General features: G+C 36.5%; 2 protein-coding genes across 4 annotated transcripts; one reads left to right on the forward strand and one right to left on the reverse strand.

The window, feature by feature from the left end:
* The first annotated feature begins 3,956 nt into the window (after positions 1 to 3,956).
* Positions 3,957 to 46,220, forward strand: LOC121425935 (formimidoyltransferase-cyclodeaminase-like). Of its 3 annotated transcripts, none has more exons than XM_041622048.1 (15): positions 3,957 to 4,054; positions 10,275 to 10,358; positions 10,737 to 10,920; positions 13,517 to 13,645; positions 14,439 to 14,527; positions 18,940 to 19,119; positions 21,144 to 21,281; positions 21,682 to 21,813; positions 22,108 to 22,169; positions 22,837 to 22,963; positions 25,158 to 25,319; positions 27,128 to 27,171; positions 28,583 to 28,721; positions 42,909 to 43,004; positions 44,427 to 46,220. In XM_041622048.1, the coding sequence occupies exons 2-15, from the start codon at positions 10,293 to 10,295 to the stop codon at positions 44,511 to 44,513; spliced, it is 1,635 nt and encodes a 544-aa protein (XP_041477982.1). In that variant the 5' UTR covers positions 3,957 to 4,054; positions 10,275 to 10,292; the 3' UTR covers positions 44,514 to 46,220. The 3 variants fall into 3 exon arrangements, with proteins under 3 accessions (XP_041477982.1, XP_041477980.1, XP_041477983.1); XM_041622046.1 differs by lacking the exon at positions 3,957 to 4,054 and adding an exon at positions 4,582 to 5,697; XM_041622049.1 differs by lacking the exons at positions 3,957 to 4,054; positions 10,275 to 10,358; positions 10,737 to 10,920 and adding an exon at positions 12,864 to 13,036.
* A 3,291-nt stretch (positions 46,221 to 49,511) lies between these two features.
* On the reverse strand, positions 49,512 to 53,316 carry LOC121425927 (sushi, von Willebrand factor type A, EGF and pentraxin domain-containing protein 1-like). The gene is made up of 3 exons (XM_041622035.1): positions 53,156 to 53,316; positions 52,621 to 52,803; positions 49,512 to 50,000 (listed from the first exon to the last, which is right to left on the reverse strand). Exons 1-3 carry the CDS (start codon positions 53,256 to 53,258, stop codon positions 49,810 to 49,812), a joined length of 477 nt encoding a protein of 158 aa, XP_041477969.1. The 5' UTR covers positions 53,259 to 53,316; the 3' UTR covers positions 49,512 to 49,809.
* Positions 53,317 to 72,089: the final 18,773 nt, after the last annotated feature.

Raw genomic sequence — 72,089 nt, forward strand, 5'->3', positions numbered from 1 at the left:
CGAAATAAGAGGTGCCATTCTTCCCTGTGCCCTCCCACCTACAACTTCGCTCCGCCGCCCCTGTACTCGTGAGGGTGATTACCGACTCCAGAGTCCCAACAAAAAATATGTTTTAAACATTATTACTAATGAAAAAGCCAAAGGTTGGCCGGTGAGGAAAAGATTTCGCTGATAGGACTAAAGTACTACTTTACTACTGAAGTATTAGTATTTGTTATGAAATTTATCAATGCAGTATTTTATTTACATTTCAGCGGCTTGACATATGGAATTGGTGCAATCGATGAGACAACATCCAGCTTTCATAGTAAACAATAATCATTATGATCACGGTTATCATCCAATAGAAGGGGGGGGGGGCTTGCCTTCAGAAATTTTATCACATCTTAGGTATATCTGTAATGGATTCCTATAGTATGTTGAATTGAGTTGATATTTAATCTTGTTTTCATCCATACAGGGCCTGTCAGTCAAATCTAGTATGTGTATAGAATTCATATCACTATTAAATCTATTCTGCCTATGTCTTCACATCTTTTAACATGTTTTGTCCTGAAAAAAAATCCTCCATGTTCTCGATCATTTTCGGATGCAACATAATTCGGCGGGAGATGATAACAGACAAAACTTTTTTTTCATAATAGTAGTAGTAGTAGTAGTAGTAGTACTAGTAGTAGTAGTAGTAGTAGTAGTAGTAGTAGTAGTAATAGTACTAATAGTAGTATTAGTATTAGTAGTAGTAGTAGTAGTAGTAGTAGTAGTAGTAGTAGTATAGTAGCAACTTCTGTTTATTTTAATTATCCAAAATATATCGTTCTTCAAACCTCCTTTCCTTTATCATGTACTCTAATGACAAAAATATTTTACATTCTAAAAATAGTCAGGTTATTCCTAGAGTTAAAACTACAAGGTTTCTTGGTGTTGTGGTTGAGAGTAACTTAACATCGATACACCAAACGAAATTGAAAACAAATTGTCCCAAAAAATGGTGTAACATGCCGTCTAAGCTTTTATCTTCCTAACAGTGTTTTCATTTGCGTACATTATTTTGTACTTTAAAAATCATGTTATTATAGTCATGTATGCGACTCATTTGTTTTTACCGCATACACATAGTCTTGAAGTTTGGGTTCATATATATATATATATATATATATATAAAAGAATAAAAAAGAATAAAAAAGAATAAAAAAGAAGAAAAAAAAAATAAAAAAGAAGGTCCTGCGTCGGTTGTGGTAGTATAAAGCAAAATACAATGTGAATAAAAACAACCGTAGATAGAAAAGTTGACTAATAAATTCATCATTTCCTGATGAAGCCCTATGGGCGAAAATTTGATCAACTTTTCTATCTACGGTTGTTTTTATTCACATTGTATTTTGCTATATATATATATATATATATACATGAAATATATATATACATGAGATATATAATTATATATATATAGTGCGTATAAAAAAAGTTTACACTTAGACAAATTCCTGTAAAATTATACATTTGTAATATCCTGAAGATTTTCCACATTTTAACATTGGTACAGATCCATTTAAGCAAATGATGATGTAACTGTCGAAAAATATTTCTGCTTGATTGAGCACCACTTACTTTTGAAAAGTTAGTGAAAAATGATTGCGCAGAACTTTGAAATAGTTTTGCAAATAAAAGTAGACCTTAATGATCATGAAGAACACTTTGAACTTAGCTAGTAAAATTGATTTGAAGATATCTTTTACCTTTTTAGCTTGTTTCTGTGCCTAAAACACTCCGAAGAGTGCATTGCATCCCACCCCTCACACCGAGGCCATCATGACGATATTTGCTTCACGCTGAGCTGCAGTGATTTACATGAAATGGCTTAGGCTTGATTTTCATTTTGTTTATCATTGTCAAGCTTGGAAAAAGTGTGGAGAAACAAGTATTAAATAAAAAATGAAATGTAAACCCACTTTAAATGATAAGAACTTAGTGAAAAAATGCTGGAGATGTCTGATATTAACTTTTGTTCAGATTTAGTTATGTCCTCAGATCCAGCTGGCACAAAAAGGGTAAAGGTCGTGCTTACTAAGTGTTAAAATTTCAATTTTGATATCAAAATTGTTACGAAATGCTTGAATGTATCCATTTATTACAATTGACAAAAAGTGCATTGGGAAATGTATGACAAATGATTCGCAGGGTAAGTTTGATTTCACCCTTTACCCTTGACACAGCGTGAAAACGATAATTTCTGCGCCAACAGATTTCTGCGAGCTTTACAAAAAATAGACAGTGCTCACTGAAGTGTAACATTCTGTCAAAACTTTTACTTTCATTTGATAGATGAGACCCAAACCCAAGATTATATATGAAAAAATTACCCACATGTTGTATATTTTTTAATTCCCAGTGCTTTTTCAAAGTGTAAACTTTTTTTTGATGCGCACTGTGTATATATATATATATATATAAAATATATAAAGAAAATACAAATTCAAAATAATATATTTGGGCATACAAAGCAATGCTGAACCTTATGAGTAATGACGTTAGGCCGTTATCACTCTGCTCCTATATTCTACATATTTTCGAACAATGTTGATAGGCGTGTATGCACGCTTTATTCAATAAACAGTTGGCGCATAGTTTTGTTGATTTTTTTTATTTATCGACCATGCCTAACAACACAAGAAACGGAGAAAAACGGAATGTCAAATCTTGAAAAAGATAACACAAATTTGGAAAAACAAGCAATTTAATTTTCTGGCCCTACTGTCATGACTGTATGGAATAATGTGCAAAGTGATTTGAGAAACTGCTTAATATAAACTATTTAGCAAAATGTTACAAATAATGCTGCTAAAAGAATATAGATAACAAGAAAATTTGTGTATTCTTCCTAAACAAATATTATTTCATGAAGATTTTGTGAATGATGAAATATATTCAAGATGACGTAGGTGATTCAGAATGGATTTTATCATAATATTACGATAAAAATTGTTGATTAAACTATAAATGAAAATCATTTACAGCTAACCTCGATTAGTATTTTGTTATTACGTTAGCTCTAGTAATTTTGCATATGTGATGTGTTGTTTCATAAATGCTCTTGACAGTGATATATCTTAACTCAATTCAATTCATTTCAATTCAATAGGAATTATTAAAAAAAAATTGATAGAAAAAGAATAAACATTAACAAAATGGATTATGAATGAATTTAGACCCCTCACCGATAGTGGAGTCCGGTCTCTTGGTACCTGGTTGACACATTTTACTTTGGAAGAAGTCCTTCAATCTCCAGATGCATCAATTAAATGTGATATGCTAAAGGTTTGGATTTGATTTTAATCTTGAGTTTGATCTTGCGTTAATGATTTTGATAAGCCATAGATGTCTGGAAAAATAAAAAATATTCGTCTCAGGTAATCTGCGTTTGCTAGGAATAATATGTCTCTGTGGCATTATTACAGGAATAAGACCATGAAGGAAATATCTAAAGTAAAGAAATTGTTTTACCCTACAAGAGTTAGTAATCTCGAGTCGAGTGACACTGCTGAATGGTATAAATGGGTATAGCCAGCAAAGTCATACTCCCATAATGATTCCAGATTCTCTCTCAACGAAAGAGGTCGCTAATCGTAAACGAAAATTATTCAATTGAATTGAAAAGAAACAAAAGTTGAATAACAATATGATGTCGACAAGTAAATGGATATTTGAAAATATTTTATACAAACAAGTCAATCAATCAAACTATCAATCAACCATATTGTGATCACCCCTTGTTTTTCCCGGGACACACCCCCAACTTGCCCCTCGACACACCCTCAATACCGTACTCGTACCACGTTTACATACAAGACACGTACCGGTACGGTACACTTTGGTACACTCAGCCTAGCCAGCAGCGCTGCGAGTAGTACAGTGCGCGCTCTCTAGCTAGCGATCCGATCCGATCGATCCGATCGATCGGGCACCTGGCAAATTCCTGAGAGTGAGACAGGCACGAAGAGCAAAGCCAGACGAAAACATCTTGGATTACTGGAAAAATCATCCGAACTGAATTAACGTAAGCATTTTCATCTTCTTTTCGAGATAGAGAATTAATTACTTTATAGTTCATTTGTTAATTTTCATTATAATTGAGTCAAACAAAGAGTGGAAGTAAAATTTATTCTGGAACTCGTTGCCCGTTCCGTTGTCTAGATAGATGAGCGAATCTTATCGTCAAGCGACCCTGACCCTACGGTGTACAGCGTGCGAGCATTTATGCGAATTATTAGTTTGTTCACAAGGTCTGCCATGGCATGGCATGGCAATTCCAATGTTTGGAGTGCAGTGTGTGCTCAATACAGCATTGGCATACCATAGTCTTACCTGTAGATTCTCCACAGGCAGGACGGTGAACCAGTGCTGCTGTATGTAGGTACGGTATGTTGCAAAAAAAATAAATCTCAGAAATAAGATGTTTTCTTCATGGCATCATTTAGAGCTCATCAAGACCTTTAATTTAACACCTCATTTATCTCAATAGCCCCAGAAATAAGAAAGTTATTGCAGTTTTAAGGTCATATAAAATATAAATTGCCTATTCAATTCTTATGTATTCCTTTGTTTTTTAAGCCAAAAGTTGTGATCTTAACTGGGACCAAGGTGCACAAATAGAAAACAGCAATGCGCGTGCATTTGCATATGGAAGTGCCCCAAAACACTCCCAAAAATAACAGACGCCGCCGAAACAGGGACATAAAAAAACACACTTGGCGTCAGTAGATTTCATTAAAATTTCACCACAATATAGTTAAAATGTTGCTCTATCGGTATGAATACCTTTTTAAGTGGTATGAAACCTGTAAATGTGAATAGCAAGAGGTTGAAAGCAAGGCCAAAGTTCCAGTAGCACACAGAGTCCCAAGATCGCCGAATGATTTTTTTTTTCAAGTCTAAAGAGCTGCTATAAACATTCAACTACGCAAAAACAATTATGCCATGGGCAATAACCTTTCCTTGCACATGCAAAAACAATGCAAAGCACTGCCCCCACAATCGCCCTGCAAATCAAGCCAGCACACTCATTGACTCATTTAGAAAGCACCTAGAGGGCGCTTTTGCAACATACCTACTGTATGAACATGATGAAGTGATCACCGTAGGACAAGCAGTGTTGCAGCCATGTTGAACCAGCTCAAATGTCCATCTTATGTATTGACTTATGCCATATAGGGAACAGGCCAAGGACAAGGTGATGATCTACTGTATTACCAACTCACTCATTGACATCCCACCTACTACTTTCCTCACTCCATCCACATCTATGCATAGAGATCATTCTCAGAAGATCCTTGTTCCCTTTGCCAGAACACTTGTCTACCAGAGGAGCTTCTTCCCAGATTCGATAAGACTTTGAAACTCCCTCCCCCACAGCACAGTTAATTGTACCTCTTACTTGCACGCTGTAACCAATTTTTTATTGGATAATGTACATACACTTGCACGCTGCACTTCACCAGTACGACAATACACCAGACGGTGGACTACTCCAGAAGAAGAATATTGGTTCCCAATATCACGATAATGCCGAACTAGATGTGTTACGGTTACGTCTTACCTCAGGCGAATTTCGTGCAGACTCCACTTCACTACCGCTACACTACGCTCCACCTACCTGAACTTCGGGATGGTGAACTCGATCGGATATTCCGAGTGACAAAGGTGTGATCAAAAAAAGTTTTATTGTAAAAATAAAAGAAAAAAAATATAACGAGAAAGTTCTTACTCTTCACCCTATTTCACTCCGTGTCCATCCTCCGGTTATCCTCTAAATTGGTGATTTTTGGCCAGTATCTAATTTCTAACATGATTTAAAAACGTCGCATGCGATCAGTCGCAGTCCAAACAGCATAAATATATTATATTGGCTGGCTCAGAAAATACCACAAATATTCTAAGAGAGTGGGAAAATATTTCATTTGATCAGCGATGTTACAAAATGCTGTTTTGAAGAACAATTTTTAGATCTTTATTATCTAACAAATACCGTAAGTAACGGTGTATTAACCGCACCCGTGTATAAACCGCACCCCCAACTTTGGACTAAAAAAAAAATTCTCATATTTACATGCTTATTTGAGGTACGAAGAAACAAAACTAAGTTTAAGATTTCAAAGTATCCAAAGAGATTACCGGTATGCGGAAATCTGCTGTTCTTGATCAATTCATTTACAAATGTTAGAAAGAAAGAACATTCCCGACAATATTGGCCACTTACACACTCACTCACCTCACAGTCACAGTGTACACACACACAGCACTGCCATTACATTGCAAACCACGATACAGTACCAGTCATGCCAGTACATTTTATCAAATCATGATCTGTGTCTTTCCCAGCGTAGGAGGAAGAAACATTCACATTTCTTGCATCAAAATCTCACAATCACTTTCAGAAATTTGATGTCTTAGCATGAATTTTGGATACGGGATTACAGGAAGGTTCAAGAAACAAAGAAATTCTGCCGTCTCTCTCGTGCGTGGCTTACATGGTATCTTATGAAAAGCAAACAGGAAGGAAAAAAACAAGCTGGCGCGAAACGGGACTTTGAATAGCGCCAGCGTAAGTCGCACTATAACCATATCACAACGCAATCTCCAAGCTCACTCTCGCTCAGCGGTGACAAAATATTACCGAGTATGCTTGGCGTCTCTTTTAACTTAGCCAGGGAACTTCACTACTTTGAATCAAGAATAAAGTCAAAATTAGTGTCATGAAGGTTGGTGCGTTTGTTATGGACAATATTTAATTAATCGATTCCCATTACCCGCGGCTCATACCCCTCAAAACGACATTGCCTGGGCGGCTACGCCCGGCCACTCGATGTGTTGTGACCTGGCAGACATCGTACATGTACGGGAGGGGTTACGGCGGGCTGGCTCAGACCCGTCACCGTGTATTAACCGCACCCCCGACTTTTGCTACTATCCCGCCGAGAAAAAGGTGTGGTTAATACACCGTTACTTACGGTACTAGACTTTAAAACGTGATCAGAAATAATTATTATAGTAATAATAATTAAGACAGGCTTAGTTTTTGTCTCACCTGCGAAGCAGAGTGAGACTATAGGCGCCGCTTTTCCGACGGCGGCGGCGGCGGCGTCAACATCAAATCTTAACCTGAGGTTAAGTTTTTGAAATGACATCATAACTTAGAAAGTATATGGACCTAGTTCATGAAACTTGGCCATAAGGTTAATCAAGTATTACTGAACATCCTATTAAAGTTTCATGTCACATGACCAAGGTCAAAGGTCATTTAGGGTCAATGAACTTAGACCATGTTGGAGGAATCAACATCGAAATCTTAACCTGAGGTTAAGTTTTTGAAATGTCATCATAACTTGGAAAATATATGGACCTAGTTCATGAAACTTGGACATAAGGTTAATCAAGTATCACTGAATATCCTGCATGAGTTTCACGTCACATGACCAAGGTCAAAGGTCATTTAGGGTCAATGAACTTTGGCCGAATTGGGGATATCTGTTGAATTCCCATCATAACTTTGAAAGTTTATGGATATGATTCATGAAACTTGGACATAATAGTAATCAAACATCACTGAATATTTTGTGCAAGTTTCAGGTCTCATGATTAAGGTCAAAGGTCATTTAGGGTCAATGAACTTTGGCCGAATCGGGGGTATCTGTTGAATTACCATCATAACTTTGAAAGTTTATTAGTCTAGTTCATTAAACTTGGACATATGAGTAATCAAATATCACTGAACATCCTGTGCGCGTTTCAGGTCACATGACCAAGGTCAAAGGTCAATGAACTTTGGCCGAATTGGGGATATCTGTTGAATTCCCATCATAACTTTGAAAGTTTATGGATATGATTCATGAAACTTGTACATAAGAGTAATCAAGTATCACTGAACATCCTGTGCGAGTTTCAGGTCACATGATCAAGGTCAAAGGTCATGTATGGTCAATGAACTTTGGCCATGTTGGGTTTTTTTTTTGAATAACCATCATATCTCTGTAAGTTTATTGGTCTCGTTCATAAAAAGTGGACATAAAAGTAACCATGTATCACTGAACATCTTGTGCGAGTTAGAGTAGTATTCAAAGTCAGCACTGCTGCTATATTGAACCGCGTGATGCAGGTGAGACGGCCAGAGGCATTCCACTTGTAATTTAAGATAGATCCCCATTTTGTAATACATTTGTTGTTCATTCCTGTTTTGTTGCATGTTGGTCTAAATTTAAACTTTTTGCCCCACCTCAATTTGGCCCCTAATTTGTCATTATGTAGGGGAAGCTTTGAGAATTCAGCAACGTTGGAGAAATGACATTAGTGTACATTGAGTACATTGAGATTCAAGATTAGAAGAATCCATATTGCATTGAGTTGTATGACAACGAGACGATGAACAACTTCCTTTTTTACGAATATGCCAAAAAAAAATTACAGAAGTTTAGACTTAAACCCCTCCCAGCTTTCATAAAACAACCACATATATGATCAAATCAATGAGATTTTGGGATGCAATAGGACACAAGGTACCGGTACATTTTTGTTCATGTGGGGGAAGTAAAGAATGGTTAGTGCAGCTGCTCTTTGTTATTGCCAAAAGAAAAAGTTTGCTGTAAAGAAAAAGAGTATCATGTACAGGGCTGTAGCCAGAAGCATTTTTTTTTTTTGGGGGGGGAGGGGTGTACAAGCTAAATTTGACAACTAAATTTGGCATGACAGCGCCAAGGTGTGCGTTGCGCACACAGGAATGAGGGGGGGGGGGAGCCTGATAGGGGATGTGCCTCCAGTGGCGTATCGTGTGTCACTGCATGGGGGGGGGGGAGCCTGATAGGGGATGTATCTCCAGTGGCGTATCGTGTGTCACTGCATGGGGGAGGGGGCAACAGCAATTTTTTTTTTTCAGCAGTCATCTAACAGCGCATACTGAGTTTTTTTTTAGAATTACACCTAAACACATGAAGTCATGGTAATCATGAACATACGTATCTCCCTAATCAAATATTGCAAACACGAAGCGCAAGCTGAAAATTTTCTATATTCAGACCTGAAGAGGGGCATTCTAGGGCTTACATAGGAATTCATTAAGATCATACATAATTCACTAACTAAATGATGCGAGCGTGACGTGCTAGCTGAATCTTTTTGATATTCAGACCGAAAGAAAGGGGAATTCTAAGGACTGTTTTTAGGAATTCATGAGCAGATATATCCACCAATTAATGCAAACGTAAGCACGGACTAGAAATGCTATAAATATTCAGACCTTAAAAAAGGGCAATTACTTTAAGTAGTCATGGAAAAAGAAGCATATTTTACTTCATAAAATGATAAAAGCTTGAAGTGCGAGGAAATATATTTGGTGTATATTGACTTGGGGGGAGTATCACAACCCCATTACCATACCCCCCTTTTGCTACGGCCCTCATCATGTATGAATTGCACATTCTGTATTTACAGTAGAATAGCATGTGAATGTAATGGGCCTGTTTTAGGGTGCTGATTAGTGGTGCTCCAGGCTGAAAATCAGGGGCTGGGGCTTTTTGCCCTTCAAATGCTTAAATGAAGCACTGGAAAGTCCCTTTTAGCTGCTATGTTAAGGCTATACAATGTACATGTAGCAGATGTACATGTAGGCAGTAGTTTGTGAAATAATTGCCCCCGAAAAAAAGCAGGCTCTAAATAGATAGAATAATATTTTCCAAGCAAAACATTGAAAATTTCATCAATATTGAATACATAACAAAGTTATAAATTGTGAAGTAAAAAAAAAAAGATGTAAAAACAGTCACTAGTACTTGCTGCATGGGATTGCATGCCCTGATGAATACAAGAGGAATGGTTGGAGTATTCAAAACTGATTATTGTATCAAGATAAATAGATATCAGTTGTGGTGACAATCTCAAAATGAGTTCAAACAGAATCCAATAAAATTTAAAAAATATTGTGCCAAATGACTCTTGAAAGAAATGTGTAATTCTGAGAAATGAGCAGTATGTAATCACGGTAATTTTCCAAGTACCACTAATATGCCTCTTTTTGTTATCATAATCATAGGCTTTCAAATAAGATTTCATGATATCACAAAGATCAGTTGATTTCAATGTATCAGATCTAGATCTATGATAATACACTGGTAAAGAATCTTGATTTAAAGGCTTCCTCATGAAACAATTGTTTGCTACAATAATTTTAACAATTATTTTACCATGCTTAATGTTCATGTAAAATGATACTTGTTTATTTTTTTGAATAGAACATTACATCCATCAAGATGTCTCCTGTTGTAGCTCGTCTTGTGGAATGTGTGCCAAACTTTTCAGAAGGCCAGTCTAAAGAGGTATGAAATCTAATAGGTCTACCATCATTAGGTCTATTCTCAGATGATCTTACACCATCATTGTTAAACCCACATTAGAATTGAATATTACATGTAGAGTTTCTGTGTATTGAGATGGTTCACATCTTTAGTCTGTAGCAATCTTAAGACTAATGTATCTGTAATCAGATTTAATGCTAAATCAGAGCTTAGAATTCTGATTATTATTTTTTTTTACCTGGAGGAAAAACAATAGACTAGGGCCAAGATAAAACTTGCATAAATGTTCATTCAAATGCCAGAAATAAGTTGATTCTGGAGTTTGTTTTATTCTTTGTGTACAGGTGTATTAACCATATCCTAATGATTTACATTATCAGTTGATGTGGATAATTTCAGATCATAGATGCCATCAGTAGTACTGTAGCACAAACACCAGGATGTCAACTCCTTGATGTAGATCCTGGTCCATCAACCAACCGCACAGTCTATACCTTCGTAGGCTCACCTGCAGCTGTCGTAGAGGGTGCTCTAAACATGGCACGGGTTGCTAGGAGTCTGATTGATATGAGAATCCATCAGGGTGAGTGTGGTCAGGAGGGTGGAGTCGATTGGTATGAGAATCCATCAGGGTGAGTGTGGTCAGGTGTGTGGAGTTTTGATTGATATCAAAGAGTGTGGTCAGGAGTGTGGAGTCTGATTGATATGAGAATCCATCAGGGTGAGTGTGGTCAGGAGTGTGGAGTCTGATTGATATGAGAATCCATCTAGGTGAGTGTGGTCAGGAGTGTGGAGTCTGATTGATATGAGAATCCATCAGGGTGAGAGTGGTCAGGAGTGTGGAGTCTGATTGATATGATAATGTATCAGGGTGAGTGTGGTCAGGAGTGTGGAGTCTGATTGATATGAGAATCCATCAGGGTGAGAGTGGTCAGGAGTGTGGAGTCTGATTGATATGAGAATTGATCAGGGTGAGTGTGGTCAGGAGTGTGGAGTCTGATTGATATGAGAATCCATCAGGGTGAGTGTGGTCAGGAGTGTGGAGTCTGATTGATATGAGAATCCATCAGGGTGAGTGTGGTCAGGAGTGTGGAGTCTGATTGATATGATAATGTATCAGGGTGAGTGTGTTCAGGAGTGTGGAGTCTGATTGATATGAGAATCCATCTAGGTGAGTGTGGTCAGGAGTGTGGAGTCTTGATTGATATGAGAATCCATCAGGGTGAGTGTGGTCAGGAGTGTGGAGTCTGATTGATATGAGAATCCATCAGGGTGAGAGTGGTCAGGAGTGTGGAGTCTGATTGATATGATAATGTATCAGGGTGAGTGTGGTCAGGAGTGTGGAGTCTGATTGATATGAGAATCCATCTAGGTGAGTGTGGTCAGGAGTGTGGAGTCTTGATTGATATGAGAATCCATCAGGGTGAGTGTGGTCAGGAGTGTGGAGTCTGATTGATATGATAATGTATCAGGGTGAGTGTGGTCAGGAGTGTGGAGTCTGATTGATATGAGAATCCATCAGGGTTAGTCTGGTCAGGAGTGTGGAGTCTGATTGATATGAGAATCCATCAGGATGAGAGTGGTCAGGAGTGTGGAGTCTGATTGATATGAGAATCCATCAGGGTGAGAGTGGTCAGGAGTGTGGAGTCTGATTGATATGAGAATCCATCTAGGTGAGTGTGGTCAGGAGTGTGGAGTCTTGATTGATATGAGAATCCATCAGGGTGAGAGTGGTCAGGAGTGTGGAGTCTGTTGATATGAGAATCCATCTAGGGAGTGTGGTCAGGAGTGTGGAGTCTTGATTGATATGAGAATCCATCAGGGTGAGTGTGGAGTCTGATTGATATGAGAATTGATCAGGGTGAGTGTGGAGTCTGATTGATATGAGAATCCATCAGGGTGAGTGTGGTCAGGAGTGTGGAGTCTGATTGATATGAGAATTGATCAGGGTGAGTGTGGTCAGGAGTGTGGAGTCTGATTGATATGAGAATCCATCAGGGTGAGTGTGGTCAGGAGTGTGGAGTCTGATTGATATGAGAATCCATCAGGGTGAGTGTGGTCAGGAGTGTGGAGTCTGATTGATATGAGAATCCATCAGGGTGAGTGTGGTCAGGAGTGTGGAGTCTGATTGATATGAGAATCCATCAGGGTGAGTGTGGTCAGGAGTGTGGAGTCTGATTGATATGAGAATCCATCAGGGTGAGTCTGGTCAGGAGTGTGGAGTCTGATTGATATGAGAATCCATCAGGGTGAGTGTGGTCAGGAGTGTGGAGTCTGATTGATTTTAAATCCATCAGGGTGAGTGTGGTCAGGAGTGTGGAGTCTGATTGATTTTAAATCCATCAGGGTGAGTGTGGTCAGGAGTGTGGAGTCTTGATTGATATGAGAATCCATCAGGGTGAGTGTGGTCAGGAGTGTGGAGTCTTGATTGATATGAGAATCCATCAGGGTGAGTGTGGTCAGGAGTGTGGAGTCTGATTGATATGATAATGTATCAGGGTGAGAGTGGTCAGGAGTGTCGAGTCTGATTGATATGAGAATCCATCAGGGTGAGTGTGGTCAGGAGTGTGGAGTCTGATTGATATGAGAATCCATCAGGGTGAGTGTGGTCAGGAGTGTGGAGTCTGATTGATATGAGAATCCATCAGGGTGAGTGTGGTCAGGTGTGTGGAGTCTGATTGATATGAGAATCCATCAGGGTGAGTGTGGTCAGGAGTGTGGAGTCTGATTGATAGAATCTTTCAGGTTGAGCGTGGTCTGGGCTGTGGAGTCTTTCATTTATAGAGCTTTGCTACATATCTGACTGTCCAAGAACAATTAAAGTTGCTCTTAATTTGCGAACAGCTTTATGAAACACCCACCTGGTGCATAACATAAATCTAATTTTGTGTAGTAATCAAATCCAAGCTGATAAACAATTACACTGAAGATTGCCAACACAGATATGCAAATGTGGAATAGAATATCATTATTTCTTGGAAAAAGACTGAACATTCGATAGAAATGCCATGCTTGTTTGCTAATTTCTTGGCGATTAACATTTCTGACCTAAATGTTTTGAAACATTTTGTTATTTATACAACATTTGAGTGGTCATTTAATATTGGATTCTGTACAAGTTAATTTTGAGACTATCAAAACCAGCCTTTATGTGTATTTAACCCTCTCTCTTTCTGTAGGTGAGCATCCTCGTATGGGTGCATTAGATGTGTGTCCATTCATACCAATCAGTGGTGTTACTATGGAAGACTGTAATCAGTGTGCTGTAGAGTTTGGAAGAAGATTGGGAGAGGAGCTTCAAGTTCCAGGTAAGCTTGAAGAAAAACTTACTGTATTTGGATGATTAAAACATGAGTTATTTGTATTTTGTTAAGGTTCTCTAGGAATGGTATGAAATCCCAGTAGTTTCCAGGATGGTTTTGGATATTTTTTGACAAATATATTGTGATGATGAATCTACCAGAAAAAGATTGAATCTTGGCCTGATATTTTTCATTATTTCACTGAAAGCTTCATTTGAATGTTGAAATTGTGTCTTTTATGGATTGACTTTTTTTTTCAATACAGGGGGGTGTTTCACAAAGATTTAAGTATGACTTAGGGTTGCACTTTTATACCGAGTTGCATATTGTATGAAAGGCTTGACCGCATTGGTCAGTTCATATCATGAGGACGCACATCACTGTGTGTCTATCAATAAGATTGCGCGTTGCATATATGTATGCGTCAGCATTATAAAGTGCGACTTAAAGTCATACTTGATACTTTGTGAAACACCCCCTGGACACATAGGTCTGTATTCTAAAGTCAGGTTTAATTTTAACACTGGTCTAGAGCTGTGGTTTGATTATGGATAGCCAGCTGTGAAATCTTCAGCAATAGAGGTCCAGTGTATCAGCTCATTTAACTATTGAATTATTCTTAACTTTTCGGGAAGAATAAATATGTATGTCTCTATAGCTTAGGTGTAACCTGTCTGGCCAAAAGTTTTTTAATTTTATGATAAAAATGAAGGTTGAAAGTGAGTTTGATTTGAATCTAAGAGAAAAAAATTAATGTTAGATGTAAATTGCCTTTAAAATTTTTGCTTGTGTATATCAGTGTACCTGTATGCATTCTCAGCGAAGCAGGAGAAGAGACGAAAGTTGCCTTCAATCAGAGCAGGAGAGTATGAAGGATTGGAGGCCAAGGTATGCACCAATAATTTAACTTTATGTGTTTATATTCCATCAGCATATCCCTGTATGATTGCATGAAAGTATATCATGTGATGAATTTTAGATTTGCCCATCAAACATATTGAGAAATCATTCCTTTGGCTTATCTCTCATTAAAACAGCTTTGATCAGTAGAGTGACAAAAAAAATTATTAATGATAATAATCCACTTTTATATAGTGCTTAATACATCGGAACGACGTATCTAAGCGCTTTACAGATATATTATTACCCCAGTCATTGGATTCATTCAATCACATTCACGCATACAATGTATGAACATCCTCCGCTCCCTGGGGAGTATTCCAGTCAGTCGCCAGTGAGGCACATACAGCACTGGACAAGCTACAATGACTTTCACATCTTAAAGCTTGTATATAGTTTTGGTAAATCCACCAAAAGTCACCTATCACTATTCCAATTCATTGCTAGCTAATATGAATGGATATGCCCTATAACAGTTATGATGTGGAGGATATGAAATGAAAATGTGTTTTACAGGATAAATTTCGCGATTTTGCATGGCAATTTAACTTGATCGGGTCAACCGATCAAATTAAGATATCTGTGTGTTTTTGTCTTTCAATTAAATCCTATTCCAAATCATGGAATGGGCTGAAACTTTCAAGATATGTTCTTTGTCTCTAACTTTTGGATATCTAATCACTAAATTTATAAGATAAGTGCTTGAATGCCCATTTTTTTATTAAAAACAAGCATCGCCGAGAGAGGGCGCTATATATACAAGATTTGAATATTTGAAATTTTCTCAGAGAAGTGCAGTTGGAAAAATATCTAACGGTCTCTACGCTTCAGTAAGACTGTCATATTAGATGATATTTGATTATCAATCACATTATTGACCCTTTACCAAAGCTATACACAGGCTTTAAGGGGTACCCATTTAGCAGCTGGGTCAAGAGTAGCAAAGTGTGGATTAGCGCCTTGTCAAGGACGCCAGACCGCGGTGAGATTCGAAAACACGACCCTCTGTTCACGAGGTGAAAGTCAAAACCTCTACACCATGGCTCCTCCATATTTTTTAAATGATCACAAAAAGTTCAACAACTATTTTTGCGGGAGATTTTCAGTGTCTTGGTATGATATCGCAGGTATTGTGTACAATTTATGAGGATAGGCTAAGAAAGAAATATAGGGAATGAGCAAGAGTCCCAAAGAAGGGGCCTCGTTCCTAAAGCGTGAGACCTGTTACATGTATGTCGGACATCAGTGGATGGATAAGTCTCTGGACTTTGAAACAGGGTTGCTTGTTTGAATCACAGCTATGGTGTAACTTCATTCAGCATGATATTGATCTGCAATATCTGTTGCACTCTACCCAGGTGAGATAAATGGGTACTGGTAATTAGTCATTTCTCAAACATTTGTGAGGACCAGGATTGGTAGACAACACCTTGTGCATCTAACAAGGTGGATATTTGCTATATTACCCAGATAATAATAAATTTTAAAGAGTTCAGAAACGCTTTCAAAAAGATTTATACACGCCTGATAGCCCCTCCCCTTTGGTTTGTTTCGGTTCGCCGTTCATTGTGATGCAACAATAAGCTTGTCTAATGTTGGTTTACCGTTCATTGTGACGCAACAAGAAGCCTGATTAGTTTTGGTTTGCGGTTTATTGTGACGTAACAAATTTGCTTGGCAACAACATGCGCACTATTGGATGTGCGCCCATGTTGCACACGGACATCACATGCACATCATGTGATCCCGGTGGCGCGGAATCGCGTTATTCTTTCGTGGCTTTTGTCGAGATAGGACGTGTATGTCTCGTCTGGAACAATTTAAAATACCCACCCACCATCCCCAGTAGCGCCGCCTCATATTCAGGCGTGGAAAAGAATTTGTACCAATGATGGGATGGTTTAATGTAAAATATGATTGGCACAATACTTAGTATTTCATAATTGCGAAAGCACTTATATGTTGGTGAACTGTAGGTAAAAGTGCACGTGATCAAGGAAAAGAGCAGACCGGTGCGGTAGGAATTCACTTGTAAAAGAGTTGTCATAACATGTCCCAATATATAGCAGAGTAATATCTCTGGTCCCATAGCTGTGTCTTATCGTTCTGTTATCTACTTTAGTCTGCAATAACTGCATACCCGATTATCAAAGGGCAGGTGCATGGAATTTCTTTAGCATATAAACAAAGCCATTTCTTTTGGTTTAAAAGTTTGTAATTATGAGAATTTTGTACCTTGCAGGAGAAGTTGTTTGAATTTCACAATTAAGTTCATACATGACAAGTTACAGATTACTCGGATGGGAAGCAATTTGCTTGGTCGCACAAATATCTGCGGTTTAAAAGTGGCTTCGCAGGCGTGGGCCGTGAGGGAATTTTGTCCCAGTCATTAGTTCTCGTCAGATCAAGGATCTGTAGATTGGGTTTTCGCCCTCACTTCATCCGAAAGGGGGTCACTGAGTGACCTCAGGGGGGGGGGGGAGAGGGGGTAGTATACGCTTATGTTGCACAAGAATTGCAATAGCTATACATACAAGAAAAATCATGGTCGGATCCAGGCTGGTCCGGGCTGTATTTGCATAATATACATGTATCTTTTTCATGTCTTTACCGCTAATTTGCGGAATTTATCAATTTGGGCCTTCATCACACTTGCATATAACTAGAAATGATATTAGCAGTCGTAATACTTGTAATTTCGACCAGGAGCCTCGCACTATTTTACATGCGGGGAGGTATACCTGAAGGGAAGTGATGGGGGCCCCGGTTGGAAAAACTTTTGCTGGAATCGTTGATGAAAGCTGGGAATGGGCGGTGCACCCTGGGTACATAAAAAACTTCCCCGTCTGATCGGGCATTCCTGACGGCTAGCAAGGGGGGGCTCGTGGCAATGCAGGGGGGACATTCGTTTGTGAGGGGGGTTCTAGCCGTGGGTTAACCCTTCTCTGGCTACTTACTTGGTTTTCACATATTTTGATTCAAGGTTTATGTATGGGGTGCAGATTGCATTTATTCACATAATTCCTCATTCAGCTTAGATTTCAGCACTAGTTCTGTATTTGTGTTACCCTGACTTTACAATTACAATATTCATGATATGATGTGAATTCAGGTGGGTTTTACAATTACAAGATTCATGATATTAATGTGTATTCATGTATTACCATGGAAAATGAGGCATGTAAAACTGACAGTAAATCATGTTGAATAAAAGCCACGAAAAAACGCACGATTCGAATAGTTTAACGATTCTCATTTATCAGGCGTGAATAATAGTATTATATTACCCATGCCATGCTTGTGATTTGGATCAAACCCAAATATGCACTTTCAGCTAACAGGGGCAGGGAAAATTGAAAAACATGTAGCAAAATTTTTATTTCATAATCTTTGCACATTCACTTCTGTTTTTACCTTGCTAGCTTCTGCCTATTTGTTTCTACAGTTCTCTTCAGACTAGCGTTGACTCATCGTAGATGGGGTAGAAAGAGTATAGGCAGTGTGACAAGATATTATGAAAAGATGAAAAGATGTTTTAGGACATTACCCATCAGATGAATCTCTTTACAAACATGTAAAGCCTGAATGCTGTCATAATTATGTTTTCAGTCTGCAAATGTTCTCTTTTATCTATAATTAAATCATCTTCTGGCTTAGAATAAAAAGATGATACTCAGGTTTCGTTTTAAATTAATGAGGCAAACTATCAAATCCTTGATTATCATCTCCACTCCGAAAGATATACAAATTGCCTTGATATTGATGAGTATTGTTCCATTAATTAATTTCACCAACAGTAATTATTTGTCACTTCCTGAACAGTCATCACTTCCTGAACAGTGCACCTATTGGAAACAATACGATGGATTGTTACCCCACCAGCAAACTACGTTTTGCAAAAGAATTTGGTGTGAATGTTTATTTAGTATGTTCTACATGTTCAACCTTGGATAAGAACTGCAGATCAATGATTACTTTTTTTTCTTGCTGAAAGTGATGCACATCTTCCTCTTTTTGTAGTTTTCTTATCAGTTGAACAAATTACCATGATATTCAGGTTATTTTGTACATACTTGAAAAATGCTCTTTACTTTTTTGAGTTATATTTATATATAAAAAAGTCAATTTAAATTGTGCCTGTGCAGGAAGCAAATTCAAATGGTCTAAAATGTGAGTTAATGTTTGAAAAAAATATATATTTTATCATAAACTATTGATTTTTAGTTTTAATTTGTTGGTAACCAATGTGTGACATTCTTTCAATTTTTTGCAGCTTTCAGATAATTGATTTGTGAAGGAGATGTAATAACATCCATTTATTATTGACTTTTGAAATATATCCACCAATTTTTTGTTGGTAGCCTTGAAGTTAATTTCTTTTCATGAATTTCTTTTAATAGCTGGCAGACCCAGAATGGAAGCCAGACTTTGGTCCAACTGAGTTTGTGCCTACTTGGGGTGCCACAGCAACTGGAGCTCGTAAATTTCTAATTGCAATGAATGTGAATGTACTTGGAACCAAGGAACAGTCTCATCGTATTGCTCTGGACATAAGAGAGCAGGGGAGAGGTCAAGATCAGGTGGGTCAAGGCTGATTGGACATTAGAGAGCAGGGGAGAGGTCAAGATCAGGTGGGTCAAGGCTGAGTGGACATTAGAGAGCAGGGGAGAGGTCAAGATCAGGTGGGTCTGGGCTGAGTAGACATTAGAGAGCAGGGGAGAGGTCAAGATCAGGGGGTTCAGGGCTTAGTGGACATTAGAGAGCAGGGAAGAAGTGAAGATCAGGGGGTTCAGGGCTGAGTGTACACAAGAGAACAGGAGAGGTCAAGATCAGGTGGGCCAGGGCTGAGTGGACATATGAGAGCAGGGGAGAGGTCAAGATCAGGGGTTCAGGGCTGAGTGGACATTAGAGAGCAGGGGAGAGGTCAAGATCAGGTTGGTCAGGGCTGAGTGGACATTAGAGAGCAGGGGAGAGGTCGAGATCAGATTGGTCAGGGCTGGGTGTCACATAAGAGAGCAGGGGAGAGGTCAAGATCAGGTGGGTCAGGGCTTGGTGGACATATGAGAGCAGGGGAGAGGTCAAGATCAGGTGGATCAGGGCTTAGTGGACACTAGAGAACAGGAGAGGTCAAGATCAGGTGGTTTAGGGCTGAGTGGACATTAGAGAGCAGGGGAGAGGTTGAGATCAGATTGGTCAGGGCTGAGTGTCACATAAGAGAGCAGGGGAGAGGTCAAGATCAGGTGGGTCTGGGCTTAGTGGACATTAAAGAGCAGGGGAGAGGTCAAGATCAGGGGGATCAGGGCTTAGTGGACATTAGAGAGCAGGGAAGAGGTTAAGATCAGGTGGATCAGGGCTGATTGGACATTAGAGAACAGGATAGGTCAAGATCAGGTGGGTCAAGGCTGAGTGGACATATAGAGAGCAGGGGAGAGGTCAAGATCAGATAGGTATGGGTTGAGTGTACCTGAGAGAGCCTGAAAAGATATTTGCCCATTTTTGTCTCGCCCACCAGAGGTGAAGGCGAGACTAAGGGATCCAAATGTCGTCCGTCCGTCGTCGGTCACAAACCTAATGACACATAACTCCACAACCATATGTGGCTTTCTTAACAAACTTGGATGGTAGATGGACTTGAGGGATCTACATGTTATGCTGCAGTCGGAGGTCACATGGTATGGTCAAAGGTCATTTTCAGGTCAACGTTAAAGTTTACATGATAGACTCTTATGACACCTAACTCCGCAACCATTAATCAATATTCAATCAAACTTGAATGGTTGATGGACTTGAGGGACCTGCATGTTATGCTGCAGTTGAAGGTCACATGGTAAGGTCAAAGGTCATTTTCAGGTCAACGTTAAAGTTTACACTCAAGACTCTCTTATGACACCTAACTCCGCAATTGTAAGTTATTTTTCAGCCAAACTTGGATTGAAGATGGACTTAGGGACCTGCATGTTATGCTGCAGTTGGAGGTCACATGGTAAGGTCAAAGGTCATTTTCAGGTCAACGTTAAAGTGTACACTCAAGACTCTCTTATGACACCTAACTCCGCAATTGTAAGTTATTTTTCAACCAAACTTGGATTGAAGATGGACTTAGGGACCTGCATGTTATGCTGCAGTCAGAGGTCACATGGTAAGGTCAAAGGTCATTTTCAGGTCAACGTTAAAGTTTACATGCAAGACTCTCTTATGACATTTAACTCTGCAACCGTAAGTCACTTTTCAACCAAACTTGGATGGTAGATGTACTCAGGCGACCTGCATGCTATGCTGCAGTCGAAGGTCACATGGTAAGGTCAAAGGTCATTTTCAGGTCAACATGTAAGTTTATGTGCAAGGCTTTTATAACAAGTGTTATTCGATCCCAGTCATTTCACAATGAAGTTTCAATACAATTCTGTTGTGTGCCCTTGCATATCACGATATTTCTGGTTATTTTCATAAGTGGGCGAGACACAATATCGCTTTTGCCTTGTTTTTATTTGTATTTTTTTAGCATTGATTTTTACTCAAAGGGAATCATGTCTTGATTCTCCTTGGGAAAACTGTATGTTTTCTTTCTTTTCATTTGATTAATATTTATCTTCTCTAAATTTAGCCTGGCTCTCTGAAATCTGTCCAAGCAATTGGTTGGTGGTTAGATGAGTATAACCTTGCACAGGTTTCTATGAATCTGACGGATATTGACCAGACTCCAATGCATGTAGCATATGAAGAATGTGTGGCCAGATCTAAGGTAATACAGACTTGACTCTTTCCATTATTTTTCCTTGAATCTTTTATATTAAAAAATATAATACTGGATATTTTTTTCAACCATACTTTCTCCCTAATGTCTCTCCAATATTTCAGCGGCAAAGAAACAAGATACTCTTTCTGTGCTTAATCTGCTCCTTCCAATGTCATTCCGAAGTCCAGAAAACAAACTGGCTTTAATACTTTTGACTTTCTTACTGAACGTCATCAGAGCAATCTCTTACCAATATAAGACATCAATGCATCAAGTTACCAACTGAAATACATTTTGAAATACATCTATATTTAAAAATTATCTTTTTTATTTAGGCCTTAAAAAGTATTGTTGATTCCTTTATAAATCTAATTATTACTATTTTGTACTTATTATCTTGTTACAGACGATTAATGTAGGTATATCTGGTACTCAACTTGTTGGTCTAATCCCATTGAGAGCTGTAATGGAGGCTGCTGACTACTACTGCAAGAAAGAAAATCTTTTCATCATGGAAGACTCACAGAAAGTCAGATTGGTAAAGAATTAATCAATTCAATTCATTATGCTACACAGAAACTTTTGTTTTCTTTGCTTTTTTTCTGAAGACATTCTGATGTTTATGTGATGATTGAATTATAAATCTGATTTTCATTATTCATTATTATATACATACAAATGCTTGTTAGTCATTCTTTGTTATTATCTTTGAATCTATATTGTAGTTGCTACCACAATCAATGCCACAATTCATGTGTTAATTCATCAAATCTAGCTAAACCTACCAACGATAAGATTCCGATGAAGAATGTTTCATTATGTCTTTATTTAGGTTGTTAATCGTCTTGGTCTGAGTTCATTAGAACCTTTCAATCCAAGAGAAAAGATCATTGAGTAAGTAATTCCCTTCATAATCATATTCATCAAGCATGTTGAGTGCTATTTCACATCATTCCATTCCATTTCACTGCATTGCATTGTGTTGCATCACATTATGTTCATTTTCCCCACAAATCAAGAATGCAAGCATTACTAATAGTTACAATGAATATATATGCAAAAATAACAATTTAAAGCTTTAAATTCATAGTGGAGGGACGTAAAGTGAAGTAGAACTTGTTGTGTAGATAGACCCTTAACATAAAATTCTTATAAAAGATTGACAGCTAAAATAGTGAAAGAAAAGAAAGCTACCATTCAGCAAAGTAGCAGAACTATCCCTATCAAACACAGGGGCCCTTATTCTGAACTCTGGTTCAAATTAAACTCAATAAGCACAAGAGCGTGTCAGCATTCTTGCATAAAGTTGAACCTAATGAAACACTCAGGTGCATGTCTCTTGATTTCAACAAGTCCCTCGAGTATTTCATGAAAGCAACCCATTCTTCTTCTAATTCTGACTAGAAAAAGATAACAATAATCCCCTCAGACCTGTTCTGGCATGCAAGTTATTAGCATTGTTAAATTGTCATTATCCATCAGTTACTATATAAACAATCTGAAATCCATCCATGTTCTTTCCATACAATGTAAACACCTAGACATTCTTCCATTGATACAGGTATATGGTTGATAGTGTTAGTGATGGACCTCTTTCCTCTATGACGCTGAAATCTTTCATCCTGAATGTGGGAGCTAGGTCATCTGCTCCTGGTGGAGGCTCAGTCTCTGCTGCTATTGGAGCTATGGTAAGATGCTTCCCTGTCAAGTTTCAATGTAACTTTTAATTGGTATTGTCTTCCTTGGTGGTTAACTCTCAATGTGCCATTCACTGTAATCAGCCAGTGCCATTTTTTTCAGAGTCTGTATTTAGTTGTTTTATTTAGAAAAAAGGGAAGCAATCGTGAGACACTTAATGTTAAACCTCTTGACCATAAGCTGAACTGAACAATGAAATCACTTATGCATGCAATGCACTCCTCAAAATGCAATAGGCATAACAATAGCTGTTTGACCAATGCACGAAAATGTGTTTGTGGCACTCCAGTGGATGCACAGATATATGTTCATGGTGCGCTAAGGGTTAATTCCATTTGTGACCAGCCGCTCCAAAATCAATAATACATTGCCAGGGAAGGTAAATAGCTGAACAGTAATTTGTTCTTAAACAGTGAACAAATAGAATATTGGATTAATTCTAAGGGGTTGGAAAGCTTGATTTAATTTGAACTGGTGTAGGAGATTGCAACGGAGGTTAATTCCATTGATTACACGCATGTTCGTCCTCACAAAAGATTGAAAACAAAAGAAATTTTAGATCCCTTTTTGTCTCACCTGCGAAGCAGAGTGAGACTATAGGCGCCGCTTTTACGACGGCGGTGGCGTCAACACCAAATCTTAACCGAAGGTTAAGTTTTTGAAATGACAGCATAACTTAGAAAGTATATGGACCTAGTTCATGAAACTTGGCCATAAGATTAATAGAGTATTATTAAACATCCTATTAGAGTTTCATGTCACATGACCAAGGTCAAAGGTCATTTAGGGTCAATGAACTTAGACCATATTGAGGGAATCAACATCAAAATCTTAACCTGAGGTTAAGTTTTTGAAATGACAGCATAACTTAGAAAGTATATGGACCTAGTTCATGAAACTTGGCCATAAGGTTTATCAAGTATTACTGAACATCCTGCCTGAGATATGAGTCAAATGACCAAGGTCAAAGGTCATTTAGGGTCAATGAACTTAGACCATGTTGGGTGAATCAAGTAAAATTGTGAAAGCCAATTTTTTCCTTGTGTGTTTCTTTGTTTTTGGAATTTATTTATTTTTGGAATTTATTTATTTTTTGTTTTTTTCATCTTTTGTTTTTCATTGTTTTTTCAATGAAATGATTACAGACCATTAAACAACTAAATTAAACCCTAAATTAATTAAGCAGGCCAATTAGAACAAAAAATAATCACCCTTTTCATGAATTCCATCTCCCACGGTACACAAAGTATAGAAATGAGCAGTTTTCGGCATGACATTGTCTCGTAAAAAGGTCAAGTGACGTCGCGATGCTATACCCATATGTCGCGAATTTGGTCCAAACGTTGTGTGAGACTTTAAAAGAAAAAAATCATAAAATTTTGCAATGCTATCTTTTTGCGTTTCGGAAATATCAAAAGAAACGTGGAGGTCCTTTTATGGTTAATGAAACAGAATTATTCATTTTGATTGATATGGTGATTGTTATTCTGTATTGATTAATTATTAAAGAAAAGAGCAATCTTATCACTCATTCAAGTGCACAGTGAAGTGGTACATGTATATTTGAACAAATTTGTGTAATTCATGATTCAAGGGGAATAATATTCAAGGGAAACCAATAATTAGGTACATGTCTAGGGTTGAAAGCTGAAGAAAGTTGACTGTATTTTGAAGGAATTTGCAAGAAAACCAACAGCTTTAGACTTGCTATAAAATAATAGAACAACATGTTTGTATTACCGAAAAGGTAATAACTGGTAGTTATATTCATTATGTACCTTAATGGTGACCAAAATGATAATTTATATAATATTGACTGGCCTTGAGGGGAACATCAAATCAAACCTACCCTAACCCTAATCAATATGATTCTTTAAAGGGCAATGTATCTGATATTTCCTGAAAGAAGAGCTAGTCAATATTATTATCATACTGAAATTAGCAATCAAAATCGACTCCTACTGCGCAAGCGCACTAGCAGAAATATGGCCAATATTGCCCTGTGTTTTTGTACAGTATTCATACGGGCAAAGCCCAGAGAGGGCAACATGGATTGGAAGTAGCGAGCAAAATGTGACATTTATTCATCTGCTAAAATGCTTTGTATAGATAATAATGACAATTAGAGCCATGACTGCTCTGCAATATGAGCACCTAATACATTATTTATTATATAATTATCAGGGAGCTGCACTTGGGACCATGGTAGGCTGGATGTCATATGGAAACAAGAAATTTGAAGCTCTGGACGGTACTATGAGAAAGCTAATACCCCCATTGAGAGATGCCATGCACGACCTCCTCCCCATGATAGATGCTGATACAGCAGCATTTTCTGCTTACATGGTGAGTTTGTAACCTCAGCTCCAGAATAATCACATAACAATAATGATACAAGAAATATTGCAGCTGAAGACTTGTTCGAGAATTTAATAACAAAAAACAAAGGTCTCGACGGGAATGTAAATTTCATGCCATCCTTTAATTCTTCGTTCATTTTCTTCTGTGCAATTGACATGAAGCAATTGCAATTAATTCCGTGATAACTGTAAGTATAAACAAAATGATAGGAAAGTAATAAGTATGAGAGCAATAAACCTTTACATCATAAATTAAATATTCTACCTGAATGTAAATCATAACCCTGTTTCAAGATACATTAACTTGCACCTGAGAAATTCATGTACTTTATATTCTCCTATCATCAGTTACAATTAATACACAATAGCATTATCATGTCAATCCAACCAGATTAAAATCATCTTTTTTTGCATTATAAAATTTGTATTTCTTAAATAAATGAATCAATGTTTCTACTGACCTCTTTGCCTCTTGAAATCTTCTTAATTAGGGCAATCCCATGTAGGATGCTTTAGATTTATGTTGATTCAAAAACTCAAACAGAATCTCCAGAACTGATTCCAATATCACATTACCTCAGTTTGCCAAGAGATGGCACTAACAAAAGAAAATCTCAGACAAGGCATACATAGCACACATACTATACATGCAAAGTGTAAATACATAGAAAAATGTGTGTGTGCTCACTCAAGTAGTCTGACCCTCAGACCCAAAGAAATTTTCCAGTTTTAACACAATAAATCATTTGATGGCTTTTCAGATAAATCAAATATACAAAATTATCTTCAAAGCAGCTTTCATTACAAATATTATCCCCCAAATGGTAACAGATTTACTCAATGAATCTTCTGAAGGTCATTATGCACACACAGAAAGCATGTTTGAGACTACCCCCAAATTGTCAGCCTGACTGGTATCTGACAGTGCTGTGAAAACTCAAACAACAAAAATTCAGCCATTGCTTTATTTCAATGTAAGGGTTTTTTTATTAAGAGAAAGCCTTTTCAGTGAATCTTTTTTTTTCTTCTCAATAATCATGAAAAGAATTTGAATAACACCAACGAGCATCGATAGTATTGCACATAGTAAATGAAACGGCGCCATCACAAGACAAGAATAAGAAGATAAAGAGAATCATTGGCAAATGGTTTGACGTCTCATGGGCTTTCCTTCACCAAAGTCCTAATAATAATAATTATAATATAGGTATATTTACCCAGGGAAGCCTCTTCAGTTCTGAAAACTGTTCCTAGCGGGCCCTGCTATTATCATTACCCTGGCTTTAGCTTGGCTGCCTAGGCGCTCAAAGCATTCAAGGAATTTGTTCCTACTGGGTACCCATTCACCTCACCTGGGTTGAGTGAAGCACAGTGTGGACAAATTTCTTGCTGAAGGAAATCACGCCATGGCTGGGATTCGAACCCACAACCTTCTGTTTCAAAGTCAGAAGTTTAATCCACTGGGCCACAACGTTCCATGTAGTAGAGCTCCTACTAAAGTGACTGGCGTGTATAATCTGGAGAGATCGAAGAGCGCCATCATATCCAACTTCTACTATTACTAGAGGTTTGAATAAGATATCACAGCATAAAGAACCTTGAGCTCCGGAAGGGAATATTATCTAAAATAAATAACAGTCCTAATCACCCCCTCCCACCACCAATGGAAGAAAATATTGCATTGCTTGTCCAGTACAGGTACATGGTTTGATAGAATTTATTGAAGAAGTCAGTTATGTCAAGTTGAACTCTTTTTCATTTACTGAATATGACTCCTGATTTTTTTTCTTTCAGAGCGCTATGAAGCTCCCAAAAGGCAGTGATGAAGAAAAAGTTATGTAAGTGAAGCACTTAGAAAAAAATTCAGAAGCACTATATAAATATTGAAATATCATTATTATTACTATTATTATTATCATTTTGATGTTGTGTCTTGTGCTACACTGATTTCCCCCATCAGCCCATTGAAGTGACATCCAGATTAATTCTATTGCATTGACCACCCAGGTGTCTGCAAGTATAAATAAAAATGAGCCAAATACTTTAAGGCCACGGAAAGAAATTGATCCAATCAATCGTAACTATGGAAATCCATAGGTGTCATAATTTTTTCTACAGGAAATTTGCAAATGTCCTTTGTAAACAAAGGAGAACACACCAAAAACTGTCAAGAAAATGATGAATGTATGAATACACCAACATTTTTCTTAACAAACATGTATTTTTAAATGTGGTCATTGCTGGCTTTCCATTGTTGAGGTTGATCAGATCAATCTTTGTAAGATGGGGCCCTGGAAGATGTTGTGTAATTGCTGAGACCTGGAAGATGTTGTGTAATTGCTGAGACCTGGAAGATGTTGTGTAATTGCTGAGACCTGGAAGATGTTGTGTAATTGCTGAGACCTGGAAGATGTTGTGTAATTGCTGAGACACCAAAATAAGTATGAAATTTGAGCACTATGTCTGGAATTTTCCAAGCAATAGTAAAAATAATATACTGTTGAACTGTTCCACATGTGCTTATCTGTGTTGGTAATCTTCATTGTGATTGTTTTTTAGCTTAGATTTCATGATTTAAGAAAATTCAGTTTACCAGATCTACAACTATGATGATATAGTGACAAATTGACCTTGTTTAACACACCTTTTCATTATATCAGTGTTTACTGCAACCTCTTTTATTTATCTTAAAGCAGTCCATGAACTCAAGTAAGGATACATAAATATGTAGATTCGACGTACATACATGTAGAGTCTTATTAGTTTATATGACTGAGAAGATTACCATTATAATAAATTAACCAAAAAAGTGTGATTATTATCTTTGTTTCTCCACAAAGTTGAGTCAGGAATTATTACTTTTCTGCATAACTCAATACTAATTATGCTGTATATATGTTGTTTGTAGACTACATTTGTATTTAGACCATACATTTCACTGAAAAATTGGTGTTGTTTACCCTACATTTTTAAAGGAAGTTATTGAGTAAATTAGTGTATACTGCTGTTACACAATGTACATGTAGGATCAGAATATTTATATTTGGTCCTGAAAGTCAATTATTGTAATTTGGTTGAAATTTGATTGTAAAGTCAGGTAGCTAAATACCTTAGATTTTCTATGCATACAGTGTAGTTTTGTTTTAAAAGATTATTAACAAAATTTACCTGTGTTACTGGTGTTCACCAGATGTCACACATTGTTGTGTAACCATCTTTAAAAGACTGTCTGTTTTATCTTGTGTGTAGTCGAGATGAAAGCATGAAAGCTGCAATGAAAGATGCTGTAGCCGTCCCAATGAATGTAGCCATTACTGTGAATACATGTTGGGATACCATGAAGGAAATGGCTCGCTATGGCAACATACAATGCAAGTCGGACCTTCAGGTATGTTGAACAATAAACTGTTTTCAAATTGTCTCAAAGACATTTCTTTATCTCATTGTTTTTGTTTTTTTCATTTATCTGTAGACAGCTTGAACTTTGAAAAAAAATACAGAAAGAATTTATCTTGTCTTGTCTTGGGGTAAGTCGGCATATGCAGGCTTGTTGTACTCTGCCAACTTCTCTCTCAGAATTCATTGATTAAAATGGACTGAAATTCCCATAATGTAATCTTTTTTTGCAGATGTTTCTGCCTTTATTATTGATATTTCAATACATGAATCACAGTAATTGTAATGCATATATAAACAAATACAAAAATTAATGATAGAATTACAAATTGTGACAATTGTATAATAGAAGAATAATATACATGTAAGCAATAACAAAACAAAATGCAGTGGCCAGTTATCCTAAGCAAAATACTTGAGAGAATAGCAGCCAATAGCTGTCATCTATCATGGAGTAGAAGTTTATCTAATGGGGTTCCAAAAATATGATATATTTATATAGTCAAAATACAAGATGTAGTCAAAATGCAAGATATTTATATAGTTAAAATATGAGAAAGGGCTGGGTTAGTTTAGAAATCTCAAATGGGCTTTTTCCCATCGCACCAGCTTGCCAATTTCTAACCATAAGAGACATGAATTGGCAAGGGGGACATCTAAATTCACTTTTAAACTAGACACTTTGGTATGATAAAAAGTTGGTTCAAAATGTTCTCTGATGGTACACAGGGACTTCTTACTCAAGTATAATGCAAAGTTTTTAATAATCTGGTTTCTTTTCATTGAATAGGTTGTAGTGAAATTGTTTCCATTACCTATACATAACCCTTCACTTTGTTTGATTGAATGCATCCCCTATCCTGTATGAGATCAATCTCTTCACTTTGTTTGATTGAATGCATCCCCTATCCTGTATGAGATCAGTCCCTTCACTTTGTTTGATTGAATGCATCCCCTATCCTGTATGAGATCAATCCCTTCACTTTGTTTGATTGAATGCATCCCCTATCCTGTATGAGATCAATCCCTTCACTTTGTTTGATTGAATGCATCCCCTATCCTGTATGAGATCAATCCCTTCACTTTGTTTGATTGAATGCATCCCCTATCCTGTATGAGATCAATCCCTTCACTTTGTTTGATTGAATGCATCCCCTATCCTGTATGAGATCAATCCCTTCACTTTGTTTGATTGAATGCATCCCCTATCCTGTATGAGATCAATCCCTTCACTTTGTTTGATTGAATGCATCCCCTATCCTGTATGAGATCAATCCCTTCACTTTGTTTGATTGAATGCATCCCCTATCCTGTATGAGATCAATCCCTTCACTTTGTTTGATTCAATGCATCCCCTATCCTGTATGAGATCAATCCCTTCACTTTGTTTGATTGAATGCATCCCCTATCCTGTATGAGATCAATCCCTTCACTTTGTTTGATTGAATGCATCCCCTATCCTGTATGAGATCAATCCCTTCACTTTGTTTGATTGAATGCATCCCCTATCCTGTATGAGATCAATAACCCTTCACTTTGTTTGATTGAATGCATCCCCTATCCTGTATGAGATCAAATTAATATGAATTATTCAGTTATAATCAGATATCATTAATACCTCCCTACAATGTGTCTACAATCAATGAAGGGTTTCATTCTTATCAATTGGTAGATTATTTGATATGATTGCTAATCATTTATCATAAAAGCTTATACATTAAACAATTATCCTCCAACATTACTCCTGATTTCTTAGATTAAACTTTTGAGAGACTCCTAATCGATCAAATCACAGAGCTTTTTACATTGTGAAGAACCTAGTTGCTTCAAGTCAAGGGAGAGTTCACACAATAACTTTTGAGATAATTCTGTCCATGTGACTTTGAGTGTGAACCCCTTGTGTTCCATTGGTAAAACATATCAGTCATAAAAATAAGTTTTGATTTTCAGCTTAAAATGCTAAACCTTGAGTGTACATGTATGTAAGGCCTAAGCATGAGGTTATCATTATAGAATTACCCCTTGTTTACAGGGGGGGTGTCAATTTGACCCCCTCAATAAATTTTGTCACTACGTTGTCGAGCAAAATTTTTTTAGACCAAATTTGCGACCCAGGGTGTGCGGTTCCTAAATAATGCAGCATTTTGTAAGTGCATGTCAGACCCACTTGCTCAAAAACGTGATTCCGTGTACAAAGTCAATGCAAATTGTGTTTTTCAACCAAAAAATCATACATGTATGATTATTTTTACTTTTGTTAGGCTAATTGGATTTATTTTATGCTATATATGATCACAAAATGGTCTTTGACAAATTTTATTGGAAAAAACAAAAACAAAGCAATACATAAGAATTTTAAAAACAAAGTGCATAAGAAATTAATATTATTTTGGCTATTTCTGCAAGACTGTACAGTAAAATTGTCAAAAAGTCAATTTTTGTCTCACCTGCGAAGCAGAGTGAGACTATAGGCGCCGCTTTTCCGACGGCGGCGGCGACGGCGGCGGCGGCGGCGGCGTCAACATCAAATCTTAACCTGAGGTTAAGTTTTTGAAATGACATCATAACTTAGAAAGTATATGGACCTAGTTCATGAAACTTGGCCATAAGGTTAATCAAGTATTACTGAACATCCTATTAAAGTTTCATGTCACATGACCAAGGTCAAAGGTCATTTAGGGTCAATGAACTTAGACCATGTTGGAGGAATCAACATCGAAATCTTAACCTGAGGTTAAGTTTTTGAAATGTCATCATAACTTGGAAAATATATGGACCTAGTTCATGAAACTTGGACATAAGGTTAATCAAGTATCACTGAGTATCCTGCATGAGTTTCACGTCACATGACCAAGGTCAAAGGTCATTTAGGGTCAATGAACTTTGGCCGAATTGGGGATATCTGCTGAATTCCCATCATAACTTTGAAAGTTTATGGATATGATTCATGAAACTTGGACATAATAGTAATCAAGCATCACTGAATATTTTGTGCAAGTTTCAGGTCTCATGATTAAGGTCAAAGGTCATTTAGGGTCAATGAACTTTGGCCGAATCGGGGGTATCTGTTGAATTACCATCATAACTTTGAAAGTTTATTAGTCTAGTTCATTTAACTTGGACATATGAGTAATCAAATATCACTGAACATCCTGTGCGCGTTTCAGGTCACATGACCAAGGTCAAAGGTCAATGAACTTTGGCCGAATTGGGTTTATCTGTTGAATTACCATCAAAACTATGAAAGTTAATGGATTTTATTCATGAAACTTGTACATAAGAGTAATCAAGTATCACTGAACATCCTGTGCAAGTTTCAGGTCACATGATCAAGGTCAAAGGTCATGTATGGTCAATGAACTTTGGCCATGTTGGGGTTTTTTGTTGAATAACCATCATATCTCTGTAAGTTTATTGGTCTCGTTCATAAAAAGTGGACATAAGAGTAACCATGTATCACTGAACATCTTGTGCGAGTTAGAGTAGTATTCAAAGTCAGCACTGCTGCTATATTGAACCGCGTGATGCAGGTGAGACGGCCAGAGGCATTCCACTTGTTATATCTCTTTATCTATTTACTATGAAATTTGCCTTAAATTTGTTTTTAGGGTATGTTTTTGCCTTTGATTTCATTTTATATAGCTAGGAGAATGCAAATTTTTTGTGAGAGATTTGATTTTTACAGTTAGGTCATTTTGCTTTATCATAACCTGTTGTTAACGATGGGAATCATAAAGGAAGAGGCTGATAATGACTGTATAATATGGCCATGTGTCTTGATCTTGCCCCACAAAAAGGTGTTGTTTTTTTGTCTTTTTCAATTTTCATTCTGTTTAACATGCGATATCTCAGTTGAACTTAAAAATATTGTCATGAAATTGGTATCAATTTAAAGCTTTTATCATATCTGAAAAAATGAGCGCAATAGAACGTATATTTGCGACATTCCGACTGTTCGACTTTGGCGAGGGTGGGGGAGGGGGAGCAGTACACACAGTCTATGGGAGATTCACGTTTGATATTTGAACGGTGAATAAGTTTGGCATACAGGGGGCTACAGACTTAATTTTGGTCTCATTTTAACCCTAAAAAAACAGGGAGGGGGCTGATTCAGCCCCCCCTCAACATTTTTCGTGATAAATCCACCGCGCTCAATTTTTTGACCGCGTCGCTCATGGAGTTTTTACATTCAAGTCTCGCGCAACTTTTGAGACCAAATTTGCGACCCCCGGGTATGCAGTTTCGAAATTACGCAATATTTCGTAACTGCATGCAGACCCAAAATTGCACAAAAAACGTGAATTTATGAACAAATCCAATGTAAATAGAGTTTTTAGTCAAAATTCATAAAACTATCATTATTTTTCCTTTTACGGATTGAAATCAATTAATTCCATCTTATTTATGCTCCAAATAAAGTCCCCGACAATTTCCATTGAAAAAACAATAAAAAAACAGAAAGTCGAAAAACAAAGAAATACATACAGTAAGAAATTTAGAAAACGGTAAAATACATTAGAAAATAAATGTGATGTTGAAATTTTTTTGGGTACATTTGATCAGATTCATATAAAGTGTTTGTGTACAAAAAATAAGCATTTTACTGGCATTATTTAGTTAATTAAAGCAAAATTTTGATTTTACGCATAAATTAGCATAATTAATTAGCAATGAGATTTTTCGCAGAATTTGATTTAGTAGTTTTGTAGATTATGCCATAGGTAATGCGCGTTCCAAGTTTCGTCGTGATCGCGCGATCGACGGCTGAGATCATAAGGGGGGGGGACTGAATCAGCCCCCCCAGTCTTCTTAGGCATCGAAATAGCCCAGTCTATTTAGGGTTAAAGCTTGAGGTTAGTTGATCCAAAATTATTCTCAATTTATTTTATTCAATTAATTGTAATTAACAGTAATTTTTTAAAGAAAATTCTAAAATTTGTTACATGAAATACACCAAAAATTGTCACTAAGGACACATTTTGATGTAATTTTGCTTTTGGTCTTTTAAAACAAGGTTGGACAATGGAAAATAGGGTGAATAGAATATTAATGAATGTAACATTTATAGAGTAAATCACAAAATAATAGAAAAGAAGGAGGATTGGCATTTGCCATTAGATATATCATCCACTGTGACATTTCAGTATTTAATTGCCATTGTGAAAGCCTTTTAATAGAAATTTTGAAACCTGGGAAAATATTGTATTTTTTTGTCTTCTATACATGCAGACCACCTGAGAAATCACAGTCACATTTTATTATACAATTAATGCACATTTATGAGTGTGTTATGACGATGCAGCACACTCGAGGGTATTTACAATTATGCGAAAGCAAGAGGCGCTTGCGCCGAGTGCTTTTGCATAATATTGTGAATGCCCGAGAGTTGCTCGCATCGTCACTAACATCACGAATCTTAAAATGTGCATTAATTGTTTTATAAAACGGGTCGGCAAAAAGAATTTTTCATGGAAATCTTGTTCAAATTCCTCCAACTTGTGCACAGACGAAGAGATCACAAGACTATCAATTATGACATCACAGGCGTATCTAATATGCGCGCCTAAGTAAGCGCATCAAAATCCTAGCCAGCCTCTTTTACTGAACGCGTATCAGTTTTTACGTGCTATTGGAACTAATGCTGCACAAAAATTGCATAGTGCTGCACAAGAAATGCACAGTGCTGCACGACTGGAAGGTTGCGCATAATTAAAGCATGAACATGTGACTTGAATACGCACTCACCATTGGCTACATCCTTGAACCCGTTTTATAAAGATACTTATAAGAATATCTTTTCTGCAGATCAATTTAGAAACAAAAATATTGCATATTTCTTGGAGATTTTAACATTGATTTTATACAGTTAATGTAATGAGTTATTTGAACTGTTTTACTCATATTGCTCTTCTTACAAAATCAACTAGAAAAACTAGCTCCAGATGTATATTGATAGACAACAGTATGTTCATTATTTCTACAGGAGTATTAGCTTACAAGTGATATCTGATCATTTACAGATATTTGCCATGTTTGATTTCAAAGGTATAAAGAAGATCTTGTTGCATCAAATGAAAAGATATTAGGCCATGTGTCTTGAACTTGCCCACAGAAGGTGGTGCGGTTACACTTTTAACAATATTCATTCTTTTTAACATTTGATATCTCAGTTGAACAGAGAGACATTGTCATGAAATTGGTATTAATTTACTCTATCATATCTGAAAAAAAAAAATGAGTACAGTAGCAAGTAAATTCGCGACACCGCAACTGAGAACTCAAAATGGCGAGGATGGGGCGGGGGAAACAGTACACACTGTCTATAGGAGATTCATGTTTCATATCTTAAAGGTGAATAACTTTAGTATACAGGGGCTAGGGACTTAATTTAGGTTTCATTTTAAATCTTCAGGTCAGTAGTATAATAATCCAACATTATTCGCAATTTATATCAATTGATTAATTACAATTAATAGTAATTTAGAAAATCCTTATATTCTTTCCATGAACTACACCCAAAATTTTCGCATAGGAACAGTATAGGCCTATGATGTGATTTGTTTTTTGCCAAATGGAGGCACATTTTAATGAAATTGGTGTCATTTGAAAGTATACGTTGTTGAGGGTATAAGCCTTGCTCATCAATTTGTGATGAAATAAAAGAAAAAATTGAATAAAACAAGGGTAGTTGAAGGGTGATGAAAGCAGTACACATTACATGTTACTTTGGGATTTTTGTATTACTAGAATTAATCATGCATAGTTTTAGGTTTACAAGGGGTTAGACCTTTGATGATTTTAGTCTAATTTTCAGCTAAATACATGTATGACAGGTATAGCTATACACATCATACAATTGTTAATTGATTAAAATTAACTTGTATATAGAAAATTTAGGGAAAAATGTCGGTTTTAGATATTTTTAATTAATATAAATTTGCATACATCAAAATTACCTGGGTGAAATTACTAAATCCCCAGAAGTTATAAATCATTTGAAAGGGAAATTAATGGGCGATAAAAATCTGGTTAGTATGATGGTATGAGGTATATTGGGGGTTCTGAAAAGTAAAACTTTTTCACTCATAAAATGTCAGTAGCCCAGCCTACCTTATTTTGATGCCATTTTTGGAATCTTTTGAAATTTACTTTCAGAAGAAGTATACTTTTGTATTGGTAGGGTGAATATTTTCAAAGTTATGACCAGTTTTATACCAATATGCAGTGTACATGTATGTGCACTATCATTACCAGTATATTTGGGCAAATCAATACGAATGGGGCTTTGCAAACTATTTCCTTTACCGGTATACTACAATTTTGGGGGAAATATTTTTAAAGGTACACTTATTCTCAACTTCTTAATTTCTTTGATAAACACAAAATTCTTTATGATGAAAAGTTTGGTTTCATTCGATTCAATTTAGTTCAATAATATAAATGGTCTAGTAAAAACATGTCGTGCTAATGGCAGTAAAGGCTGATTAAAAACATGTACAATTTGCAATATGATGCATACATGATGTCACATATATTTGCAAAATTATTACATGTACTTCCTATAATACAAGAAAATAAATTGTGGAAATAAAAAAATCATACATTGTGTTGAATAAATTTATTGTGAATTTTGGTTCAAAGAAATGATGGTTCATACCACTTTGATCTAGTTTTTAAAACAGGAATGTATGGGAACATACTAAAAACAGTTTATTTCTTGACAAATATTGTGGTATGAATGTTTTCAAGATTAAAATATAGTTTGTTTCATCCAGTGTATGTAGGGTCCAATGGAAGTAAGTCTTGAGATGACACTGTTCAAAGTATCTATAGTGGCTTTAACAGATCATACTCATCAGCCAGAGATCCATTAGTCAAGGAATTCTAGAAGCATTACAGTAGAGTAGTACGTTTGAATCATTCATTTTATATGGTCTGCATGATGATAATTTGTTTTGATGCATTTCTGTATTTGTCATGTATATAAAAAGCAGTTGTGCATTTACATATGAAGAGTTTGGTTGCAAAAGGGGTTAGAACCACTTTGTACCATTCTGAGAAGTCATGTTTTTTTTAAATTCTCCTATATTGCATTATTTTTATGAGTAACTAAATTGTCATAATTAAGCCTGAGTCGAATCGATTTTAAAATCGGTGTTCGATCGATGTCATCGAACACCGGTGCAGATTTTGCAAAATCGGTGCATCGAAAAAAAAAAAATACGTCGGCCGGCCGATTCGTTTGGTTTACACAATCAATCATCAAAATATCAGTAATGTCCAACTTTACTACTACTTACTTGATTTCTATTGCCCCCAAAATGAAACCGATAGAGTAATTATGATGCTATTCACCATTAATTTGAAGTTTATTTCGATCATAGTTCGAGTCTTACTCGTCTGCTCGTGCCGAGAATAATTTATGCACGATGAATTCATGAATGGAAGTCATGGCCATCGATCGTGCATGCGCAGTACTGTTCTTTAATCAAACCAGAAAATGGCCGGAAATTGACGCGATCAACGTAAAATAAATCTTGCTTTCATGAACAATATTAATATCATGACCATAGAACATTATTTAATCGTAATATTTAACAATAATTTGCATATGATAATCATTAATATGAATTTAGAGCTTGATGTGAAACGTTTGTATTTCGTTTCAATTTTCAATGGCGGACATCTCATGACGATCGACTTGACTTCGAGCTAGTGCACTTGTCTAAAAAAATAATCATCACATCAGGATTGATTCTCGAACATTGTCTACATGCAAAAACTCTGTTCAAGTTCGTAATATCACCATATAATAACATTTGCCATGGCAAAACAGAGAAAATTGCGTTTGATTTTTTTCCCCATCAATTTGAAGCTAGTTTGTGCCCAACTTTGGGCTCTGATTTCATGAATGGGAAAATATGTCATACGTCATCGAACACGCATGCGCATTGTGCTTATTTTCTCGGAGCTTGGAGGAGACGTCCAGAGATGGAATAACAATAGAAATAATCCGGCCAGTATTAATTCTTCCATATGAACATAACATACTTTGCTGACATCGTCAATATTCTTAGTATGACCATAAAATCTTGTTAAATCGTAATAATTTAGATGAATTTAGGGCTCGATTCGAAACATTCGTATTTATTTTGATCGCATGCTCAATTGCGTCTAAAAAACTGGATTGTCATTATCAGGATTAATTCTCGAACATCGTCATAACTCATATTCCACAATCTTTCCTCACAATCGTTATATCAGCAATGAATAGCAATTCAAATGACCATCCAGAGAAAATTACGTATTTATTCCCATAAATTTATTTGGAGCTCATTTTGGATCCAACTACACAATCTCAGGCAAGTTACAGCGCTCTCCGTTGATTGCACTTGTTCGCTGGCGCTGACGTCAAGCACGCCTGTCGTTTCGGCAGAGTGAGTGTACGGAGCTGCGGACGGGGCTGGTGAATGGACTGCGAATGCTAGTTGACCGAAAATCATTCGGATCGACTCTGCGTGATTCATGTCTTTATTATTGTTTCATTTTAAACTTATATGTTGTCATCTGCAAATATCATTGTTGAAGATATTTTGGGAAGAATTCTGCTTTGGTCCCCGGCCTTTTTTTGTGTGTTTTGTCAGGGCGCGACAAACCCGCTTGCCCGCTTGCCCGGGGCAAGTGAAAATGACGTGCGGGCAAGCACCTCTCAAAGTCAATTGCCCGATCGGGCAAGTGGTTGTTGCGTCTTTTTTTTCAGTACCGTACCTCGTTTTTCCATAAATCATCCAAAATCCACACTCAAAATCATGAATCAGCCTTAAAAAATAGCGAGTAGCGCAGTTTCAAATTCCGAAATTGCGTTATTTTTCTGTACCACGTATTTCCATACATGGTACCAGGTATGAAAAAAATCAACGCAATGGCCGGGAAACAGTTGAATGTAGTATAGGGGTCCGTTATGGCTACCACCATGTGCAATTTCTAATGCACATTTTCCCCTTCCGATATCACAATTCTGTGATGAAATAATTAGAATTACACAGGAAATAAATCACAGAGTCTAGTAACCTCGCATTGGTGAGTTGTCATGTCATTCGGCTTTGCTTTTCAAAACGGCCTATTAACATCTAAAATAACTTGCCGTATTTGTTAATTATGACTTAAAATTCATTTGTTTCCCTTTTTGAGGGGATGAGGTAAATATCAGACAATAAATCATCAAACAAAGCTCCATCTATTTTACAAGGCCGGCGGGAGGCTCACACACGTGCGCATACTAGCTAGCCAGTCTGAGCTCTGTCTCTCTGCCAGAGCTCTGGGGGACAATTCGCTCAGTAAAGGCCTCAATGATGGTGATTTTCTGTTTCAGACAGAGTTTACATTTCGGGTATATTATTCAAAACTTCCAATAAAGTTTGATGATTTCTTCATTGTCATGTATATTTAAGTTATTAATGAATACATTCTCACCAAATTTAGACTCCCCCATAGAGAAATGCAATTTTCGTAGAAGTCTGCGTTTTCAAAGAACTTCAGGAAAAGTTAAGGTATGTGTGCCTTTATTACATGGCCGAGTACAGGTACTGGAATACCGGTAGGCGAAGTAGAAATTAGATATTGAATTCATTTATATCAAAGTTCAACTCACAGTCACACCCACACAAACACACGCACCCTCACACACACACACACACCCAAGATTCTAAGCATATAGTGAAAAAGATTACTTAAAAATCATACAATATTACCGTAAACAATGTTACTAATAATTCATTAATAAGTGAAAACATGTAGATAAAATTATTGACCGAGTGGAACATCATAAAATGATGAAGAAAAGACTTGATGGTTTCCAAATAATTTTTTTTTAATCAAGGAAATCAAGGAAATATGGAAAATAAATGACCATTTCATGGATTTAAAGATGCAAAATGTGAAATTTTAGCCACTCCACTTTTGATGATAAAATAATTTTTTCCGAGTCAATAAAGAGCTGAACATTTTTCACTGGCTTTCTTTATAGTTTCCAACTACGGTAAATGAAAGCAATTCTAAGGAAATATGTTACGCAGGTAGCCATTTCATGGATTTAAAGATGCAAAATATGAAATTTTAGCAACTTTTGTTGAAGGGTTTTTTAAAACCTTAAATAGCCATAAAATATTGATTTTTTTTCTCCAAAATAAACGTAAAGACTCAGGCCTACGTTGCTGAAAATATCCTTTTCAATGTGTGTTCTTTTATACTGGACATGATTCTCAAATGTTATTTAGTATACCTTAATAAAAATAAGAGTAGTGCCGTCATAATGAAAAAATTTATTTAATTATTAGTTAAAAAATTATTTAAAAAATTGGGCAAGCAGTTTTTTCTATCGGGCAAGCAAATTTTTTCATCACTTGCCCAACAGGGCAAGTGACGAAAATTTTTTTTGTAGAGGCCTGGTTTTGTGATCATGGAAAATACAAACTTTGCTGTCATCTGCTTGTGCAACGCTCACCCGGCCAACGCCAGCGCATACCGTCAGTGCGTAGTGCATATATGCAAAGCGCATCGCATCGACGCAAAAACAAGACTAAATTTTCCCCGCCTTCAATATTCGATGCATCGATGTTCGATCGAATTAGAGCTGTCGAACACCGGTTTTCAAAATAATCGATATGACTCAGCCTTAATTGTCATAATGTACTATCCTATTGTGTGAACATAAAATTGGGTATTAAAGAAATCTACCTGTCTTCATGTCTTTAAAATATATTTTTCCTAAAAATCATCCTTGTGGATCTGACTCCTTTTGCATGCAAACTGATATGAATCCAATCTCTTATGAATAAAAAAGGATTTTCTTTGCCACTTTTATTTGCATTTTAATGTAAATTTCAAATTTTCTTAGGTATCATCTGGAGCTACTAAAAGTCTATACATTAAGACAAAAACAGTAAAATTTGTGAAAAATGGATCTAACCCATTTTTGACAAATGAGCTCTTCTAAAGTGTTTGGTTGCAAAAGGGGTTAGATCCACTCCAGGAAAATCATTTTTTTTTCTCCCATATTTTAATATTCTATGTTAAACTAAATTTTCATGATACCCTACCATGTCAGCATAAAATTGGCTATAAAAGAAATCTACCTGTCTTCATATTTTTTGAAATATTCTTTTCCAAAAGATTTCTTTGTGGATCTTAACCCTTTTTGCAACCAAACTGAAATGGATGTAACCCCTTTTGAAAAAAGATGATTTTTCTGTGCCATTTTTGTTTACGTTTTGATGGGAAATTCAAATTTTCTTAGGTATCATCTTATAAAGCTACTAAAAGTCTATACATTAGGAGACCCCCCCCCAAAAAAAAATCAAATTTGATGAAAAATGGATCTTACCCCTTTTGCAACTGAGCTCTTCATATATTACATTGTAAATGTACAACTGCTTTTTACGATTTTGTTTTTAGATTCCTGGCTTAAAAAACAAACAAATCTATTTTACCTGAATATTTTAAGAGCTAGGTTTTATTGTCTAGCCTTCAAATCAGAGTTCTTGGAGACTAGTATAGGCACCGATATTCTGACGGCAACTGCGGTGTCGTCAACATTAAAATCTTAATCAGGATAAGTTTTTGAAATGTCATAACTTAGAAGCAATATGTGGACCTAGTTTATGAAACTGACATAATGGTAATAAAGTGTCACTGATTACCTTGCCCAAGTTTCAAGTCACATGGCTATGGTCATTTAGGCTTAATGAACATTATTAATTGTTGAAGATGTATTACACGGGAACAGATGCACTAGATTATATAATATATATATAAAGAAAAATTAGCTTTTTTTAAAAGATTTTTTTTTAAGTTGAAGTGACAATGGCAAAATATTGTTTGCCAGAATTTTTTAATGGAAAGTTTGCTGCAACAGGCCCCAGGTTGTGTAATCATGCAGTTCAAAGTATCACTGAACATCTCATGCAATTTTCAGGTCACAATCAAGGTCAAAGGTCATTCAAGGTCAATGAATTTTGGCCAAGTTGGGGGTATTTGTTGAATTACCATCATAACTTTGAAACTTGATTGGTCTAGTTCATAAAATATGGACATACGAGTAATCAAGTATCACTGAACATCCTGTGCGAATATCAGGTCACATGATCAAGGTCAAAGGACGATGAACTTTGATAATCTGAAAATGTATTAATCTAGTTCATAAAACTTGGATTACTGAACATCTTGTGCAATTTTCAGGTCACATGACCAAAGGCAATGGTCATTTTAAGGTACATGTAATTGAACTTTGGTCACTCTGGAAGTAATTATGAGATTGCTGTCATAACTTTCAAAGTTTATAGATTATAGTTTATAAAGTGTGGATATGGGGTTAATCAAGTAGCACTGACAAGTCTTAGGTCGCATGATCAAGGTCAAATGTCATTTATTGTCATTGAACGTAGTTCTTGTATCATTATAGGAATGGTGCTTTTTGTGAATAATTATTTTATAGTACTTTTCAAAGTCAGCCGTGCTGCTATATTGATTCGCGTGATGCAGGTGAGACTGCCAGGGGTGCTCCACTTGTTTAATTGCTCCTACTTGTTTTCTAAGCCCTTGATAACTCATAATCCCTCTCACACCCTCAGGTCTGCTAGTTACTTTCTGCATACCACAATCTCTTGGAAAAACAAAAACAATGAGTAGTTTTCTTTCAATAGCATTAATCAACATGCATGCATGTACATGTATATTTTTATTTCACATTTACTTCAAAAACTAAAACAGATTATTTTGTAGCCTCTAATCCCCCCAAAAAAATGCAGATATGAAGAAATCAAACTAAATTCTATTTTGTCAACACCCTTAATATAATATCTAATCGAAATTGATACATACATAGTTCAATTGTTCTCTGTATATTTTCCATGAAATATCAACATTAATACCGAATAACAAATGGAGAAATAACAAACGAGTATGTACTCAATAACTTTGATTTAACTTACACAGTAATCAAAGCACATATAGCATTTTGTATCTGCACATATACTCCATTTACACATGTTTATAATAAACAAACAATTAGTTGATCTGAAGTTAAACATGTTGAGAAACTCAAACTTCAATCATATGAAAGGGAAATGTTGCTGGTGTACATAATAATGAGCTTAAAATTGATATTGTCATTATTATACAGGTTGGTTCTAAAGCCATGGAGCTAGCTGTTTGGGGAGCTTATTATAACGTTATGATCAACCTGCCTAACATAGCAGATCAGGAGTACAGGGATAAGGTAGGCCTTCTTACATTCTTTTCCTCAGAGTTCCATTATTGGATAAATATTTTTCCATTTCAAATATTATTCATCAAATATTGTCACTGTTTCTTGGATATCCATTCCTGAACTATATCATGTCTCAGATGCAAATAGGTTTTAAAATATGTGCAGCTATATTATAAACAAGAGTTTTAGATAAGATATTTTAGGTCTTCTCATGGCACTTCTGCCTTCATGTTCTGGCATTTGTTTATCAGTCTTCTCACTTTGCAAAATACAAACTCAACTACTGACTTATTTATTATAACATACTGATATAGGGAATTTGATCATTTTTGTTGATTCGTCACATAAAATTACACATTTATTCATAGGATGTTTTGGCTTTGGGTATCATTTTATATCATTTTATATCACCCCACCCCATGCTTTCTCTTTCTTTCTTTCTTTCATCCTTTTATCTCCTCATATTATTCTCTATGCCTCAGGCTTTGTTTCTCTTTCCATCTTACTCTTTCCTTCTTTTATCCATCCTTTTAACTCTCTGTCTTATGAAATAATTATAGTATAATATTTTTTTGTAATGTGTATTTGAAGAGTTTTGTTCCAAAAGGAGCTAAATCCACTTTTGGTATTTTTCTGTAAATCAAGGTTTTTTAATTCACCACTTTCCCTTAGCCACTGCTGATTTATAATGTATGATAGTACTATCATTATAGGTTAATTAAGTCATGAATTTTTAAAATAGTAAAATGTCATTTTTTGCCAATTTACATATGTTTGAATTTGGAAATTGAACACGAAACACATAAATATGGCTAGCAGAATACATTTCACATCTTTTCTGATGTTTATCTATTTTAAATTACAGAAAGAAAAGAAAAAGATATTTTGCCGGCAGCTTTTTAATATCTTATTCCAAAAGGAGCTAAATCCAAATATATTCACAAAAGTTGTAAAATTCTTTTATTTTCAGCAAAATTTTCACTGATGGTATAAACTTGTATCCACAACATTTTATACCTAAACATTGAATGCATAACTTTATGTAAAATAGAAAAAAACAATTTTAAATGACTGTTTGGCGGATCTAGCTCCTTTTTGAACAAAACTGTTCTAAATTTAGCTCCTTTTGGAACAAAGCTCAAATTTGCAATCAATTTTTACCAACCTCTCCAAATATTTTTTTTCAAATGCGATATGTTGCATTTAATTCCCACATCTAAGATACAAATATTTGTATAAAAAAAATCAATTTTGATCAAAAGTGGAGTTAGCTCCTTTTGAAATCAAGCTCTTCATTTGATAGATTTCTAGATAATTATTGCAAGATATAGTACTAAATAAATTATTTGGCAATTTTTTAATCAAAAAAAAAAAAAAAATACCGTATTGGAGTCACCTTTTGAAAATAATTAATTTATTCCTATCTTCCAGGCTAAAGAAGACATTGAGACTTTCCTGAAGGTGGCACAAGATGGCGCAAGTGATGTTTTGGAAATCATAGCAGATCGCACAGAGTGAATTAATGATGATGCTCAACTGTGACAGGGTTGAACCAGTGTTATGATTAGTTATTGATGTGCTCTGTTCATAGGTTTAGACCAATGTCATCGGGATGAATTTGCCCTCATACCCATTCTTGGGAATTTCAGCTTTCAGTTTTCTGATGTAGTATTAAAGACATTTATTAAATAGACTGATGAAGGTCACATACATGTAGCTCGTAATAATAATCATCTGCCTTGCAAAGCTATTTTGAAGTGTGGAATTGAGTTTGAATTTTACAAAATGCAATTTTGTAAACTGATTGTAGCTTTCTTGACTTATACAAGACTAATTTTGTCAGCTGTTTCTCATATAGCCCCACCTTGGATTGTAGGTTTGGAAAGTTTATATTCTTTCATGACAGCATTTCATCAACATTTGTCAACTGAAAAAAAAATCAGATCTTACAGCTTTCCTTAATTTGGTATGCTAAGAAGCACAAGTGATTTGACTGTATCTGTTAGATGAAACTTCAAATAAGTCCATTCATGAAATGCTCCCCAATTAAGGCCCAGTAGTCCTAGGTCCATCTCCAATCCATTCGATGTACGGTCAAGAGGCTAATCTTTCTCACAAGGTTTAATGTGAATTACACATACCACTGATCTGCAGTGAGTTTTGATAAGAGTGCTATGAAACACCTTGAAATATCACCCCCTAGATGTTTTCTTCTCATGTATCTGTAATCCGTGAATGCACTTCCATTGACACATTCAAACATTACTCATCTATTCAATGCTTCCTACTCTTAATTGTTCCTGAATCTATTACTATTATATTTGTACCTTTCTTTCTTTCTTTCCTTCCTTCCTTCCTTCCTTCCTTCTTCCTTCCTTCCTTTCACTGGCCTTGGGCACTTTGCCGATTAGATTTGGCGCATTACAAATCACATACATTATTCTATGCTAGATGTATGTCATCAGGAAGCTGCATTATCTCTTTCTTCTCATCCAGTGTAACCATAGCTTGTAAGACCTAGATGATAATCCACAGCATTTATATTGTGCCATATCTAAAACATTCATAGGCTCATCCAATTAAGCTAATTACTACACATTTGCAGAAATAAGTGAGTATTAAAAGAGAAATGCGTAGAGATGCAGGATGACATGTTGAATATTTCTAATTTTTTAATTGTATTGTATTTTGCTAATAATATCTAAGTCAATGAAATTAGTCCTTACAAGTATTTTGAGTCAGCTGCCAACACTTTTCTTTTATTCAATAGTCTCTATTTGATTATTGAACAGTAGGCTAAGTAGATAAACTATTAGATATTGGTCATCCTATGCAAATTCATATTGAGCAAGAAAATTATTGATAATTAGTGAACTAAGAATATATGACATTTCATAGTAATTCAGTGAAAGATATCCAAAGACTTTAATCCACTCCATCCTGCCTAGTCATTGTGCCTTAGTGTTGTACCTAGTGTACAAAAATGTCTTTCACTTTCTGCAGTAATATATAAGTGCTGAAATACTTGCATGTTTTTACAATATATTCAGAATACAGCTAGTTCTTTAATAAAAAAATACTTGCTTTATGTACATCTACATGTATTTATGCACTAACAAATAGTCTAAATCTCAAATTGTCCTATACCATTATGACTAAAATCACTAGGTCTAGTATCAGTTTGGTCTAATTAATGTTTAGCCCAATCATCACCTAGTCTACCTGTAATAATTTGTGTGTGTTTTTCATGTAATTGCCATTGAATAACTTGGTTCATACACAGTTCATCTCATCATATACTGTACATTAAGGCCCAAATTCTTGAAGGTGGGCTAACTTAGCCCTTAGGCTAAAACGTGTCATTTGACGTCATTGGCCCATGGAGGCTAAATTTTGCATTTCTTGAAGGTGGGCTAAGTAAGTCCATGGGTCAATTTTAGCCCCGGCTAAGTTAGCCCACCTTTGAGAATTTGGGTCCAAGTGGTATTAGATCAAGTGGATATTAGACACCATTCTCATTATGCTATCTAAAACTAGTTTACTAGAAACCAGTTCAGGAAACAAGTTTGGAAGATCGCTTTGTTAGCGTTCCCACTTGATCACACGATAGTGGTTTTCAAAATCACTTCACATTAAGCGATCTTGTTGCTATGGAAACGCTCTCAGTTTGGTGACACGCTTCTCTCAAATTTCAAAACCGCAGCATAGGCATTCTACACCTGTCGTGCGGAGTAGCGTGCTCAACATGCGCGAAGATTGCTTCACGAAGAACGGTTGTGTCCTCACTTGTGCTAAAACCAGTTTACTGATCTTAAAAACTACATAGTGAGGTGGTTTTCCAAACTGGTTTGGAAGATCGCTTCCAAGACTGCTTCAACTGTTCTCACTACGCATTAAAATAGTTTCCACTGAACTTGTTTCCAGTAAACTAGTTTTAGGAACATAGTGAGAATGGTGTCTTAGATTAAATAGACCAAATGGTAATGAAGCTAAATGACAATTAGATCAAAGGTGAAAAGACAATATTGTATTAGATGAAGTAGGATTAGTTCATGTGGAATGAGACCAAAGTAGGCTATGGTAATTTCATTTGTTATTTTGCCAGCACTGCATGACATTGATGTGTGTAATGAAATGAGTGTAACTGTTAAATTCCTTTTATTAAATCTAATGAAATTATAATTAGATCATATGGTATGATACCAAATGGAAAGTAGAGACAGTGTGTGTTGGACAAATTGGTTATTTTTTTTTGCATACTTCATGACACTGATAATGAAATGAATACAATTATTGGTGATTGATGATTTAGACTATGTGTTGAATAAAAGTATACAATGTGTATGTATAATCGTATACCAACTATTTGATTTGCCTTGTATTGTAGTTACACCAAGTAACTCCAAAACAACTAATGTTATTGGAAATAGCATAACATCTTTTGTTGGCCTGGAAATGGTTTTTTGCAAGTGTGTCTTTAGCCTTACTATTGCATTTTTGAATAGTTCAGAAGGATGTCTTCCGCTTTCTGAGGAAACATTTGATTCTGAAATGTGTTTTCTCTATCTTGAAGAAATAATTATATATAAAAGAACTTCTGAATGCTTTACGTATTAATGCATATACTGTGCACACAATGTGCTGTGTTTTGTTTACATTTGAAATTCTATCATTGACATTCCTATTATATTAATTGGTTTAATGTGCTCTGATGTTATGATCTTCTGTTTTGAATTTCTATCAGTTATTTCTGTCCTTTATATTAATATGTACTGTGTGTCCCTACAGGTATTTTGATAGTAACTCTTAATATAAGAATAAACCTGGAATGTGCAATGCCATGATTAATGGCATATTATTTTTTGCAGTAGTGTACAGTTCATTATTGAACCAAATCAAATTTTGTTATGTATTCGCTTGTTGTATATCAAATACATTCTTTTTTATAATTAATTATATGAAATATATCAAAACTTTATTTCTTTTACAAATTAAATTAAAGGATAATCAACGGATCACAGAATTCTTTTTTTAATGATTCAAACATTCTACATCATTTGAGGAAAAACTTTGAAATATTTGATATTTCTTTTAATAGAATTGCAGTGATGTTGATGAAATGTGTGCAATTATGCGAAACATGCTTACATAAGGTAATACATGTTTAAGCATTATCTTTTGTTCCTATTATTTTTTTCCCTTTTATTGCGACCATTTTGTTCCAGTTTCTTTGACTCAGTATGACACATTTTCCCCCTATTTTTCCGCTATCCATTTATTGTTCCTTTATTTGTTTGTAAATTTGAGTTTGAAATATCCGAGTGGGTATATTTCCTTTTTCCGGGGGGGGGGGGGGCGGTCTAAAAATTGATATTAACTGTTTATATTGCTTTTGTCATATACGATAGAGCATTGTAACTGATGTTTCTTTTTATAGTTTGTATACTGATAATGCATTCCATAAAATCTTATACCTTTATTTCTATTTTGTATTCTGAAATATTTGCTGTAACTGCCATAGTGTTAACATTGCAATCGTGTGCAGGTTGTTTGAATAAAGTTGAATATTCCTTCAAACTGATCTTGCTGTTATTGTAATACTTTGATATTTTAGTGTCGTCTAAGGGTATTATCCTGTGCATTAAGCTTATCTGTTGATAACACCCGGATACTGATATCAGTATTATTTAAGAGAAAAAATGGAAAGCGTTGAAAATGAGGTCTGATAACAGATTTTATAGCAGATTGCATTAAGGAATTGATAGAGACAGAAATTTGAGAATTTAGACTTGCATAACACTAAGTAAAGCAAATCCTACTTTTGCCTTTAGATCATTAAAATGGAGACAATTTCAGATGAAAGTCCTCATCATGAAATAATGTTCATCCTTGGGCCTTTTTAAATAGGTTGGCTGGATTATCGACTTCAAACTCAGTGAAAGCCTTGTGCATAATTCTTCCTCAGCTTGCATCTTAACGCAAAGCCCTTCCCGCCGATAAGTGCATCTCAATAAATGGAATTCAGGCAATCTATACACTAAGAAATTCTCATAATCGGATTTGAAATGAGAATGTTAGTTTGCCATACTTCTACAAATAAACAGATATACAGTATGTTTCATGTTCAGTGTGCAAGTGAATGAACGTATTACCCACCCCTCGGTCTATTGCTAAATGTGAAAAAAAATGCCCTCTTAAAATGAAAAAATCATGGTTTGATTCGTGTGGAATTACCTTTGCTGTAACATTTCCGTATTGATCACCTCTGAAGTTTTTGTCCCAACTTGGTATCAATGATACTAATGTGTGCAGGATTAATCTAACCTGAATATGCGATCTGAGCAGAGTTCTGCTTCCGAACCATTAAAAGATTATCAGAAATCATGCACACAAATCCATTAATGGAGATTAGCAGAGAGAGATAGAGAAAGCAAAAACAAGCGCGATAAAATAGAAAATAAGGAAGGGGAATGGCTCAAGCTAACAAGGTAAAATCAACAACAACATCGGCATCCCTTTAACGAATTTATCTATTAAAAATACATAGATTTGATGAATGTCAATGTTACCCTTGATTCTAGGGCCTACCTAGTAGTAAGACATTTGTAATACATAATCGCAATTACCTAATCTTGAAGCTGAGAATTATATCTTAATGAAAAGATATATTTTGTATTATACATGTAACACAATGTAGAACTCGATTTTTCGCAAAATATTGTTTTATTACCTACTTTATACATCCAGTAATCAACTATCCATCTTTCATCCCTTTTAATTCAACTGAGATACATCATCAGTATTGGTGACAGGCTTATAATATAACCTCACAAGTAGTTAAATTTGGGCTCGGGTACCACACTCCATTGTTGCATGTGATCTGACTAGCTCCCTCTAAGTTACCGTATCCATCAGCACAAGAGAGCGAAGCGATCGAATGGTGAGAGTATACATCACGAGTAGAGTGCAAAGTAGGTTGGTCTATGGCAGGGTCGTTGCAGTCCACTGAAAAAAAATCCAATATGAGAGTTGTCCTTTAGAAATGATTATGTTTGTTTGATTGTTTTAATTTGGGGGTACAGGGCCCTGGAAACGATTGGGAAGAGGGGTACAGGGCCTATAGCTGGAAACCATTTTTTGTTTTTTTTTGTCGAGAGAAATTTGACAAGCAAAACAAAATGAAGGTTTTTTTTTTCCTGGGGTATTGCCCATGGAGAATAATGCATACAGCACCCCCACTTCAAAAGGCCGGGGGGGGGGGGTATTGATATATCTGTGTCCCAGTCGACTCGTGACTTTTTGTTATTCCAATTGTAAAATTATGATCATAATGCTGATAAAAGTGAAAGTGGAATTGCAAGTGTGCGAGAGTGCATATGCGCGGGGGCGTGGTGTTGTATTTTCATTTGGTACGAAACACACAAAGATTTTTGGTATTCTATTTTAAAGGTCAAGTCCACCTCAGAAAAATGTTGTTTTGAATCAATAAAGAAAAATCGGACAAGCACAATGCTGAAGATTTCATCAAAATCGGATGTAAAATAAGAAAGTTATGACATTTCAAAGTTTCGCTTATTTTTAACAAAATAGTTATATGAACGAGCCAGTTACATCCAAATGAGAGAGTTGATGATGTCACTCACTCACTATTTCTTTTGTTTTTTATTGTTTGAATTATACAATATTTCAATTTTTACGAATTTGACGATTGGGACCTCCTTGCCTGAAGCACAAAATGTTAAAATAATGGAATTCCACGTGTTCAGGGAGGAATGAAACTTCATTTCACATGGCAAAGACGAGAAAATCAAAATATTTCATATTTCAAACAATAAAAAACAAGAGAAATAGTGAGTTAATGACATCATCGACTCTCTCATTTGGATGTAGCTGGCTCGTTCATATAACTGTTTTTGTGAAATGAAGCGAAACTTTGAAATGTCATAACTTTCTTATTTTACATCCGATTTTGATGAAATTTTCAGTGTTTTGCTTGTTGAATTTTTCTCTTTTTATTCAAATCAAGTTTTTTGTTGGGATGGACTTGTCCTTTAACAGTGTACTTGTCTTCAAAACAGCCTTGAATGAATAAAGTGTAGATCATAACTTAATGTCAGGTGATAAATTTTTCTATAAATCTGCACCGTAATGTCTAATTGATTTGTGTGCTATTTCGTGTGGGAGTGGTTTGGATGGTTGTGTTGATTTTGTGAACATATTTTGAAGGGAAGGGGGGGGGGGTATCCCCTTTTTGTATTTGAACATGAAGATTACAATTTGAAATGTATTTATATCTGAAATTTATAATGTTCTTAGTTTAAAAAACAAAGGACTGGATCTTGCAAGATATTGTGATGCTGTGCAAATACCATCGATGTGCGTTGCCCCGTATTCCGTGTAGTTTATGAATATTTTGTGATTAAGTGTATCGAAAGCTTTACTTAATTCCAAAAATATTCCAATGATATGTTCTCTGTTAGCAGTCGCTTTTGTAATTTCGTCATAAATATTTAATAGTGCTAAGTCTGTCGAGTGATTTTTTTTTTCTAAAACCGTATTGATTTGGATTCAATAAATTATGCAAGTTTTAGAAATTGTATAATCTTGTGTTGCTTGTAGTTGTAGGTTTCTTTAAATGTAGTTTGTAAAGACTATTTCTAGTATGGAATTGATTTTAGAATTCCTTTAGTGATTAATGGGTTTGGAGCCTCTCTTTGTTTCTGGCGCTTTCTTACAAGTGGGAATTTTTTACCGTAAAAATGCTGTAGTTTAAGGTTAAAATTCTCATAAGCAATATGCACGTTATTTTTACTATAACCATCAACTTTCCAACAAGCTTCAATAATAATGATCACATGAGACTTATATAGCGCACTTACTATCTTGATTAGATACTCAAGGTGCTTGAGAGCACAACAATAAAAACAAATTACATTATCATAAATGTTTGAACAATGAGTTTGTGTCAAATGGGTGAAATACTGGATTTCCATTGACATCCGGGACATCTGGCACCCGTCTTACAAATAGTTATGATTGATCCAAACAATCAAAACTATGGAAAGCCAGCAACGTCAACATCTATTATGCATATTTGTTCAAAATATTTCTAACTATGATGTATAATAATGCATTTACTGTTTATTTGTAAATGCAGGGTGCTTATTTTTGTTTACAAAGGACATTGTTCAAATTTCCTGAAGATTAAATTATGACACTGATGGATTTCCATAGTTACGATTGATTGGATCAATGGTAACTCTTTGTAAGACGGGGCAATGGTCACCCTGCACCTGATCCATTAGCGCACCTAAGGGGGGGGGGCAGACTGTCCCACCTGACGAGTCACAACCCATGCAAGGGACGTATCCCTGCCCCCCTATAACGAGTCACAACTGATCCCTGACGAGCCACAACTGGCCCGCTCCTTTGAACTTGAAGACCTTTTTATTTGCTTGTCTTTTTTTCTGATGCGAAATGTCCTTTATATTATGCGGTTGAAGACCTTTTTTTTTTGCTTGTCAAATTGGAAAATTGGAAAATTTGGAAAATCCTAGGTACGCCACTGCCCTGATCTTATGCATTGATTGGCTTAACAAAATATTACGAGGAAACGACCACTTACATTTACATGTGACATCTGATAGCGGGAATTGGAAAGAACCATCTTGCGAACAGAATGTGAAGGGTATACCACTTAATGATGAACCTTCTTTGCAGGTTATACTAACGAAGTCACCGTTATAGAACTCAATGGCATCCGAGTTCAATAAAACATTGGCGTCCATACCAACCGCTCTCACACAAGCTAAATAATGTAAGAAAGATAATTATCGATATCATAAGGAAAAAAACGAAATCGTTTTGAAATCTGAAAATTAGATTAAAGGAGACTATAATAACAATATCTGCCACGGTATTGAACAATGGAATTTGTAATAATAAATGCGGTATTAGAATTGTGATTTCAAATTTCTTGCAAAGTCCTGAGATCTCTATGATCTAGGTTAATTATTTTCGTGAAACAATAACTGCGAACCACAATGTTCATTGTCCTCTGGTTTATGATTGTCCGCCGTGCCTCCTAAAATGTAATATAAAGGCATTTATTTCAATTCAAGTCACAACTTAGTCGGGCCCATAATAAAATAATGAAATACCTGGACATCTGAAATTCGTGTCAGACCAGAGTCCATCTTGACATTCAAGTATTGCATTGTTGCTGTTCAGACGACACGTAATGTTATTCCTGGAGCCATGCATAGATGATGTACCTTCTTGATACGTACCCAGAGGAGCTAAACATGGAGCTGTAGAGAGGTTAGTAGGGTCATCAAACTGTCGTTCTTGAAAAGCTGGGGAGCGTTTTATGAAATGATTCGTCGGATTCCCCCCCCCCAAACAAAGTGTGTTTTATCCGACAGTTACCATAGAGGAACTGCGAGTCTCAGTTCTTACCCAATCATAATAGATGATAGGTGTCGGATATGACAACCTATCGGAGAAAAACGTTGATAAATCGCTCTCCTGTGACCAATTGCAAACAAAATTATACAAGTGACACTTGACACATTAAACAAACTCCTAAAAAAGTTGCCAGAGTGATTTGGGTGCAAGTTTGTCCGAGGGTTTACCACATTCCACCAAGCAAAAAGACAAAGTTGACTTCAAGTTAAAACTGAAGCATATCGTCATTAAAGATCGAGAACTGTAAGAAATCTGATATAATTATTACAGAGTAATTTTAAAGGTCAAGTCCACCCCAGGAAAACGCTGACTTGAATAAATAGAGAAAAATCAAACTAGCATAGTGCTGAAAATTTCATCAAAATCGGATGTAAAATAAGAAATTTATGACATTTCAAAATTTCGCTTATTTTTCACAAAACAGTGAAATGCACGACTAGGTGAGTCAGTCAATGATGTCCATCACTCACTATTTCTTTTGTTTTTTTATTGTTTGAATTATACAATATTTCATTTTTTATAGATTTGACAATAAGGACCAACTTGACTGAACAATATAGTATTATACAATGGTAATTTTAAATGTTCAGGGAGGAATTAATCTTTGTATCACTTGACAATAAGGAGAAAATTAGAATATTTCATATAATAAATGAGTGAGTGGATGACGTCATATTCTCCTCATTAACATACAAGCCAGGATGTGCGTATAACTGTTTTGTAAAAACTTTAAAGTGTAATAACTTTCTTATTTTACATCCGATTTTAATGAAATTGTTAGTGTTATGCTTGTTGGATATTTCTCTTTTCATTCAAATCAACTTTTTGTTGGGGAGGATTTGTCCTTTAAGTTCACACAATATCGAAACAGCCTCCAAACCTAACTATGGTTTGTCATCAATTTCCCCGGTGTAACTCTCGAATTAGATGTACTCTATTTGTTTCTGGATTGTGTAGCGATCTTTAAGATCTGAAATAAGAGTTGATAGCAACGTATCTGGAAAATACCAATGAGGAGGGGCAAGTTCTTTCTGAAAAGCCAAATATCCGTCAGTGGCAGGGGGCGATCGGGGGGGGGGGGGGGGTGGGGGACACAATCCCCCCCATTTTTGAAGCCCTGAAAAAGTGCCCTTTTTAAACAAGAAAAATGTCCCATTGCCAAGTTACGTGTGCTGTGCTCCTTTCACCCGAGAAGTTTTATGTGTGTGCCCCTAGCCTTCTTGTAAGTACCCTCTTGGAATCAGTGCCCCATTTTGCCCAAGAAAAGTGCCATTTACAAACGTGCTCTGTGACCCTTTCACCAATATTCTCATTTTTAGATGTTTTTTTTTGGTAATTCATGTTTTATTGATCCTTTTTATCAAAATATACATAACAAAACATTCATGAAATAATGGATCACATATGAAAGTTAAGATCACGTTGGCATATAAAATAACATGTCTAATATACAAAAAATAGTATAAATTAAAAAAAACATATATATGTTTGTTTTCAACAACAGAAAAATTTGGCACTTTGCCTATGAAAAAATAAACATAACAAAAACAGCCTTCTGCTTATCGCCTCTCTAAAGTATTCAGAATGATAGCCCACTTGCCATTATGTTTCTCTAATTTGCATTTCCTTTGTGCTATGGTATGCTCAACAGTTTCAAATGATAAAAGAAAGTTACAAAAATGGGGGGAGAGTAGGTTTCGTTTCGTCACATCGACATCTAAAAATATATTGTTTACCTGACAGGAGCAGAAAGTTCAATATAAATGTATTTCTGGGAATTTGGGGCTTATACCATGGTCACATTTGCTCATACGGCGGCTGTACGGCGAGTCGAAAACAGCCGTTTTATTCATTTTTATTCAAACCACCTATATTTAACTGGTACAAAAATGTTAAAACGGCTGTTTTTGACTCGCCGTACGGCCGCCGTAGAACAAATGTGACCATGGTATTACTGATACCAAAAAGAACATATCTTTCTGAGAGGAAATCAGGAAGATCTAGTGAAGCAAAAAGTGTACCAACATTATTCCAAAATTGGTTGACGACATGGCAAGAATAAAAAAAAGGTGCAGTAGAGTTTCTGGTGATACTTTACAAAATGTACAAAGTGTATCTGTTACCTTGTTAATACGGAATAACCAAACCTTGTAGGAATCAAATTATTAAGAATCTTGAATTGTAAAGCTCGAAGTCTCGTAACTATAGTAATAAGTAGAGGTAGTTTTAAAAGTTCTCTTACTTCTTCTCGTTGAAACCCATAAGTGTCTTTTAAACTTTTATATGTTCGAAATCATTTTTAGATGTTACTACTTATATGAAGGGAAAAAACTTGTAAGAATAATCATGTGAGTGAGGTAGATAAGCAGTGGCGTATAGATGGGAGGGGGCTTGGGGCTCTTGCCCCTCCCCCCAAAAAAAAAAATCTTAACGACCATGAAAAAAGAAGGAAAGGAAGTAAATTGAAAGAGAGAAGGGTTGAATATTATATTATTTTCTAAATATTATGTCAAAATCTATCCTAAAATTAGATTTTCATTTGTAAAAATGTCAAAATTTATGGTCGCTTGCTTTGCTCGCTCGCAGTTTCTTATAAATCTTATGTGATACGACATATCTAGCCCCTTCAAACGTTTTGGCTCATTAGTCATTAAACCACTGTAGATAAGTCATTTTCCTTTGTTTTAAAATAGTTCCCTTTTCGAAAGAAAAGTTGCCCCTTTTCCCGCACCCCTGCTTTCAACTTCGCTCCTCCGCCCCTAGTCAGTGCGATGAGGTAGTCTGCGGGCACAGACCGCTGGTTTTAGTAATTTGCATAGTGCATAATACAGAGTCTGAAGTAGTCAGACTAGATTCACAATGCGGCTGGCTTTTATTTGAATTTGGAGTCTAGTCTTAACTTCAGATATGGTTTTGTGAAAGTGTATTTTAGTATGTGCTAGCAGACTAGTGAGGGGGGGGGGGTCCCAGTCCTGAGGTACGTAACTATGTATGTAATGTTTTGCATACCTTGACATTTTGTCTTGGTGGGATCTGGTTCCCAAGTCCCATTATTACATGTTGTTGAAGATGGTCCTTCTAAAGGTTCCGAGTAGCCATTAGCACATTCAAAGGTTACCACATCATAGTGTGTATAGGATGCTTTATTTCCTCCCAAAGGTCGAAGTGATTCATGAACTGATGAAGGAGACTCACAATCGACTGATCAATAAAGTAATAAAAATCAGTATGATTTGTTACACTCCAAATTCAAGGATATAAATTGAATAAAGATCGGCTGTGAATATTGACCAGACGAATATGGAAATATTTATTGATTTTAAGGATTGAATCTTAAATCTCAAAAGATTCAAAGTCAAATCTTTTAGCTTTATATTTAAACCCGACAAGGTTCAAATCTAAAGGTAATTGTGAGTTTAAAAATCTTTGGTGGACAATATTCACCCGCGCTCTCACGGCGTGGGACTCCGGCAACCAATCAATGGCTTGATCTAAGACTGTATGGCAAAGTAAAGAAATTCTTCCCCCCTTTAAATTTTGAATTTTAAATTCTGTGATTAATTTTTGAATTATTGCATTATGAGAAACATGACAATTACCCCCCCCCCCCCATCCCTAAACTCCGTTTCGTTATTATATTTGTGGCAAACTTACGATCACACGTGATGTCTTCTAGTGGATTGGTTAACATTCCTGCACTACATACTGTGAAAACAGCCCCTGCTAACGAGGTTCCGCTGGGACAAGAGATCGATATAAACTGACTCTCGTAATACGGATCATCGGGTACAGATAGCAACGGATCCACATTATCCGGCTTCATGCATTCTAGAAGATAGATATTTAAATAAATTTATTATCAATTTAAAAGCGACTCAAGTCAATGACATTGTTTCTGTGTATATCGACACAATTATTGAAAAAAGGAAATTCCCCTCCACAGAGATTTTATTAATCCGCTTTTCAATGACAAATCAAATTTACGGCAGTAAAATATAATGCAACAGTAACTAAAACATATATTGAAAGGTTTATTCCGAATTTGTCTTATACAAATTCATCCTATTGTCAACTCGTCTATTATCAGATAAATTCAGATAAATTTATTTACTCAATCGTGTTCTTGAAATTTATGATTATTTATATATATATATTATATTTTGTAGTAATTTCGACCTTGTTTTGTTATGTTTACAATATTATTGTTATGTTCATTATAATACTGTGAAACGGAAATAAATAAATCAAATCAAATCAAATCAAATCATTTGGTCTACCATCAGTTCATCCTATTATCCACATGGGCTAATTGCCAATTTGGCTACTAACCATTTCGGCTAATAACCAGTTGTCCCAAGAGCCATTTAGTCTAAATACCATTTGGTCTAATCGGACTATGTGTTAATTGTACAAAATAAATGAAAATGAAGTGGTCACCAATGGACGGAATTATGATTAGATGAAGTGATGATGGACCAAATTGTTGTTAGACGAAATGTTGATGGACGGAATGGCAGTAGACTAAATGAAAGTGGACCATTTGGTGAGTGGAGGAGTTGGCAGTTAACGAATTGGGAATTTACTTATTGAACTCTCGATTAATATACAAATTGAGAAACATACAATCAGTAAAGGAATGTAAATAATTGCATTGTACTTTTTGTTCATTTATTTTTATCTATCTATCTATCTATTTACCTACCTACCTACCTACCCACCTACCTACCTACCCACCTACCTACCTACCCACCTACCTACCTACCTACCCACCTACCTACCTACCTACCCACCTACCTACCCACCTACCTACCTACCCACCTACCTACCCACCTACCTACCTACCTACCTACCTACCCACCTACCTACCTACCTACCTACCCACCTACCTACCTACCCACCTACCTACCTACCCACCTACCTACCCACCTACCTACCTACCCACCTACCCACCCACCTACCTACCTACCCACCCACCTACCTACCTACCTACCTACCCACCCACCTACCTACCCACCCACCTACCTACCTACCTACCTACCCACCTACCTACCCACCTACCTACCCACCCACCCACCTACCTACCCCCCCCCTACCCACCTACCTACCTACCCACCACCTACCTACAACCACCTACCACCTAAACCTACCTACCTACCCCCCACCCCCCTACCCACCCCTACCTACCACCTACCTACCTACCTACCTACCTACCTACCTACCACCTACCTACCCACTACCTACCACCCACCTACCTACCACCTACCTACCTACCTACCTACCTACCACCTACCTACCCACCCACCTACCAACTACCCACCTACCTACCCACCTACCTACCTACCTACCCACCTACCTACCCACCTACCTATATACCCCTACCCACCCACCTACCTACCTACCTACCTACCTACCTACCTACCCACCTACCTACCTACCTACCTACCTACCTACCTACCTACCTACCCACCTACCTACCTACCCACCTACCTACCTACCTACCCACCTACCCACCTACCCACCTACCTACCTACCTACCTACCCACCCACCCACCTACCTACCCACCTACCTACCCACCTACCTACCTACCTACCTACCTACCCACCCACCTACCTACCTACCCACCCACCTACCTACCCACCCACCTACCTACCCACCTACCTACCTACCTACCCACCTACCTACCCACCTACCTACCCACCCACCTACCTACCTACCTACCTACCTACCCACCTACCTACCCACCTACCTACCTACCTACCCACCTACCTACCTACCTACCCACCTACCTACCTACCCACCCACCTACCCACCCACCTACCTACCTACCCACCTACCTACCTACCCACCTACCTACCTACCTACCCACCTACCTACCTACCCACCTACCTACCTACCTACCCACCTACCTACCTACCTACCAACCTACCCACCTACCTACCTACCTACCCACCTACCTACCTACCTACCCACCTACCTACCTACCTACCCACCTACCCACCTACCCACCTACCCACCCACCTACCTACCTACCCACCTACCTACCTACCTACCTACCCACCTACCCACCTACCTACCCACCTACCTACCTACCTACCTACCTACCTACCCACCTACCTACCTACCTACCTACCTACCTACCCACCCACCTACCTACCCACCTACCTACCTACCTACCTACCCACCTACCTACCTACCTACCTACCCACCTACCTACCTACCCACCCACCTACCTACCTACCTACCCACCTACCTACCTACCTACCCACCTACCTACCTACCTACCCACCTACCCACCTACCCACCCACCTACCTACCTACCTACCTACCTACCTACCCACCTACCCACCTACCCACCTACCTACCTACCTACCTACCCACCTACCCACCTACCCACCCCTACCTACCTACCCACCTACCTACCTACCTACCCACCTACCTACCTACCTACCTACCCACCTACCTACCTACCTACCTACCTACCTACCCACCTACCTACCCACCTACCTACCTACCTACCTACCTACCCACCTACCCACCTACCCACCTACCTACCTACCTACCTACCACCTACCCACCTACCTACCTACCCACCTACCCACCCACCTACCTACCTACCTACCTACCTACCCACCTACCTACCTACCCACCTACCTACCTACCTACCTACCCACCTACCTACCTACCTACCTACCTACCTACCTACCCACCTACCCACCTACCTACCCACCTACCTACCCACCCACCTACCTACCTACCTACCCACCCACCTACCTACCCACCTACCTACCCACCTACCTACCTACCTACCCACCTACCTACCTACCTACCTACCTACACCTACCTACCCACCCACCTACCTACCTACCCACCCACCTACCTACCCACCTACCTACCCACCTACCTACCTACCTACCTACCCACCTACCTACCCCACCCACCTACCTACCTACCTACCTACCTACCCACCTACCTACCCACCTACCTACCTACCCACCTACCTACCTACCTACCCACCCACCTACCTACCCACCCACCTACCTACCTACCTACCTACCAACCTACCCACCCACCTACCTACCTACCCACCTACCTACCTACCCACCTACCTACCTACCTACCAACCTACCCACCTACCTACCTACCACCTACCTACCTACCTACCTACCCACCTACCTACCTACCTACCTACCTACCTACCTACCCACCTACCCACCCACCTACCTACCTACCTACCTACCCACCTACCCACCTACCTACCTACCCACCTACCCACCCACCTACCTACCTACCTACCTACCCACCTACCTACCTACCCACCTACCTACCTACCCACCTACCTACCTACCCACCTACCTACCTACCTACCCACCTACCCACCCACCCACCTACCTACCCACCTACCTACCTACCCACCTACCTACCTACCTACCCACCTACCCACCCACCCACCTACCTACCCACCTACCTACCTACCCACCTACCTACCCACCCACCTACCTACCTACCTACCTACCCACCCACCTACCTACCTACCTACCTACCCACCTACCCACCTACCTACCTACCCACCTACCTACCTACCCACCTACCCACCTACCTACCTACCTACCTACCCACCCACCTACCCACCTACCTACCTACCTACCTACCCACCTACCCACCTACCTACCTACCTACCTACCCACCTACCCACCCACCTACCTACCTACCTACCCACCTACCTACCCACCTACCTACCTACCTACCCACCTACCTACCTACCTACCTACCTACCTACCCACCTACCTACCCACCCACCTACCCACCTACCTACCTACCTACCCACCCACCTACCTACCTACCTACCTGTCTGTCTGCCTGTCTGTATGTCTGTCTATCTATCTATCTATCTATCTACAACAAAAAAGTAAGTCCCCCCTAAATCAAATTGCTGTAACTTTTGAACCGAATTAGTTTGAGATATGAATTTTCATTGGTGGTTTTCTGCACTCGTTAAGCAAACCCTGACGAAAAATGAGATCGATCGGTTGAGTCATGCATGAGTAATTAAAGATTGAATTAAAAATGACCATTTTTAAAAGTCACAAGAGTCGTTTTTCAGTTTGTTCAAATACAAAGTTGGGCAAAAATTGTTTTCAGGTGAATTTTATTGTGTTATGCTGTTTTACTATCCATCATTCAACCACTTCAGACCAGATTTTGATATGGTATGTTCATGGTTGAGTGAACACAATGTATTGCAGGGGCTGCGGAAGCGGGGGGAGGGGGGTGGGCTTCAGCCCCAACTTTTTTCCAAAAGCATGTACAAAAGTGTAAAAATGACCACACGATAATAATAATAATATAGGGTATTTTACATTGCGCACATATCCACCTTGTTAGGTGCTCAAGGCGCTCCTATATTACCCGGCTAAGCTAGGCGTTCATAGCGCACACAGCTTTTTAAGGAATTACTTCCTACCGGTACCCATTTACCTCACCTGGGTTGAGTGCAGCACACTGTGGATTAGTTTCTTGCTGAAGGAAATTACGCCATGGCTGGGATTCGAACCCACGGCCCTCTGTTTCAAAGTCCGAAGACTAATCCACTGGACCACAATTCTACAACTTGTTAAATCATGTTAGAATTTGAAAATGTTGGTGGCTTCCCCGATTATAGGCCCCTTCCCCTATTTTAAAATTTTGGATCTACCACTGATTTGTCCATACATTTAACTGATCCTGAGAAATTGTTAGGAAAAGAATACATTTATGCAGTATAAAGAGTATATTCCTAAGTTTTCGATTGTGCTCGCTCAACCATGAAAATGTTTAAAATTCGGAAAGTATGTGGTGATAGAAATGATGGATGATAAAAACAACAGCAATTAAAGTCACATTTGAAACCGAATTTGCCCCCAATCATCACTTTATTATCCTTTAAAATGTGTCTGTGACATTGAAAATACCAATTTTCCAACTTTGATGCGTGCTCACTCATCCATAAATAAACGAATCGATTTCATTTTTTGACAGAATTTTGCCCATAGGTTGATAAACATTACTGCCAAAGGACATTGCTAGAGACAGCCTTAAAAAAAGTTCCACCATATTGAATAAGGGGTTACTTATTCGTAAACATATGCACCCATAATGTACACAAGTCTATGAGAGAGGAAGTCAAAATTTTGAAATGAGGGTTTGTTTCATGGACGGTTTTTGTTACTTCTGCCAACAGTTATTTCATGAAACTTCGCACATGGCTTCAGAGTAACACTATTCAAAAGGTGCGCACACCAAAATAACCATTCGATGCGGCATAGAGTGGGGCCAAGGCCTTGAACTTTCTTCTCATTTGCATAATTTTCGAGTATTGTGTGCTCATTGATGCATTAAACATCGGGATTTTCACAAAAATTAAATCAAATGAACTATGCAAGGAGGTTTGTGACAGATATCCATAGTTACAAATTGCATTTTTTCCAATAACGTAAAAAAGAGCTAATCACATTCCACATGTTCATTCAAGCGTGAATATTTAATTAAACGCCTTTGAATCATTGAATCATGTTAATTGATCATGAACACAACGAAAAAGTTGAGAAAAGATCATTTTCAGTTACCAAAATGAAACAAGTCTTGCCTATGATATTTGAAAATCGATTTTTTTTTGTTTTCAATAAATGTTCATTGAACCGTGAAACGATGAATACTGTTGAAGAAACTCTTCCCAAAAATAACTGTCATCATATTCAATCATTTTTATTGATAGAAACCTGTAAAATATCCAATTTAGCAAATTCGGACTGGTGTTTATTCAACCGTGAAATTTAGCCAAAAAAGTTGTATCGTCTTTTAGAAAGTACCTTTTATAAACCTTCTGACTATTTTTCATGATGAGAAAGGGGAATAAAATGGAATCAAAGTCATGATATTTTGCATGTGACTTTTGAAAAGTGACATTTTTGCCTTCTGACGGTGCTCACTGAAGCATGACGTAAAATACGTCTATAACGTTTACTCAGAGGGTAGCTTATAAAATTACCTACACGCTCATGTAAAAATATATTAAAAATTCGAATTGGTTTGGAAATTATTGTTGTTTGTTTAAGGGGGGACTTACTTTTTTGTTGTGTCTATCTATCTATCTATCTATTCATCAAAAGGTCAATGGAGCATACATGAACGTCCATAACAAAAATAGTTCAAACCAAATCAGTCTTGCACTTACGTGACCTGCAGAAATCCAACGTCAACGCTGTAAAAATCAACGCAAAGCACAAGTTCCTCATTGTCTGTAAATATGGAAATATTTTGATATACTTCATAAATATCATTTACAATCTTTTTCTCTCAATTGTGCTAGCCTATTTATATGATTTGACTACCCACGGCTGGTTTTCGTCTTAGCTAAAATCATATAAAACAAATATAATATGTTCAGTTATAATTCAGCTCAAACAGATCTCCTCGTCGTTTGTTGAGCCCTAGACTGATATCTGATATGGGAAATACTCCCGTTCGTTTACCGGTTCCAAATACATTTAATAATCGAATTAGCAGACTGACTTATCACATTTAGTCAGACTAACGAACCACATTTCAACTCGACCAATGGTATGACCTCAGAAATAACGCAATCGTTTTGATTGGTCTAGAATCGGTTTGGCTCGTGTGACTGGGCATTACGTCATAGAAACTATAAAAAACGTGCGGGTGTATAGCAATGTTCACCAATCCTTTCGAATTTTCCTTTAAGATACATAACATCAATGCTTTCGTAAGCTCTTAGTCTACAAAATGAGAGCTTTAAAGCTGACAGCAAATACACATTATTCTAAATCTACTACCATTATGAATGAAAATGAACATATTATCTCAAATAATATAAAAGAACCAATACACTACAAACAAATCTTTCAAGTTAACAATTAACATTTTTTACAAAATCAAACCGCCATGAAATGGAAGGAAGGTCTAGACTAGATGAAAAATTATGTTTGAGAAGGCAAACAATGGCATAATAATTTCTTGACAAGTTTTCTGATTCTAAACTTAAAAAAAATAGACCTTCACTATAAAGGGAATCTTTGAACCAGGCATGTTCCCCGTTTTGTCGTCGTCATAATCACCATCATCACCATCATTGTCGTAGTCATCATCATTATCATCATCTTTATTATTGTCATCATCCTTATCATCATCATCATCGTTATCATTATCATCATCATCATCATCGTAATCATTATATCTCACTCATTATCACCGTCGTCATCATCATCATCATCATCATCACCATCATCATCATCATTAACATCATCATCATCATCATAAATTTTCCTATCGTTAATAAGGGTTATATGTAAGATTCATACTATTGGGCGAAGATATATATTCTTCATATTTCCAACAACGTAAAACCTAAATAACCATGACAACCATAATTATATAATAACAACTACTGAGTCAAACTTTTATAATTATGAATGAATTAGTTGAACTTGCAGTGACAGAGAGAAGTCTCACATCCATGGTTTTGGTCTGAATTTTATTATACATGTATAGAAGGCCTGATCGACACACCTCACACTTAACTCTATAAAAATAGAATAAAAAACTAAATGGACGATTTATTTTTTTCTTGAGTTTTTTTTTGTCTTATGAAATGAAAGCATCTCCAACTCAAAGTTTTTAGCCTTCCCAAACCCGCTATGATCCTATCTCCTTACGAAAGCCTGAGCTAAACGTGTTTCAAAAGTATGCAGTCTGAACACTGGAGAGAAGGGTGTCTAACGATTTTTTTATTATATGAAGTATGAAATATCTTTAAATTTGTCATCATTGCCATGTGAAAGAATTATTCCTCCCTGAATTTGTGGAATTACCAGGGTTTAAACATTTTGTGGTTTTGTCAAGTTGGTCATCATTGTTAAATCTGTAAAAATTGATATATTGTATAATTCAAACAATAAAAAACAAAAGAAATAGTGAGTGATGGACACCATCGACTATCCCATTCGCATTTAACTGAGTTGTGTAATAAGCGGACATTCATAACGGCATTACTTTCTTATTTTACATCCGATTTTGATGAAATTTTCAGTGATATGCTTGTTGGATTTTTCTCTATTGATCCAAGGCAACATTTTCCTGGGGTGGAATTGACCTTTAAAGATAGACAGAAAAAAAAGTAACTCCCATTAAGTAATTATATCAATGTGTGTACCTGGTACTTATTATACTCGCAGGCGATGATTGATTGGTGGGTACATATACTACAGACTATGTGCCTGTTTCATGAACATGATGACATTTCTTCAGTAAATACAACCAAATCCTTAAAATGAACTGCGTCATTGGGTAAACATAATATTGATTTCCACTTCACTATCTTCAAAGAAGCCGGTGACCGGGGGGGGGGGGAGTACGGCTCCAGGAGGAAAATGTGAAAAAATATGTACATATATTAAAAGTAGGTAACAATAATTTTTGCATTTCTGCATGGCGTCAGACGGGGAGAGGGTAGTGATGAAGCCTTTTCCTTTCCATTTGCTTGTAGAAAATTAAGAAAATAAAAAACGCATGGAAAATGTGCTGACCTTTAATCTAGGTTCGCCACTTCTCTCCCCCGCTCTCTCTCTCCCCGTCTATAACCGTTTCACAACAGAAAATGCATGTTACGAATTGTGATCCAAATAATCCATGATTTATTAGCAGTACGTGAGCATGGTCAGTGCATACATTCTAATGTGACAAGAAGTATAGTATTCAACATTTATAAAACAATATCCATTTCCATTTTTTTCGTAAATAGAAATACAATCATGGAGACGGTATGTTCCACCCATTTAATAAAGAAAGATCAGAATGTTGGTAGAAGAGAATGTGTCACTTGTTTGGTGACGCCATTGGCGGATCCAAGGGGGGGGGGCACAATTAAATTTGTAATGTAAAAATTCCGTTAAAGTGAATCTTTTTTTTGCTTGTCGAATTTTTTGTGGACGAAATATCCAAAATTATGTTTAAAACCCATTTTTTGCTGGTGTCAATTTTTTCTTCGGAAAACATGCCTCCCCTTGGAAAATCCTTGATCCGCCTCTGGGTGAAAATGATGTCTGTACTAAAAGATAACCCTGCAATCTTTCTATTGTTATCATATTCCTTTCTATTTGCCCAGTTGTCTTAAGTTTTACGTCTAATTTGTATGGCACAGATATTTTTTATCATAATATTAAATGGGTACATCAGTGTGACAGTAGATAGATTAAACCAGACGAGCGGAAAAAAATCATCAAAATCAAATGGTTGATAATGAAAAAACTGACATTTCGAAGAATTGCATTAAATGGGGAACAGTTCAGTTTGTGTCTTCATGAATATGCGACTAGAGACACAGGTGATGTCATATCCTTTTATTTATTCTAAATAAAACACGACAATGTCGAAATTCATTATTCTTTTCGTATAACTGATATATTTAATCAGTTCTTTTCACAGGTTGGAATAAATTTGCAGACGATATACCGTTAACACAATTCACTGACTTTATTCATCAGCAAAACCTTAATTCTCTGTTACTAGTTCCAGTACACACACTCTTAAAAATGTTGGGCACATCCAAACAACAATTGGTTAAAACTTTATCCAATTCTGGGTAGTTTTAAACCAATATTGTGTGCTGTGGGTGAAAATTACACAGTATCGATTGAAAACTACCCAGAGTTGGATATTTTTTTTAACCAATTGTTGTGTGGACAGTATGTTGCCCAACATTTTAAGAATGTAAGAATGAAATTATGTAGTGAACAACTTACAAAATAAAACGAGATGTGGTCGCGAAGGTATTGATGATTAATTATCAAAGAATGTTATACAGTAGAATACATTTTTGATCCATTAGTATACATATTCAACCTTTCTTTAAGTAATGGCATCCTGCCTAACATTATGAAAATATCAAAGATAATACCAGGGCACGAAAAGGCGAGAAGAATAATGTATGTAACTATTGCCCACTTTAAGTAAAGTTGTGGAAAGGGTCATTCATACAAGATTAACAAATTTCTTTAATAAATTATTCAGCTTTTCAAATTTGGTTTTCGGCAAATCTATAGTACATCGCATGCTACTCTCTCATTTATAAACAAAATCACAAAAGCAATTGATAACTTTGAACATACAATAGGTGTATTTATTGACCTCTCTAATGCCTTTGACACTATAAATCATAAACTTGAAAATTACGGTGTCCGTGGCAAGGCCTTGGAGTGGTTTAGAAACTACCCCTCAAATCGATTTTGTAAGGATAAATGAACAAAATTCTTCTTTACAAAATGTTAACTGGGGTGTTCCCCAAGGTAGCTTAATGGGCGCATTTTTATTCATAATATATATAAATTACACAAAGGCGTCGATCCTGGGGAGGGGTTATCGCCCCACCAATGAAAATATGCATATTGTTTTGCCCCCAATAATTCCGTAAGTGCAAAAATGAAATTGTAATGCTACACAGAAATCAGCAATTTACCCAAACACAATACGAAATTTAGTTCCTACATCTATAGTACAGTATAAGATTGCTCCGCTCGGGAAATGATTCCATCTATCATTGCAGGAATCTCATCATCACAATAGACATTGACGTTGTTATACTACGACAACATTTTTAGGTCTCACAATAGACAGCAAATTATCTTGGAAAACACACATTGATTATATGTCTTACAATTTCACGCAATATTGGTGTTATTAACATGATTAATAAAGCCATTTCTTCTCCCAACTTCCTCCCTAGAAATGCTTTACTCAACATTAATCATGTTAATTAAACCATTTCTTTACGGGGCGGTAGTCTGGGCAAATATCCATCTTACCAAAACATAATATCGCTTTTACAAAGAAGGCGTTACGTGATAATTTCAGCTTATCATGGAGATGACATACATTTATTTTTAACGATAAAATTTTGAAAATAAAAACACTATACCAATATAACTCACGTCAATTAATGCGTCAATTAAACAATAATATGTTATAGCATATCTTTAATTCAACAACAACAAGACTATTATATCCCACACGTCATTATTGCATGATCAATATTTATTTTCAAAGGCCCTACGCTCAGGGGCACAATAAAAAATCTCCAAGCCTGAACTCTTTAAAATTTAAGTTTAAAAAGTTAGTCCCCCCAAATACTAACTGTTTAAATTCTCAATCACTCTAACTGTTGTACTTTTACTGTGACATGGATATCCTTATACGCACATCCTGTTGATCAGCGAGATATTGTGAGTGCAAGCTGGGGCAAGCTTCTGGAGACTTTTAATCTTCTCTTTCTATTTTCAATTTCGCATTTTTTTCATTCAACTGGTTTTATGCTGAGTGGTCATTTTTTGTCTATACAATCTACAAGAATATTTTAATAGGATAAATTTGCTATTATATTTTCCTGCTAATTGGATTTAAATATTGAAGTGGAAATAAACGAAATGAAATAAAATAAATATATAGAAGTTACTTACTGTCATACGTGCCAAACTATGTTCAAAGGCAAGCAGGCATACTAATAAAATGTATTTTTAAATGACATACCATCACATGATCGGTCGATTCGTATTCGTATTAGTGAATGGGACTGTAAATAAAGATGTCTTTATATACATGATTTTTAAAGGATGGTCCGGGCTGTAAAATAAATATATCTTAATATACAGAGTAGAATTCACTGAGCAAAAATGCCGAAAATTTCATCAAAAACGGATAACAAATAATAAAGTTATTGAAAGTTTAGCAATATTTTGTGAAAATAGTCGTCATAAATATCCATTAGGTGGGCTGATGTCACATCTCCACTTTCTGTTTTCTTATGTTATTACATAAAATCATAATTTTTTTTCATTATTTCATACTTGTGTGAATAATATGCCTCCCTTATAATGAAATAAGTTGCAGCAATAAATATCTAATGCACTGAATCAGTTATCAATCCAATTTTTCTAGATCTTGGAGGACAAAATTTGAATAAACCTAATTTCATTTAATAAAATACAAAAGAACAACCTAATGAATATTCATGACGACTATTTTCACAAAATATTGCTTAATTTTGAAATTCAATAACTTTGTTATTTGTTATCCGATTTTGATGAAATTTTCGGCATTTTGCTCAATGAATTCTACTCTTTTTATTAAGCTATAAATACTTTCAGCCCGGACAATCAATTTAATCAATACAGTTGATGGAGGATACTTATTTAGTGAAATGTTCGCTCGGGAGGGAATACAAAGAGGGGAGGGGAGCCCAGCAATCAAGAACAAAATCCCAAAACCTCATTCTCAAAGTCACCACCAAGACACACTCATGGCTTGCAACTAACGATGTGACATAGCCAGCCGACCTGCTTGAAATAATCTTGATATGGGCTGATCAAATAAACCAGTGCGAACCTGGTATAACACTCATTATTTTCTTATGGTAAATAGTCGATAGTATCCATTGCAACCATAATGTACTCAAGTAGAACCCACAACCATAAGTGACTCAATTAGACATACGATACACAGGCTTAAATCTGATAAAAGGCAACAAGTCGGGTAGTGCTTTATATTACATAATACATCTTCGTATTGTGCAAAGATAATAACGTAAGATGGAAGTCACTCCTTCATAATATGTGCTTTTCATACTTTAAACATAGTGTTTTGTTTCTTTTGTTTGAGATGACAGAAAATCTTTGGTGAAGAATCTGATAATTATGATTTATATATATACACACCTATGTAATATATATACATACTAAATATATTTACAACGGTCAGTCAATAGAATCACAACTTCAAACATCTTATAATACAAACAAGCAACATTTTAAAGATATGGTTTCGTACATCATAATTGCACACTTAAGTGAAATCAATATACAGTGCGAATAAAAAAAGTTTACACTTTGAAAAAGCCTTGGGAATTAAAAAACATACAACATGAGGGTAATTGTTTCACATATGATCTTGGGTTTGGGTCTCATCTATCCAATGAAAGTAAAAGTTTTGACAGAATGTTACACTTGAGTGAGCACTGTCCATTTTCGAAAAGCTCGCAGAAATCTGTTTGCGCAGAAATGCTCGTTTTCACGCTGTGTCGAACATGTCAAAGGGAAAGGGCGATATCAAACTTACCCTGCGAAACATTTCTCATACATTTCCCTTGCTTTTTAGTCAATTGAAATAAAACGGATACATTTAAACATTTTGTAACAATTTTGCCACCCAAATTGATATTTCAACACATAGTAAGCACAACCTTTACCCTTTTTGTGCCAGCTGGATCCGAGGACATAACTGAATCTGAACAAAAGTTTATATCAGACATCTCCAGCATTTTTTTTTACTAAGTTTTATCATTTAAAGTGGGTTTACAATTAATTTTTTCATTTAATACTTGTTTCTCCACACTTTTCCCAAGCTTGACGATGATCCACAAAATGAAAATCAAGCCTAAGCCATCATGTAAATCACATCTCATTGAAAGGCAAAGATCGTCACGATGGCCTCGGTGTGTGGGGGAGTGGGGTGGGGCGCAATGCACTCTTCGAAGTGTTTTGGGCAAGGAAACAAATTAAAAAAAGTAAAAGATGTCTTCAAATCAATTTTACTAGCTCAATTCCATGTGTTGTTCATGATTAAGGCCTACTTCTATTCGCACAACTATTCCAAAGTTCTGCGCAAATCATTTTTCACCAACTTTCCAAAAGACAGTGGTGCTCACTTAAGCGGAAATATTTTCGACAGTTTTATCGTCATCTGCTTAAATGAATCTGTACCAATTTTAAAATGTGGATAAATTTTCATGATATTGCAAATATATTATTTTACAGGATTTTATTAACTGTAAACTTTTTTTTGACACGCACTGTATATCATTTTTAGTTCTGCGAAACTACAGTGAATAACAAATTATAAGAAAACGACAATTATTTACATCAAGTGATTTAGGCTAACTTTTAGTAGACCAGATCATAAGATCATCTTATAATAGTCATCAACAAAATGTAAAAAATCAAACATAAACCCTCTTAGTCTTGATAATGTAAGAAGGGCTATGGTGACAATAGTGTTCCTTGCTGAACGCCATTTACTCTTACTAACCATTGCAGTGTGGTGACCATATATCCAATCTCCAGAATAAGTTATTCATCTAAATGAGAATGATACAGTTTCGTATGTTAAAATGAGAACAATCACTGTCCCTTAGCCCTTAAGCTATACTGGAACATCTAAAAACAAATCTTAAACCGAAGCTAATACCCCTTTCGCACCAGGCTTGATTCCAGTTTTGGGGCAATTTGTAAATCGTTTTGTGAAAAGTGCTTGCTTCGAAAACTCGACCTACCGATCTGCGCTCCTCCATATTAAATCAAATCATGTCATCCTACACTGTTAGCAAATTTATCCTTAAAATAAAAGAAGTTCATGCAGCAGAGTCTCGAGAACACCTGTAATCTTACTAGATTGCGTTATCTTCTCTCATGTAAATTACAGGAAATTGGTATCTGGTGTATGTAACCTTACAAATTTCCTTAAATAAAACACCCTTTCTCCCTTTAAACAGACCTGTTCTGTTAAATTGTTGAACAATTTCTGTTTTA

The sequence above is a fragment of the Lytechinus variegatus genome, chromosome 13 (genome assembly GCF_018143015.1).
Source record: "Lytechinus variegatus isolate NC3 chromosome 13, Lvar_3.0, whole genome shotgun sequence".
In the NCBI taxonomy this organism is placed as follows: domain Eukaryota; kingdom Metazoa; phylum Echinodermata; class Echinoidea; order Temnopleuroida; family Toxopneustidae; genus Lytechinus; species Lytechinus variegatus.

Coding starts and splice junctions, on each gene's coding strand:
- LOC121425935 (XM_041622046.1), top strand. CDS start 5,572: ATGTGTTACGGTTACGTCTTACCTCAGGCGAATTTCGTGCAGACTCCA. Junction 10,359..10,736: donor CAGAAGGCCAGTCTAAAGAG/GTATGAAATCTA, acceptor GGATAATTTCAG/ATCATAGATGCCATCAGTAG. Junction 27,172..28,582: donor AGTGATGAAGAAAAAGTTAT/GTAAGTGAAGCA, acceptor TCTTGTGTGTAG/TCGAGATGAAAGCATGAAAG.
- LOC121425927 (XM_041622035.1), bottom strand. CDS start 53,258: ATGCATGGCTCCAGGAATAACATTACGTGTCGTCTGAACAGCAACAAT. Junction 52,804..53,155: donor CACGAATTTCAGATGTCCAG/GTATTTCATTAT, acceptor TACATTATTTAG/CTTGTGTGAGAGCGGTTGGT. Junction 50,001..52,620: donor ATCAGATGTCACATGTAAAT/GTAAGTGGTCGT, acceptor ATTTTTTTTCAG/TGGACTGCAACGACCCTGCC.